This window comes from Serinus canaria, chromosome 15 (genome assembly GCF_022539315.1).
Source record: "Serinus canaria isolate serCan28SL12 chromosome 15, serCan2020, whole genome shotgun sequence".
Classification (NCBI taxonomy): domain Eukaryota; kingdom Metazoa; phylum Chordata; class Aves; order Passeriformes; family Fringillidae; genus Serinus; species Serinus canaria.
This window is the reverse complement of record NC_066329.1, coordinates 9006587-9078675: the sequence shown is the minus strand read 5'-3', so window position 1 is coordinate 9078675 and position 72089 is coordinate 9006587.

The window sequence follows — 72089 nt, the reverse complement described above, 5'->3', positions numbered from 1 at the left end:
GCCCGGACTTGGTGCATGTATTTAAGTAAATCAGAAACAACTGAACCACCAAGAGACTAATTTCTCCAGTGTTTACTGTCCATAGTGGGACCACTGCTGGGAAGGCTGTGGCATCCCTCAGTTCAGTGTCGTGAGCCACTGGCTGAGCAAACTTCCCTGGAAAAAGAAAGAAAGCTGGATATCTCTGTGGCTGAGCAGTGACTCTGTGCCCACAAGGCAGACCCACCATGGCCCTTCCAGCCACTCAGCACCACTGCTCGGCTGATCAGGGATATCTGGGTAAAGATATTCCCCCATTCCTTGCTCAAGACATTCTGATAGAAATACTCATCATTTCTAGCAGAAAGCATCCAACCTGTGCTGAGCTGACCATGTGCCAGGATGGCAAGGGCAGCTCCATCTGGAGATGTTCCAGGGCACAAACCAAGAGGAAAGAGCACAGACCTGGGACTCCAAGCCTCACCTGACAATCCCAGGCAGAGGGATTCATTTCCCAAGCAATGTGACTCTGAGAGTCCCTTTGGAGGTGTGAGGTGTCTGTGCAGAAAGGACCCCGTGTGTCACAGTCTCAGCTGGGGCACCTGCAGAGAGCTGTGGTGGCAGAGTCATCACCAGGTCTGCTGCAATGGACCAGTCAGCCCCTCCAGAGCCCCCAGCTCCAGTCACAGGGCAGTTTAGGGATGTGGAGCATCCCTGCAGTGCTGCTTGGAGAGCAGGCACTGCCAGCTGGATGAGCAGGCACTGCCACCTGGACACAGGGAGCCCTTGGGAGTGAGATGCATATCAGAGCACTGCCTGGCACGGGCAGCCCCAAACCCACAGGTGCCACTCCCACAAGTCCCCCTGACTTGTCTGCTGAAGATAAACAAACAGCAGAGGTGATCGATGCCCCCTTTGGGAAACTGATCACTCGGCCGCAGCAGACTGAGCGAGGCAGAGGAGCAGCAGCACCAGCAGCTGCCTTCCATCACAGCCAGGTTTAACTCACCCACTTTGGGGAGTTAACCACCCTCTGGTAGACAACACATCCCTGGTGCAGCAAACATCCATTCAGAGCTGAGGGACAGCAGCAGTTCTCAGTGTCCCCACACACTCGTGGTGCTCCAGCTGGTCTGGGATGCCAGGATGAGCAGTGGGAACGGGGGCTGAGGCTGGCGGGGAGGAGTCACTGTTGGAAAGGCAGATATTTTGAAATACCATGGCTGATATTTTTATACAATAGAGACATCATGTACGTAGGAGGCCTTTTTACATTTTAAAACATAAACTGAATCACCAAAGATAGAAGATGAGCAAACCTACAAGCATATGAGCATTTTACCATCTCACAGATTCCCTCCTCAGCACTCCAGGGCCAGCAGGCAGCACCTACAGGCAGCTCACAGGCAGAGCATCACCTCATCCTGGCAGGGAAGGGGGTTACAGAGGGAGAAGATGCTGGTTTCTGTCTTTCTCTTTCCCTTGAGCTCACCCCCACACTGGGGACTAGAGCAGCCATGAGGGCAGCGCCAGGTGTTGTGGACAAGTCTGAGGGCAGACAGGGGTGGGAGGCAGCACCCACCCTAGGACACAGCAGCCCCACACCCAGCTCTGTGCCCACATCCAGCACCAGCTGCTGAAGGTGCCTGACAAGGTGCAGAAGGGGTTGTGTTTGGAGAGGCACTAAATGAGAACCAAATGCAGGGATGGCTGTGCGTGGACCGGACTCGTGCTCCGAGAGGCTGAAAGACGCTGCACTTTAATTACAGCTCTTACCAATCAGGCAGTAATTGCTGGTATCCTTCCTGTAGCCCACAATTGCCTAATCTTGTTATTTGAGAGCCATCACAGTTTAAACAGCTGGTGAGCTCTGCCTGCTCCTCAAAAAGTCATAGTTTGCCCAGCAGTGCTTAATCTGATAACTGTGTGTGACGATGAATCCTCTGCAGCTCCCCAGCTCTGTGGGGTGCAGCCTCATGCTGTCCCCTGCCCCTTCCCAGGACATTTGTACCAGGTTCACACCAGCTGGGTGTCCAACAGCATCCTGCCATTTGCTGCTCCCCCATGGGGAATCCCACCCCTTCTCCTGAGAGGACACATCTCCAGGAGGCTCCAGAAATGAGCATCTTCTCTGTGCATGATCAAGGCTTGGGCAGATCATCCCAGATATCAAAAACCCTGCTGGCCATGTAAGAACAGATGCAGAGTTCCCATCCAACAATTAATTTCCATTTTTCTGTACTGGAGACATCTGGATGACACCAGCTAAGCTCGGTTGTCCCTGGGTGGCACAGAGGTGACACCTCCCCAGATCCACACTGCTCTTGGGGCTCCTTGAAGAGGAGGTACCATCATGCAGGGCTGACACCAGTGCACCCAGAGCCCTCCTCCTGCTGAGCCCTGGGGCTGTGGAAGGAAGCAGTCTTGGCTTGAGGCTGTCACTGGTGAGCCCAAATATGAATGCAAGAGTTCCTCACAGGGCACTGCTCAAAGCTGCAGCAAGGGGGAGTTTTGGAAACTGGTCCCTTCCCTTTGGTCATATTTAAGAATTAACACGTCATGGAAATGCTGATGGTATCTCTGCACCATTCCTCCTTCATACTTGGTGACTTATCAGCCTGGGAAGCAGCTATGGAGATGTTGTCAGCAGCATCCATCTCCACAGAAAGCCTGGAATGATTGTGATAATACTGCAAATACTTCAGGCTTTTCTTTTATGACCATTGCCAATTACAGGGGATTCAGAAGCGTCTCAGCTAGAAAGCCCAGCTGGAGAGCAGGATGGGGTTTGGGTGGGCTGGGGTGGGCAGGGGCAGGCTGCCATGGCCTTGGGCAGGTCATCCCAGATATCAAAAACCCTGCTGGCCACGTAAGAACAGACCCAGGGTTCCCATCCAATTATCCCCAGTTATTCCCATCCATTCCCATCCATGTGGGACCCTGCAGCGGACCAGCCCTTGGGTTTGAGCAGCCATTGTGTGCAAGGTTTTGAATGATGCTGGACCCCTCCACAGCCCTTCCCTGACCCACAGCAGCCAGACAGGGGCCCCACAGCCCCACTGCTGTGGGGCACGAGGCCAGGGCAGCAGAGTCTTTGTGTGCCCACAGGTTTGGCTTTGGGGTCACCTCCCTGTGTGTCTGAAAGGGCAAGTGGAATCGAGGGCTGTAAACGGGGAGGCTGGGGAAGGTCAAGCTTGTGGCTGAGGCTGCCGTTCCATCCCTGCACTGGCAGCCACAGGGGCTGGTGCAGAAGCCAGGGGAGCACACGGGGCACAGGCAGGATCTGGTTGCACCACCCCGCTCGGGTTCGGCAACCTCTGACAGCTGAGCACAGTAACCCTTTAATCCGTTGCAGAGCTCGTCTGTCAGAGCCCCAAAGCCCACGGGGAGGTATCAGTAACAAAACGCAGGAAAGAGAAATGAGAGTGGAAAATGTTTGGCTTTTTGTCTCCTTGCTCACTAGAAACACAACCGTGCCTGTGCTGCGGGCGGGTGTTTCTGCAGGCACTGCCCAGCACCCCAGGGCTCTGGGGGGGTCCTGTGAGCTCTGACTGCACTGAGCCTGCACCCATGGGTGCCACCCACCACCTGTGACCTGCACCCCAGCACGGGACAGATCCTGCTTGCCCCTGCTGGCCCCGGCTGCTCCAGAGCCACTGGAATCAGGGAGGAAGAGGTGAAAGTGAAAGGAAGGCAAAGGGAGGGGAAGGGACTCTAATTCCGAGCAATTTAAAGGTGTAAATAATGTTGTGATGTGGTCAGTGCCCTCCTCTGCTCAGCTCCTCACCTGAGACAGGTGAGAGGGGCAGCTGAGAGGTGAGAGTGGAGGCCGGGCACTTCCTCCCTTGTAATCTGCAGATTATGGCTGTGAAACTGGATTACCAGAGGTTGAGGAGAGGCACTGAGTGGGACCCAAATCACACAGCAAAACAGCAGAGAAACCTGGAAGAATGTCTCACACACTACGAGTGCAAATACATCCTTTGCAAGACCACATTTATATTTTAATATCAATTTTTCTGTAATGCAGAACACACTTATGGCCCAGCTCCCTTGCTGGGCAGCTGCTGGGTTTCAGCATGGGGGAATTGGCAAGATCTTTTCACCAGGTGAAATAAATAGAGTGCTGGGCCCCAGATAGGATTACGGTTTGTTTTCTTTAGGTGTATAGAATCCGCGGGAAAGCTGAGCCCAAACGGAAACTCAACTCCTAAAGAATTTGGCCTATACTGGCCAGCTCCTGTCTGCCTGCCAGGCATGCTCTCCTTGCCTTGTATTTTGCTCTTTATCTTTTAAGAGGCTTTGTTAGCAACGGATCAAGCCATTCTTTGTGTGCCTGGAGGACAGGGGGCTGCTTTCATATTATTTGAGGATGATAAAGTTACAGGGTTTTACCTGGAGAGCCGCAGTGAGAAATTTCTCCTGGGCATTTCCAGGAACAGACACTCTCCCAGCCAACCCCCCCAGCTCCACTTCCCAGTATTTCCAGAGCAAGCCAGGGGGGGCTGAGCATGGTGAGGGAGAGAAGCATACAGGGAGGAACCTCCCCCATCTCTGACTCCTATTTTTTGTCCTGAACATGCCTTTTTCCTTGTTTTTTCCTGCATGGAGATGGGGTATGGGGTGGTCAGAGCCACATTCTCCCCCAACACAGCCACAACAGAGGGGTCTGGACAAGGATGCAGCCTCAAGGTATCACCAGAGACAGGGAAAAGCACAACCCAAGAGCCAAAGGCTGCGTCCAGGAGTTTGCTGCACGTCTCATCTCTCTCCTTCTCTTTGTTTCTCTAGTGAGCAGCGTTTGGAGGAAAAGCCTTGGCGAGCATATGCTGGAGCCTGCAAGCAGCTGCCTCCTCCTGCTCCCTCACTCCTCCAAAAGCTGGGACATGTGGGAGGTGAAGGGGCAGCCCTGGGACAGACCCAGGAGCACCTGTGGGACCAGCACTGTCCCTGGCCAGCTGGGGTGAAGGCATCACTTCATTGGGTCAGAGCCATCAGAGGAGAGTCTGGCTGGAGTAAATCTTACTGGATTTACATCAATTGGAGTATTTTGAGGGCCCAGAACAAAGGGGACAGCTAGATGTGTCCTGGAAGGGGCATGGGTACATTCAGTCAGTGCCCAGCATGATGTGAAAAATCTTTAAAAGCCCAAGGAGAGGCATCCCCAGGTCCTGAGACACCCACTGCCCTCCAGGAGTGGGTGCCAGCATCCCAGCTGAGCCCTGCTTGTGCACCTCAGCAGCACCATGTGCATCCCAGAGCATCCCACGTGGAGAAACAGGATCCCAGCCTTAAAATTAACACAAGTTAAAATTTTTGGGCACGGATCTTCTAAACTCACTGCTCCAGTGGGACATCAGCACACATTTTAAAGCACAAAAAACTCAGCCAGGCATTTCTCTCAGCTGGTTGAAAGCCCCTGTGCCCATGGTTCAGCCCTGGGGCACTGCTGGGGCCCTGCAGCTGCTGCTCTGCTCCCAGAGCTGGGAGCAGCCGTGGCTCATCTGGATTCAAATACAGCCTCAGAAATTCTTGTGGGAATACTGAGGGGAATCTCTCACTGAAAATATACACACATCCCTTCTCTCCAGACACTCCAACAGCAGCTGAAAAATGGGTCTGCAGCTTCAGCAACCCAGTTCTCCACCACAGTCAGCTGTGCAAGGACTGCACAGCAATTCAGGTCTTCATTTTAGGTCTCTCTGTGTCTTTGCTCCCCCTGTACAGTCCAGGTGGCTGCAGGTGCCAGGTTGTCCCTGTGCCCTGGATGGTCCCCATGCCCCTGGGGCTGTCCCAAGCCATCAGGCTGTGGTGCTGCCAGGCTGGGAGCTGCTGCAGATATTCCTGCAGGCGAGGAGGGACGGTGGGAGTGGAGCCCATCCCTCTGTACCGCCCCCCCTCAGCTTCACCACCTGGGCAAAAAATGCGGAGAGCTGCAGAGACACGACCGAGCTGCCTGAGGGAGGACGAGCACGGCCCAGCTCCTGTTGCTAATTAGACACCCGGAGCTGTCCCGCTGCTCAGGTGAGCCCTTCATGGAACAAAGGAGCCCTTGTCAGCAGCATCCTGGTGCTCCTCCAGGAGGAGGTGAGGGATCTCCTTGGGGCTCTTCCCGCTCTCCAGGGAGGCTCTGCCAAGCCCATCCCTGCCTCCTGCCACGCGGGGTGGGTCCCTATCAGAAGCAGGGTGTCTGTGACAGGAGAGTAAGTGACTCTGGTGTCCTTTTGCCCATAAACTGCTGCTTCATTTTTGCTGGAAAATGCACAGAAATGTGAACACAACCTACCCTAAAATGCTCGATGCCAATGTGGTTCATGGCTTTGTGAGCATCTGCAGCCAGCAGATAACAAAGGGAACTGGCTTTGTACCATGGGGGGCTGCTCCCAAGGCAAGGGCAGCTGGCAGTGCTGATTCACCTGGCTGGTGTGCCAGTGGCACCTGGCTGTCAGGGCAAGGAAGAGTTGGTTACAAAAGGAAAATACTGATATTCCTTTGATATTCAGCAAATTCTCCCAGCTCTTGCCTGCTGCAGGAACAAGTCAGAGCTGTTGCATGTGAGAGCAGGGTGAATTACTCCTCTGGGGAAGACTTGTGTTTAACTGAGCCAAACCACCCTCTGCTTCATGGAGACTCCTTGGTAAAATGTCAAAATCACACATGTGCACTGACAGGGAACATACCAGGTCTGGGCCCGTGATAACTGGCCACCTAAGGCCATAACTGGCCACCTAAGGCCACAAAAGCATGGACAACTCCACCACAGATGTCACTGAGAGCAGCCACCCCAGCTGGGAGGGCTGAGAGTGCCCAGCCCAGGGGGAGTGCCCAGCCCTGGTCACTCTGCTCCCCCAGTGCCAGCCTGCAGTAGGCTGGCAGCTGTGCCCCCAGTAGGCGCATCCAGCACACTCAGCCTGCTTCAGGAGCAGCTGGAAATGCTGTTGGTGGGACTGCAGGAGCTGCAGAGCCATGAGCTCTTCAGAGCCTGAGCTCACAGACCCGCAAAGAAATGTTCGGCCCATGATATCACAGAGAGTGCTCGCCAAACCAGCTGAAATCACTCAAACATTCAGAGCGTGCTTATGGGGGGGACCCTCTGTTCTAAATATATTCCTTTGAAGGCAGCTTGTTATTTAAACAGTGATTGCAAAACAGGGTTTACATGGAGCTGCTCCAAACCAGAGAGGCAGGGAGAGAGGGATGCAGGGAGGGAGGGAGAGAAGGCAGGCTGTGGGCACAGTCACCACCCAGGTATTTTAATTGCAAATCCCAGCATGTTTTATAGATATCTAGAGAGTATCTTTTTACGTGGGCTCCAAGGATTACAGTAAGATCCATCATGTTTTATGTGATCCTGGTGACAGTACCTCAGTCCCACCCTGACGGAGTCTAGGATGGGAGTATCCCATGGAACAGCTCATCCATGGAGCTGGGAGTAGTCCAAGGCATCTCCACGCAGTCTGAGGCTCCCAGGAGAGTCCAGCAGAGTAGAGCAGTCGTGGGGCAGTGCCTCCATCCTGCACTTTGGAGGTCTGTTGGTTCTTGATCCCTTCTCTCCCATCCACACCGTCACAGCGTTCCCGTGGGAAGTGATGCTGCCTCTCTCTGCAACATCCCAATTCCTCCAGATCTTGCAGTATCCCAGGCTCAGCTCCCTGCTCCTACCCTGGCCATGGTTCTCTGGCTTGCTGCTTTTAGGCTCAAGAACTCCAGCAGAGGAGGGAAAAGCAGGGCAGGACTAGGAGATGGTCTGCAGCAGAGACACAGGCGGGGTGTCCCCAGGGGCTGCCACCACCTGCCAGTCAGCACCAGAGGAGTGCAAGGCCCTGCTCATCCCTTCCAGCCCCACAGGAGAGGTGCCTGTGCACATTGCCAGGCTCCTGCTCAGCTTTCCTTGTGTTGTTAATACAAACAGGGGAATCCCAAGTGTGTCTGTGAGATTCCCAGTGGCAACCAGCTCAGCAGTCAGCAGGGGCAGCGTGTCCCTTTTGGCCTGACACGGCCAGAGTATAAATGCTGCAACCTGCTACAATGCTTATTCCAGAAATCCCAGAGGTGCAATCTTTCTTGAAAAGTCTGTCAGTCTGTGCTCCAACACAGGTTTTGCTTCCTGCCTCAGAAAGCTCAAAGAAGGGAGGTGGTGGTCTGCAGTTAATGCCCCACTGGGCTGGGGTTTTAACACTGGAGGATTCATGGACTCCTACACCCAGGAATCCCCACGGAGGGTAACTCTGTACTCTTCTGGAACAGCACCACCAAGGGGGAGAAGCCCCTCCCCAGCATGCAGTGTGGCATCAGAGATGGCTGTGACACTCAGCAGCACGGGCACAGGGACACAAAGGCGCCTGGCTGCCAGCATCAGTGAGGTGGCTGTGTATGTGACCAGAGTGCTAAAGGAAGATGTCTCCATTGCTCCAGTGAAACACTGGTCTGTGTGCTCCCCCCACTCCCAGTGACCTCTGTCCTCACACAAGGGGCAATGTTTGGGTAAATTCAAAACTAGGCTTCCACTCAGTGAGCTTTTCCTGCACTCCCCATCCTTGAGAGTGCTCTCTGGAGCTCGTTTGTTGTTGGAAATGCTCACAGCAAATGACCTGCCAGCACTCAGCTCCCCATGATGTGGAGTTTGCTTTGGTGGAGGCAGTGATCTGGCATCCTCAGCCAGAGCACAGTGCCAGTGGGGGCAGCCCCAGTGCCACCAAAGGCAACCGGAGGGAGGGTGGAGGAGATCACCCTGGCCAGGCTTCCCTGATGCTGCTGGTCACCAACCATCACCCCCAAGGCCAGGACAAGGCATCACAGGCTCCAGACAACAAGCCAGGCAGCAGCAGGAGCAAGGCATTTCACAGCATCCTGCCCTGAAAAGCAGAGATTTGCCACCAAAAACAAGTGCAAGGAAGCCTCCAACCCCCAGGTGAGACACTGGTCCTCTCCTGCTCTTGAGGATGGACCATGGACCCCACTCCTCCTTGCCAGGACAGAGACTCCTTTGTTACCTTTGCAAGAAACTACCTGAAGGCAGGAGCCTGGAAAAGCCCAAACCTGGATGCTAGCACTTGTGTGTATAACAACACCCTGAGGAACAGGACACGGCCTCTGGGGCAGTGTGAACACAGGCAAAACAGAAAAGTGTTCGTGTACCAGTACAAAAGCATCATAAATACTCTCCCACTGCCAAAAGACCTCTCAGTCTTTTACTAAATCTCATCACAGGAACAATTTACAAGCCAATAATGCTGAACAACTCCATTTCAATCTCGGGGTTAAGCTTTATTTCAGGCTTTCCCACCTTATCATGTTCACCCCTTGCAGGCTGGCATTGGACTGCTGTAATGGAGTGGGGCTTGTCTCTGTGTCTGAAAATCATCCCATCAGGAAAAAATTGCCCTTTCCAGGGCAGCAGGGCTCTGCCACCCTTCTGTGCTGCCAGGACTGCCCTTGGGCCCTCCCCAGTGCCTTGTCCTAGGGGACATGGCATCAACAGCTGCTCAATTCAAACTGCAGCTTCTTCAGAAAACACTCCCACAAACACTGACACTCCAAAAAAAGCTCTCTTTAGCCTTTTCTAAGCTGGGAGTTTATTTTGTTAATATTTTTCTGCACGGCGTGTTTCAAATGAGAACATTCTGAGAGTAAATTGGTGAAGTCTTTATTGCTGTTTATTTCTAAGCAGCTACAAGCCAATAATAATAGCAAATCCTCTCCAAGTGAAAATTGTGTTCCTTTTGGTGGAAACGCTCAGCGAGGAGTCTGAAGCTGTGTTTTGTCAAGCAGATGCAGAGTGTCACCTTATAACGCCCATGCTAATGGAGTAATGGGATTGGAGCTGTGCTGCCTGCCCAGATCACTGTGATAATCCCGGCCTAGAGAAAACAATCCTGTGTGGAGCATTACTGCTCTGGAGAAAGGCCATTCCCTGCTGGCCCAGCTGGCCCTGCTGCTGGGACACGTGTACAGAGACACACTGGGGTGAGTGCTGCATCCTCCAGCTGCCCAGGAGAGCCACTGGCATTTGGCAAAGCTGGCTCTGGATCCATCCATGGGTCCACAATCACTGGGAAACCTCAGGCATGGTGCTGCCCCATCTCAGCCTGCTGCTGGGGACACAGGAACATGCACAGTGAGTGCACCATACACACACCACGGGCTCTCCACAGATGGGATGTGGTGGCACTGCAGTGGCAGCTGGAGGCAGCACGCCAGGACTGAACAGGGATGGGGCTGAGTGGGAACAGGGTTCTGGCCCAGGTGGCATAGAAGGATCAGGATGGCAAACAGGATCAGCTGAGGGCAGACCCAGCTGCAGTGGATAAAAGCACTGGAAGTGGGTCTGGGGCTGAGTAGAGTTCAGTTCTCTGGATAAAGGGCCCTGGAGCTTGAGGCTGCAGCAGAGATGAGAGGAGCGCTGGATGTGGGCTGCAGCTGTGTCCCTGGAAGCTGAGATCCCTGCAGACAACAGGACCTGCCAGGAGCCAGCTACCTCCATCAGTGCCACCACTCAAAGGCAGTGCTCCCAGAAGGAACAACCTGGGTGTAAACTGAAAATCCTCAGGAAACTTTGAAGATTGTGTTTATTACTCCAGGAGGGTTACCAGTTTCTGAAGCTCAGGACATGCAGTGGTGAGTCTGGAAAACCAACAACAATGCTTCACAGTCCCTTGGGAGGTTCCTCTGTCCCCCCACAGGGCAGCATTGTGTGCACCCCAGCATCCCTGCACCAACACACCATCGTGAGCCACTGTGCCCTGGGGGGAAGGTGTTGAGCAGGACTGAGCACAGGACTGTGGTCAGGACCTTCCCAGCTCAGTGGATGTCGAGGCAGAGCCTGGAGGTGTTCAGGGAACCCCTGCCAACCCAGGTCCTGTAGAGAAGCTCTGCCCCCATCTGCATGAAGAGGTGACCCCTTCCCAGCCACACCAAGTTAAACAAACAGGAGCCAAGCCACAGGCTGTGACTAGGTTTGACCTGTGGTAATTAAGAATGGGGCTCCTGGTGGTGGTGATGGTTTGAATGCAGAGGAAGGAGCAAAGCAACTTGTGAATGTTTTGGAGAGCTTGGCAGAGCCAGTGGGATGCAGAGTGTGGCTCTGTGCTCTCCCAGTCCGGCACCCAGCAAGGCTCCTGCTCACAACACAGAGGTTAGGAGAGGAAGGATGCCAAACCACTGACAAAACAAACCCTGCTGGTGCAAGGAATCCCAGAAGCGTCTGGAATTTGCCTGTGAAGCTGGGCAGCCCATTGCCCATCTGCTCTCTTGCTCACTCCATTCACACGCTCCTTTCCTCCTGGTTTTACAAATTAAAAGTTGTAACAGTCTCTCTGCAGGCTTGCAGCGAGTGCAGGAGGCAGGTGGTGACTGAGTGACCCCCCCCTTGCTGTGTGCTTCCCACACCACTCCCCCAGCCCCATTCCCTGCCCCAGGAATCCTTATCCAGATGTGGGTGTGAACCTCCCTGCTGGGTGAACCCCTGCTTGGCATAGGGTAGGGGCTGGCCTTCCTCAGAAGGGATCTTATTTGGGTCTCTAGATCTGCCAGGAGCCTGGCAGCAGCCTGGCACTTCTCTGAGGGGAGGAAGGAGCAGTCACTCTAAACTCAAGAGGTGGCAGGGATGGACACACCTGGAGCCAGGTGTTTGGGTGCTGGTGGTGATCACCGTGGTGCCCAATCCCCAGTCCGCAGTTACCTCTTACAGGTTTTGTGTAGCCACAGGGCAATTACTGAAGGAAAAAAAAAATCCCTTTATCCAGAATAGAGTACTTTGTTAATGTGATTATGTGTTAATTGCTCTGATTTAACTGTAAGTGGGTGACCTTTACCTGTTTACCAGCGGTGGAGCTGCTTTGGGAGGAGGCACTCTGTCCTCTCCTGGAAGCTGCCCCACTGTTGCAGCTCTGAGCTGTCTGTGGTGTGGATGGAGCCCATGTCCTGCATCTGATGGCTTCTTCCTGAGGAGCCCCTTGGCACAGAAATGAGTGGTTACTGGTCACACGAAGGTGTTGGAGCATGGTGTGGAAGGGTTGGGAGTCTCCCAAGCATAGCGCTCCTGCGGCTGTACCGGGGGGCAATCAGCAGCATTGGCAAGGGTCTCTGTGGGCCTGGAGAACATCAAAACCCTACAAAACACTTCCATGTGGGCCTCCCTGCTCCCTGCATGTCAGTCATTCTTTATTAATCCATTGGCCGGCATGAGCTCTGCTGTCCCCACAAGTGTTCTTTCATGTTTGCCTGCAGCCTCAATGTCATCGCACAAAATCAAGAGTAATTATGAGCAGATACCAGCCCCTTGCTCCCCCCACCGTGACCATTCCTCCACATCTGGTTTCCACAACCCCTCTCAGGGGTACTCAGAGCTGTAGCTCCAGCACAGGCCCTTCAGCTCTGCTGAACATTAACCTCCTCTGCCCCTTCCCTCCTGCCCCCCATAATTTTTCATTTTGACCAGTGTTCGTCATCAAACAGGTTTTAATTCCCCATTCCACCATTCCTGATGGGTTTATCCTGGGTTTCCTGGCAGCACAGATTGTGCTCCAGGCCTTCAGAGGGGCCAAACCCACACTGTTCTGCAGTGAATCCCCTGCATCCCAGCTCTATCCTGGTAGCTTTTTTGTCATTTCATTTTGCCAGCTCAGGTTCTGGAGTACCGTGCAGCCTGCTGGCTGAAGGGCCTGTGGGAAATAAATACCACTGTGTCCATGTGCAGAGAATTTATCCACTGTCCATCCTCTCAGGGAGGCCAGCTTCTCCTGCTCCCCTAAATTTTTACCTGATCAGGTACCTCCATGCTTCCCCAGGCCAGTCCCTTTGCTGGGCCAGCAGCCTGCAATCCTGCAAACATCCTCTTCACATGGTCCTTGTTACAGGCACAAGATGTGCCTTAATCCTGTAATTTTTGCTGGGGCTGGAACTTGCTGCATCAGCATTTTGGGCCCCTTTGTAGATGATTTTCCTTCACTGCCTGTTTAGGTGGGAAGGGGCTCCAAGGGGGGCCTGCAGCAGCAGAGCAGAGGGTGCCTTTGGAAAGGTGTCACTGAGAGTCCCAAGTGTTTTCCTTTAAGAAAGGTTTTGCCAGGTGTTCAAAATGTTTTCTCAACGATGGTAAGTGTGGATTGAGGTGCCAGGCTGCTGCAAGGAGTGAAGAGGGGTCTCAGAGTAGCCCTGACTGCTGCTGCCACTGTTCCACCTCCTGAGCTCACTGGTGTTCTCACAACCAAGGGAAATAGAGGTTGTGTTTAAGATCGAGAAAAGGGGAAAAAAAATATAATAGACATCAAATGCTGAACCAATTTTGGCTTGACCAGAATCCAATAAAGTGCAGTTCATACAACATTTTTATTGCTAATTGGTTTGACTGTTAAAATTTAAATGCATGAAGTTACTTTAATGATGGACAGAGTGGACCTTGTTAACCTTTAAAAGGGGTTTAATTAATTTATAGACCTCCTAAAATGCTTCAACTTCTCCCTCCTGTGCCTGGCCCTGGCTGGCTCGGCCAGGCTCCCACGCAGCCCCGAGCTCTGAGAGGTGACTGAATGCAGAATGTGGTGAAGATGGGGCCAGCAGAGCATGGCCAGTGCTGGCCAGGGGCAGAGGCACCCTGGGCTGAGCCCCCAGCACAGGGGGTCTGGGATGGGCTGTTAAAGCAGTCAGGGTATGGCAGAGGGGCCAGGGAGCAGAGCAGGGTCTGTCCTGGCTGGCTGGAGCTTCCCAGCACCCCACTGGTGTTTCACCATGGCCAGGGACCCCTGCCACGCACTGCCCAGTGGGTTACAGGCTGCCAAACATTTTCTATTTAAATGCAAATTTTGACTTTTCACTCAGCAGCTCCGTGAAGTTTTTCACAGTGACACGGGGGTCACAATAATAATTTATCCACCTTGGCCTTGTCCTACAGGTACTGGTTGTACAGAAGGTTTGGTGCTTTGATAGTTGGGAGAGGAGAAAGGAAGGGGAAAGGGAAGAAGAAAAGAAAAGGGAAGGAGAAAGGGAAAAGGAAGAGGAAGGAGAAGAGAGTGAAGGACAGATCTCAGTGTACCACAAATGTGCTGCTCTGGGCAGCCCCAGCTCAGCTCCTGGGGCCACTGGCAGCCACAAGGATGGCCAGGCTCTGGAATCTGCCCAAGCCCTGCCAGCTCTTCACCATGTGGTGCCTGCTGAACTCCCCACAGGGTAACTCTTTCTCAATATATATATTATTCTCATTCTTGGTTCTTGCCATATCTAAAGCTGTGCCTGGAAGATGGAGTGTTTATGTGCTGTGCCAGGGAGGCTGTTCTACAAGGCACATCATCACAGCATTTGATGTACACACAAACTTACCCTCATTTATCTGCAGCCTTCCCACAGGGTACAGGGATGATATTTCTCAGCATCATAAAAAAGAGCAGAGATGCAAAGAGATGAAATTCAATGGTTTCCACTAATTTGGATACCCAGATGTGCTGTACCCCCCAAAACTTCAGCCCCTCTTGCTGTTGCTGTTATCCCCTCTCCCTACAATTGCCTGGCAAGCAAAGCTGGGCTCTGTGAGCAGCAGCCCCCTCCTCAGACAGCCCCAGCACAGGAGCAGTGACTGAGCAGGGCATGACACATCAGGGCCCAGCCATGGGAGTGTCAGGAATTAAGATAAGTAGAAAAAGCAGAAAGCCTTTCCCGTGACATCATCTCACTCTCCTGGTTCACAGGCAGGACAGGGGTCATGGCAGTGCCTGGCCCATGCACCAGCCCTGTCCCTGAGGCACTGCTGGGACAGGGGACATGGAATGCAGCACAGCTCCTCCTCAGCCCAGCACTGCCACCTCCACGTACAGCAAGAGCCATAGAAAAGAGATCTGGAGCCGAGGTCACATCCTTTTTCTAATGTGAATTAGTCTGAGCACTAAATGAGTTCAGACTTAATTGTAAGCATTTTCTGTTAACTAAGCAAGAAATCTTATAATAACACAATAAGGTGCCATTTCACAGCATCCAAATGGAGCAATAAGCTGGGGCCTCATTTGTATGTATTTTTTTTTTTCACAGTGATTGCTGACGCTGCTGCTTTTAATATATTCACATTGGCACAGCCATTTGCATTCAGATGCAATTATGAGTTAGAAACTCCCTCCTTTCTGCAAGCTCCAGAAAGGGAGAATTTCAGCCCAGAGACACGTTACTGTTCATTTTGTGGGGTCTAATTAAGGAGTCTGCTCTGGCAGGAATCGAATTCCTATTGTTACCAAAGGGAGCGTCCTGCAAAGAAATAGATTAAATTAAACCAAGCCTTTAAATTTCTCCCTTTTTCTTAACAAAATCTTATTGATCTTGAGCAGAAATAGTTATTTCCTATGGAAAAAATGACACTTTGGGGACAGAGGCCAAAAAAAATTCATGAAGCATACGCAGCCATTCCTGGGGAGTACTGGCAGGTCACAGCTGTGCCACACACAGTCACCCACTGGACAGCCAGCACGAGACCCTCACAGGAGGCTGAGAGCTTGATGGCAAACCCATGCAGACCCCCCCAAACCTCAGTCCAGCTTGGCAGCAGTGGCAGGGCGCCCCAATGACCAGGCTCCCTCAAGGCCAGGGCAGTGCAGGTGCTGCCTGAGCAGCGGAGCTGGGTGGCTTCCTAGCCCTACTGGGAAGAGCCACCAAAGAACAACTGGATGGCTGCACATCCCTCCAACCCCCAGCTTCTCTGAGGAGCCAAAACAACAAATAAAAAAGAGAAATTAAGAAAGCAAGCTATAGGAAGTTATAGGAGGGGGTGGGAGAGCAGTAAGGCTCTTGCCATGGGCACAGGTATCCTGGCCCTCAACAGCATAAGCCAGCACCATCCATGGTAGCTGGTTGTGGTGTGTGACAGCACCATGGGTCAGGGGTGGTGGGACAGACACACAGTGGGACAGGGAGCTTACATCCCCCCCAGCTCTATGGAAGGATTCCATTTTGCCAAGACAGGTGCTGCCCATCTCACCACCTCCACTGCCATTCCTAGGAACAGCACAGGGATTCTGGGAAGGAATGAGCTTGGGAGCAGCACAAAGGCAGTGCCACACCAAAATGACAACCTGCCTGGGGAAGCCCTGGCATGACCTCAAGAGCTGGTGGGAGAAGGAACTTCAGGGAGTCCTGAAGGCTGGGCCACAACAGAGTCAGAGCTGGACTCCTCAGGTGCTGGTGAGTACCCTCCTCCCCTTCCTCCTCCTCCTCTTTCCAGGAGGGAGAAATAACAGAGGGAGGAGGAGGAGATGATGGTGTAATTACTGCAGCACCTGAGATCTCATAAGAGTGCCATGCAGATTACCTCCTCCCGACAGGCTAGAGCTGTGGTTTATAGTTTACACCAGCATATATCGAATTAACCTCCGAGAAAAAGGTTAAACTATCAATCACGAGCTGCAGTTTAAGGAACTGCATCCCTGTGATGTATGGCACCGGCAGCACGTCAGGACTCAGCCAAAGACTGCTTAAAAGTAACTGGGGATAATGGGCCTGGCTCCTTATGGAGATAGATGTGCCGAGTGTTGACTTTAATACTCTGCATAAATGAGACCCCGGTGTGGAAATATTGCATCACAATGTAAAACAATTTCCTCTATTCAAACAACCCCTAAGTAGACTTCTCGTTAATATTGGCTGGGCGGCAGGGCCAGCCCTGGGCAGCCCTGGCAGTGCTGGAGGTGTCAGTGGGGCATGAAGGGCACTGTGGTGGTGGGGGTCCTGGAGCAGTGCTGGGGCTAGGACAGCCAGGGCAGGGGACATCTGGGGCAGGGGACACTGGACAGTCGCTGGCGCTCGCCCGGGCCCGGGCCCCGCGAGCAGAGGGCTTCGATTATCTGCACATGTGTCGAGCAGCAGGGCTGTAATTTGAAGACATGTAACACAGACTGTTTACATTTTTGCAATCCTGGATAGTTATGCGCTGAATTTCCCTACTGGAAAGAAAAACTGCATGAGTGGGGAATGCAGAGGAGGAGGAGGAGACTTCTCCCCTTCAGAGTACAGGCAATGCATTGCATCTGGGAGCAGGCTCGGGAGCGGGCAGGGACCCTGCTGCCCCATCTGAGGGGCCCCTCGTAGCCCTGCTTGGCTGAGGGGTCGCACTGGGCAGCCCAGACAGAGGGACAGTCCCCAGACAGGGGCCCAGGCAAGGGGTAGCCCCCACAAAGCTCTGCAGAGAGCCCAGCCACCGTGACCACCAGCTCTGAGTGAGTGGACACATCTGCAATCACAGGCTGGGGACACGTGTTACAAAGTTGGGTTCTAATTGTAATAAATGTAATTGCTAATATTGGGCAAAGCTACTCGTTAGTGCTCCAGGAATCTTGGGAGAATTGGTACTGGATACTCCCAGCCAAGGACAGCACTTCTCAGTTTTGTTAAACACTTTTTATTTGCAACAACTCCATGAACGTCACCGCTTTGGCCAAGTGATGCCAGTGGTCCCTGTGAGACCCAGGAGTGTGACCAGCCTTCCCCTGCACCCCCACCACAGGGACCGTGTCACTGCTGTCCCATCACCCTGGCCCTGGAGAGCTCAGAAGTGCTCAGGGAACAACCCCTCTGTTCCTCTACAGATGAACTGAGACCTGATCTGCTCATTGTGCTTTCTGAGCTTTAAAAAAGGCTGGTCTGAGGTTAGAGCTTCACCTAACGCCGCCTGAAGAATAAGAAAAGGTCAGCAAGACTTGTGAAATAAAAATGTTTCCATCTCAGTTGAGAACAAGCCCAGATGGGTGAGCAAAGTTTAGAAATGGGAAAGAATTGAGCGAGCAGCAATACTGTGAGAAGCTGATAAGAGGAGCTCTAGCAGGAGAATAGGGGAGCCTTGTCTATCAGCCTATTAAAGGCTATTCTTACAAGTTTTTTTCTTTTCATTAATACGCAGGGTGAATAGAACATTGAATAAAAATCAGTACTTACTGCACAATTGTAGGATTGAAAGGTAACTGTCAACAGAAGGATTGGGGTGACAAAAGGGGCCATTTCAGTGCTTAGCAAATGATTTTCGGCTTGTCATTTCAATAGGCCGTGTTTTTCAGAGATTGTGTTTTTTTGAATAGCGTTTATTACCATGCTTTTTAAAAATTTCATGTTGTCTCTTTGCAGGCACCATTCATTTGCAGATGCAGTATTCCTTTTGGGTTGTCAGAGGGATACTGCTTTAGAAAAATAAAGTACAGTCGTCCAGTGAGAAAAAGGATTCTCTTGTGAAGCTAATGGCTGGGAGAAAAACAATCGGGGCAGCTCCTACCTTCTTGCCAGCCTGACCCAGTTTCTCCCACTGTTCTTTATTCATGATCGCGTGGGCCACCGGTTCTCTCCATTTCAAATTACAAGTATGATGCTGAGTAAGATAAAACTTTTTTTACCAGAAAGCCCATCTTCCCTAACGCTCCGATTTTGCAACGGGAGACCCCAAAACCTAACCGGTCGCCTATCTCTCACCCACAGACAAGAGGTCCAATTCTGCAGCCTTTATTCAGACAAAATCCCATTTCTCTCAATGGGGGCTTTGCTTGAATAAGCAGTGGGCAATTAATGCTCAGACTTTACAAAGGAGATACGTGGGGTGTTTAAGGCTTTGTGCGTATGCCCGAGAGGAGAAGCGAAGTGACAAAGTTTTACGGTTATCTGCCTTAAATAAAATCTTTGAAAACACATGTTGGTTTAATCGAAATGATCATGTTCATTGCTCCATAATTGCTCACATAGGTCTGGAATTTGCATGACACTGTACACTGTGCAATAGTGGTTAAAAAGACTGGCATTAGGATTTCATATCATTTTAACAAAAAACAACATTTTTGGCACCCTGGGCTCCTAAGTAGAGAGTAATCTAGAATTAGTGAGAAATAGATTTCATGGCTTTAAGTCACTTTATAGTGTGCAGGTCTTGAACCCTGATCTTTTGTAAATTGAACCACTTGTGAAAAAACAAAGGGCTCTAATCCCTTTAAACTACCACTGCACATCCCTGGCCCAGCGCCCTTGAGAAGTGATTTAAATGGCGTTGGGTATGGCAGCTCAAAACATACTCAAATCTGTTAAGAGGCTGATGTATAGGAAGGGAATGGAAGCAGGGTAAAAGGAAAAAAAAAAGCTAATTAAAAGTATTGATGAGTCTGACAGAGAGAATAATATCCTTCAGCTTCTCTGAAAATCACCCTGAGCAAGACTGGAATCCTCCTGGCACAGCCACTGCAGCAAGGGGGAGAGGAACAGCTGAGAGGATGAGGGTTCCAGGCACTGTGGTGAGGGTTTGCTAGGGCTGGAGGGGCAAGACAAGCTCCTGGTGAGGGTCAGAACAGCCTGGGACACTGTGGAGAAGGTCACTGCCTGTCCACAGCTCCCGTGGTCCTGTATCTCCTACCCAGCTCAGCTTTGTCTCTTGAAACCCCCTTTTTCCCCCTCCTCCAAAACACAAGACACCACTTGTGAACTATCCCAGGTGACCTGGAGTTTTTTATGTTAGACAAACATTACTAGCTCAAAAGCACTTTTCTTTTCGATGCTGGCATTCCATCTCTTTCCTGGGGAGCCAGCAATAATGGGTGTGATAATGAGGATTATCCTTCCAGCCAGCCCAAGGAACAGCTGATCAATCCATTGAACCCTCATCCCAGCTCTTCCCTGACCCCCAGGTCTGTGGCCCCATGAGGTGTGTGGCCATGGCACGGGGATGGCACAATGGTGTGACCCTGGCAGGCAGCTGTGGGGTGGAGGGCAGGGTCCTCATGCCAGGCAGAGATCCTGCCACTGCCAGCATTTTCCCTGGCTGCATCTGCCTTGTCGCAGCCAGGACAGCTCCTGAAACGAAGGTGCCAGGCTGGCAAGGCACTGTGCTCCAGCATCCCCCCTCCCCTCTGCACACACAAGGAAGGGCTCTTGGCCTTCTAGGCTTCATTTTACACCACTGCAGCACTGAGTGCTGGCTCAGGGGCCAGCAGGGACAAAATGTTCAGTTTCCTTAGCAATAGCAGAAAAACAAGAATTTCACTTTGAAAAACTTAAAGTGGTGTTCTTTAACAAACCTGCTGTCTGCTCTTCTCCCAGGGGAAGGCTGAGACAAGGATCTCTGCAGCAGAAATGCCTGACTCAGTGTTTAAAGTGCCCTTGTTAGCCCTGCCTTGATGGCTGTCTGGAGAATCACAGATCCCACCGATATTTAAGGCCATATAATTTGCTTATCTCCTTGTACAGTCTTAAGCAGCCCCTGAAGAGAGAGACAGGCTGATCCCTTGCAGATGCTTTTGTTTCCAGCTGATGTTCAGGTCACAGCACAGGCATCAGGTGACAGCACAGGGACCCCACCAAAGCACCCACAGTGGCACCAGACCTCATCCTAGGCAGGCAGGAGCACAGGCACCAAGGGTTGGGGGGATCCAGAGCTGACTGTCCCAGCAGGGTCCCAGATTCCACCTTGCCCTTCACTCGGTGGGTTCTCTGTGGGCACCCACAGCCATTCCCTCAAGCCATGCCCTTCACCTTCCAGCCCCCCTCCATGAAGCAACCTTTCCCAAAGCCTCCCATTGTAAATCCGGATGGAGAACCAGAATGAAAGGCCAAGCAGCCATGTCAGAGCACTCCGGACATTAGTCAGACAAAAGATTTTAAAACAAAGTTCAATTAGGTGTGAAGGAAATAAGAAGCTGCCAGCAGCAGCAGGGCTGTGTGAATGCTCTGAGATGCTGGAGCAATATGCAACATAAATGCATTTGTCTCTGCTCTGACCAGCCTTCCCTGACAGCCTGTGCTCCAAGTCGTGCAAACAGAAGCCTCCTGGCATACTTGGAAGATAGTCAACATTTCCAGCTATAATATTTTAATTATGAAGCATGCTGTTGAGTCAGTTATCTGAAGCAACTGGCTCAGGGAAGGCCCAGTGCCACCAGGCATGGGCTCTCAATGAGATGCTGGGATGACGCTTCTCCAAAAAAAGCCAACGAGTTCCTCCCCACAGCCAAGTGTGGAGCTTCCCCTACATACAGCAGCATCCCAGGTTAAGTGCCATCACCCCTCCCAGAACAAAGCTTTCCTCAGCAGACACCCACCTCACACCCCTGGGACAGACAAGGATCTCTGCATCCCTGGCACAGATCAAGTCCCAGGGCAAAGGATGAAGACACCACAGACCTTCTCTGGAGTCAGATGTGGTTCCTACATCGCTGCTGCAGATCTGCATTTGGCTGGAGTTTCCTGAGGACTTTTTCAGCTGCCAAGGTATCTCCTACATTCTTGGCTCTTCCTGTCCTCTGTGCCACCCATCCTGGCTTCCTAAGTATCCCATGTGTGTCTCTCTCACTGCTTTCCCATGATTGTTTTGGTTCAGAGCCATGGCTGCTATTGTGTCCTGAGGTATCTCTACTGGGAAATAGGAAGCAGAAATATGAATTCAGCAAGGAAATAATAAAATAAACAGTTATTGCTAAATGCAACAGCCACTGAGCACCCAGCCATAACACAAAAAGAACCTGGGAGCTGAAGCCCTGAAGTGCTGGGAGGCTGGACAGCAGTGCATGGTAAGTGCAGGGATTTTGCTCCAGGATTGTCTTTACACTAAATTAAAGCTGGAGAAGTTCTCAGGATTGTACGTGAGCTCCAGCCAAGGCGCCGGCAGTGAGCGTGTGTGTTTCACCGCGGGCGCCTCAAAGACCTTTTGGGCACGTACAGGAATCTGGGCTGCACAACTGCATCCCAGGGCTGGACAGGGACCACTGATTGTGCTTTAATTGCAGGCTCAGTATGAAACAAGGTGTGGGCCAAAGTGCAGCTCCAATAGGTGCAGCGCCAAGAAGGACGCGGTGCCAGCAATAGATACTCTGGCAAACTCACTCCTGCAGCTCCAATTATGGAACTTCTCTTATACCACTGTCTCTAAACATTGGCTTCTGACTGCAGTGCCTTATGCCAAATTGTAATCGCCCTCATTCTGCTGATGGTCAGAACGCCTGGAGCCCAAAGGGGATGTAATAATCACCGAGGAGGAGAAAGCACACTCAGAGCTGATGCTCAGCACAGCGTGTGCAGTGCACAGGGAACGGCAGCATATGTCATCACACTGTGATTACCTCACAGGAGCTGGAAAAACACACTTTTCCTGCTCAGACTCCAAAACGATCATAAATTCAAATGGGTTTTGCAGCTTTCTGTGAGGAAGACTCTCCAACAAATCCCACCAGCCAGGGACAGGCCAGGCTGTCTGCAGGAAGGTGCTGGCAGGGCAGCATCATTCCTGGTGGCGCGAGCAGGACCCACCGACACTGTTCACACCATCAGCCCTGATTTATGGCTTATTAAAATAGAGAGAGTTGAGATAAAATGCCAGGAATAAAAAACTCTGACTGGATCGAGTGTGACTTGGCTTATTGAGTTTGTTTCCTCTCTTTTTATAAGGGCTATAAAAACAAACAGCTCTCACTTGACTAAAGAAATCATTCATTAAGCTCCTCCACTTGTTCCAGCACATCCAGACACACACAAATAAATTCCGGGTGTCCCTTTCTGGAGCTCATCTCAAGAACACTGGTGGGGCCCATTGACTCCAGCTGTGCCACCTGGGCAGGGCAGGCTGGTGTGGCACAGTCACAGTCACACCACAGGTCCCCAGGATCCCGGTGGTCCTTGGGGCACAGGCAGAGCTGTGTCACCTGAGGGGAGCCTGGCTGGGTTCACATCCAGCCCAGAGAGACCCTTCAATAAATGTGATTAAAAAAGGTAGGGGAAGAAAAGGGAAAGGGAAAGGGAAAGGGAAAGGGAAAGGGAAAGGGAAAGGGAAAGGGAAAGGGAAAGGGAAAGGGAAAGGGAAAGGGAAAGGGAAAGGGAAAGGGAAAGCCTGAGCAGCTGGGGAAGAGAAGGAGGAGCCTGAGGCAAAATTTATTTCTGTCAACTGGTGGTCTATTTCCTTGATACCATTTCCTTGTATACAGATAAGGAGTTATCTTAAATGACCATGTCTTTTTCAATTTGTACTTAACAGTCAGTCCCATTTTCCTTATATGATACTATCACAGCAGGATGAAAAATGCATTACAATAATCCCTGAGGATCTTCATATATCAATATCAAATGGGCTGAAATTGACCTGTTATAAAAACCAGCCTTTCAAGTCAGAAAAAACTTAAATAAAAAAAGCAAATTTCAGAGCCTGCAGGATGCTCCATAACCCGAATGCTCAGGCACAAAGAGCAACGTTTTCAGAATGCTTAATGAAAACAAACCTTCAACATCCACAGCAAAAATATCCTTGCTATTGGTACATCTGTGTGTTTGCTGCACCTTGGAGGAACGCTGACCCAGGCCAGACCAGAGCGTCCACAGCCAAATTGGGCTTAGCCACCATGTCCAGGACCAGGGATTTGGCACTGGGAACTTTCTCCCAGCCTGCACAAGCTGGAGGGTGGCAGCTGGAGGAAAGGAAGGGAAAGTGGCTGAAGCACCTCAGCCCTGCCCTGACACCCAGCTCAGAGTGTGGCAGTGCTGCACCAGGGCCAGAGGGAACCCTGGCACCACAGGGCAGGAACCCAGCTGGCTGCCCCCAGCCTCACCTGTCAGCTCTGGAAACAGAGCACCAAGCCCTGAACATTCCTCCTGCAACCTTTTAAAACAAAAATGTACCTTCAGGCTCTTCCACACAATGCAAGGAGAGGATGGGGCACTTCTCTGAGATAACACCCCAGAGTTTCTATAACTCCCACTGGGTTCACCCCTTGCCCACATGCTGATTCTGGAGCAGAGCACCCAGGGCTGCTGTAGGCAAAGAGGCTCTCTCTCCATTCCACACATGTGTGCAATAAGCACAAACACCACATTATCACACCACTTCATCCTGCCTAAACCAGCAGTGCCCATTTCCCTTCCTGCTATCACAGCTATGGGGGATTTGTCATCCAAATTAGAGCTAAAGATACAAAAATACCTCAACAGATCCTAATCAGAAGAAGATGTTTCTGTTGTGAGTTATAGGCCCACCACAAGCCAGTCAGGGGAAAAAAAAAAAAAAAAAAAAGAAGAGAGAGAAGAGGCTGCAAAGAAGCTGAGCACCAGCAGCTGCCAGTGCCTACAGCAAGTTGGGCAAGTCCCAACCACATCCGCTGCCAGAGGAGCTGCTGAGGCATCTCTCACCATAAAAGAGGACCCTCAGCCCCAGACCTCAATACCACAGACTCAGACCACCTTGAAAATCTGGCAAGAGGCCCTGTGGTGCCAAGTACTGGGGCCTGTATTTGCTGAAGCCACATCCCCTGCCACGTCTGTGGGACCAGACCCTGCAGATTCTATCCCACCACAGGCACCTGTCCTCAATGCTGAGAGATGCTGCAGTCCCAAAGAAGAGTCCTCCAGGACTGGGTAGAAACAATGGACTGGGTGGGATGGGAAATTATGCATTTAAATAAACCATTAAACACATCAGGAGCAGGCAGCACGCTGCCCAGAGTTTAAGGATTCTCTTCCTTTCCTGCAGTTTTTACCCTCCTGCTCCATCAACTCTCCTGTATGGGAATTGGGGGCTCTACCAGGCAGAGTCCCCAAGCTGCCACCTCAGCTCCTGGCACTGCAATGCTCCCATGCTGCCTCCGACTCCTGTCCCACCATGGCACATGTGCCCCATGCCATATGTCTGCAGGACACCCTGTGCCAGTTTAAACCTTCAAACCTTCCGTCCCTCCAGGAAGTTGGAAGGAGATGTGTGAGGACACCTCAGAAGAGCCTTGCTCAGCCTTGCTGACCACAGGACAGCCCTTGAGGGAATGGCTTTGGCCCTGGCTCTGCCCAGCTGCCCACGTCGCAGCATCCCTCTGCCTGTGCCAACTGCAAAAGCTGAGCAGTGGAGGGGTCCTGGAGGAGAGCCTGCCAGAGAGGAGCGGAGCGGAATCCTGGCACGCAGTTGCAGGGCCGGCTGCCAGCTTTAAGTGAATTTCATGAGAAGTGCATTGGGCCTCTTATCATTTGCAATGAGCCCTGCAGCTCTGACGAGACACGGGGGGACATAAGTAATGTCAGAACAGAGCCCTTTATTAATTAATAAACAGGAGTGCAAGCTAAAAGCTTTACATCCACCACTGCTAAATGCACAGTTAAAAGCCCTATAATAACCCGTGTTCATCAGATATTCCAGGCACTCCGGCTCGCTCAGAGGCGCGTGTGATGTGACACCATCTACCTGCTGCAGCCCGCAATTAAAGCCAGGCAGCAGCTCAGCCTGCCAGGAACCGAAGCAAGACGCTGCACAGCAACATCACCTGGCAGATGCACCCAACCATCACAGCATCTGCAGTGCCTGGGCTGAGCTGGGATGGATGTGCTCAGCACAAATCCTGCCTCTGCCGGATTCCCCGACCGAGCGTCGTGCTCTCCTGAAGCTCACTGGTACAGTCTAGCCCTCGGCTGATCTGTTTGTAAAATAACACCCAGGGCTGCCTCAATCTTTTCAAACCAAGGCAGATTTCGATAATCTTGGGTTTTCTCTGCTACCACGGAGCACGTGCCCATGGTGGTTATGTGCAAATTCACACACTCCTGTTCACCGGGCACAGTTACCACCAGCGAGCATGCAAAGTAGATATTAGCAGCCACACATGGCCACTTAGATGCCTGCTCATTTGCATATGCAAACACTCATTTTGCATGCAAAATGAGATTTACAGGAAATGGACATCTAAATCGAAGTCCCAGCATTGGCTCTGCCTCTGCTACTGACAGCACTGACAGTGCTAAACCATGATGAGCACGGGATGAAAAGGGCTGTGAAATGGCCAGGCATTGTTGCTGCTTTCATAGTGGGGATTCATTAGAATCCATTCATTTTTAAAGACACCTTTGGAGTGGGTCAGTAGTATTGACCTCTGTATCCTGGCCCTTGCTCTGTGCAGCCTGCCAGACATGACAAAGGAGGAGAGGCTGTGAGCGGTCAGAAGTAGCCCCTTTCCTCTCAACCTGCTCTGATCCCCATGAACCCACCCTGCTCTGAGCAATGCTCAGGACATTTTGAAGGGGGTTATCTCTAACACAGAATTCATCAGTGACCATGAGAGTTGATGGGTTTGGCAAAGACTCCACGAGTGTCAGCCCAGCCATGTCCAGCCAGTGCTCCTGGAAGATGGCTCTGTGCATCATGCACGCCACCACAAGGCTTTCCTGCCTTCCCTCCTTGGCAGCCCACTGAACACGCGCTCCGGCTGCCACACACAAAGGAGCGTTCTGGGAAATCCTGGCTTTCGGCATGATTGAAGTTTATAGCAGAAAGTGATCCTATTTTCAGGCAGATTTCCACTAATGAGCAAAGCCTTGACGGCCATATGCTCCCCACAGCCTCTCCCGCTCACTGTGAGCTCCTTACACGTTCTTCTGAGTGGGGAAGAGACATGATACATTTCTGTGCTGTTTCACTATAATATAAGGACTGTAAGTCTTACCTGTGTTAAATTAAAGAAATTTAAAACAACAGCAGGATATACAACTAAATTCCTTCCTTAAGGCTGTGCTGTACATTCCAGTAAGCCAGAATCCTGTGCACAGGGAGCTGGGATTATTTCCCTCTGAGCCACACGTGACACAGGTGTGAGCAAGGTATCAGATCCCTTATCTGTCTAACATCACACAATTATTTACAAACCCCTGTGACGAGGAAGACAATTTCTGTACAGCATAAAGGCCTATACATCCTCTTGCAAAACTCTGAGATACACAGGGCTCTGCATTGTGTAAGACAATCCAGAGCTACTCTATTTTTATATGTCCAAGTTCTCTCTTGTATCTCAGGACAAGCAATCCTCGAGAACTCTTCAAAGCTGAAAAAACATCTTTATCCTTGTCAACATTCTAAGGGACCTATTGGAGAGCCAGAGAGGTCTTTTACCTGACCTGATGGATACCCCTACACAGGGGTGCAATCTGTGTTCCTCTCTCTTTGGTTGAGCATTATCATTCTTTTAGAGCACAGAAAATACAGCTTGGCATTTGGAGCTGGAATGCCTGTACAAAATCTTTAATAATCAGGTAATGAGAAATATTACTTTCAAAAAAGAACTGGGATATTTGTGTGAAATTCTGGACCTGATGAAATGCCACAGTTAAAAATCACAGAATCATTTAGCTTGGAAAAGATCTTCAGGGTCAGCAAGTCCAATCTCCACTACCTTGTGAACTAGAACAGAGCACTGAGTGCCATGTCCAGTCATTTCTTGAACAGGTATACCCTGTCTGTGCATATATTTTCCTGCATCTCCAGCTGAGCTGAGCACCCCAATACTCAAAGTAATTAATGTGATGGTTGGAGTTGCTCCCTTGCCACCGGCACCATCACCCAACAATGATTACTTTGCAACAAGAGAAGAAACAGCTTCAGAACAAAGTTTGAAATTGTTCCTGCAGTTTGTGCAGCTGCTAAAGGCAGACAAAAAGTCAGCGAAATGATCGTAAGCAGCCCGACACACCTCGGTTTATGTGATAACAAAAGCATGATTTGACATTAATTCTTTGCTTTCTGTAGCAAATCCCTGCGCAAAGCTTCTTAGTCACCAACCCAGTTGGATATGAGGAGCAGCCAGGCTCCCACAGAAAGGGTTAAAAGAAAATGTTATACTAAAAGAAATCTCTCTACAAGTATAAAAAAAGAAAAATGATTGTAAATTCCACCAGGGGAATTCTGCCATGAATATGCTTCACCTTTCGCAGAATCTCCCACCCTGCCTCAGAGGATAACTGACCTTTGGAGAAAAATAATGAAAAGAAGAAATTCCTTGGAGAAAATAATGTGGCCAGGCCTCAGTAATGAGATCTGCTCCCTTTATGTTGCTATGACAACCGCAGTCATTTTATAATACAAAATACATGAATGGGAAGAGGGCCATCTCCTCGCACCGGGGCTGGCGCTGCAGCACCCCCAGCCTCGCACGCTCCTCACAGGACAGCAATGTTTGGCTTGGTTTGTGCCCCACTCCCTTTCCTTTAATGTGCACGGCATCAAGGAGCCTAACTCTTCTGAGTGCTCTAATTATGGCTTCTGGATGCGTTTCTGGGTGGCAGGGAGGCATGGGGAGGGTGCACTCACAGTACCCAGCCTGAACCCTCGGCAAGGCACACAGGGCAAGTCTCCCCACAGCTCTGTGCAGCCTCTGGGAACTTCAGCCTGGAGATGGTTGTTGGAAAGAGTCTCCTGCTCTTGACTCAAAATCACAAGTTTCCCACCCATTTGAGTTTGTGACAATGAGGAATGAGGAAGCAGAGTGTGCCGGTCCCAGAGCAGGTTCCAGGCCACTAGGAGCTGCCTAGTGAGCACACCTCTGCTCAGTAGGGACACAGGAACCTGAGATTCTGTCAAATCAGATGTCAGCAAACTGGGAAGATTTGTATGAGAGCCTTAATGCACATCCCAGGCTTTTCCAGAGGAAGATCCACTTACTCCTGGCGTGCAGGGCTCTCCAGCTTGCCTCAAACCACTTCGGTGTGTGAGCATGATCATAACTGCTAGGACTAAAGGTGGCCCAAAGTCAGAGCAGGAGTTGGAAATGGAGAAGTCAAGGGGGACCTGAGTATGGTGTTTCAGTTAATCCAGAGGTTCAGAGCGTTTCCTGTTTCCCAGGTGGTCTGCGGGGAGACCTGTGCTCACTGCGCCGTCAGCACAACTGCTCAAGGAACTCAAGTGCTGGGAAACTACAAACCCAGGTTTGCAAATGAAGAAAACAGCCAGAAACACAGAGGAAACCAAGAGGGTGGAGGAAAAAGAGGCCAGGAAACCAGGAAAAGCTCCAGCCCATGGTGTTATACAACTCAAGAAAGGTGCAGAGTGGAGAAGGGCCCCAAGGCTGTCTGATGGGATGAGCCACAAGGAGGACAAACGGGACAGGGTTATTTCCATCTCACTCTCTGCTGTCCTTTCATGGAAACATTTCCCAACAAACATAGACAAGCAAGAAGGGGTGGAAAGCTGAGGGAAACAGTCCCAGGAAGACAAACCCCAGACTGCTGAAATTAACTGCCATTCTCCAGTTATTTTCAGTACTATGACAAATGTGCCCAGGACAGGCTGTTGGTTTTAACTTCTGAGTTACATGGACATTGAAAGGGGATTTGTCTCCTCTCCAGCACCTGAAGTCAGCACCATTAGCCAGACCTCTGATCTCCCTGCTCCACTCCAAAATACTTTGACTTGCCTCTGGCAACTGATGCTGGGGACCATGGAAGGATTTCTGCAACTATCTAATAATCTGAAAACAGCAGAAAGGCATCAGGAGTAGCCGCTACATCAGGACAGCTTCAAACAACCCAGGTGCAGGGGCCCAGGCACTACCAAAGTCAGGGTAAAATTTAGGTTGCCCCCTAAATTTTGTACCTTCTATATACATGGAATTTGCATGTGGGCAGCAAAATCTACTTTATATCAAATACCAAGGCAAAGGCTAATTTGAATTCTTTTTGTTCGGTAGTATGGAGCACTAATAAATCTGGGAAACCACTGGAAAGAAATTTAAGAGGACATACAAATTGCAGTCACACATCAGCAATTAGGAATCCCAGGAAAGAGAAAGCACCTGTCTTGGTCTTTATTGAATATTAGTCTCAATTAGAATATTCATCATGCACACAAGACAATTCTTTCATTCCAACTTCCATAGACGTGTCCAAATTACATCATATCCGCAGAACAGAGGGAAGGAAGTTATCTTAATCTATCTCTGAATAAAGCATTATTTAAACTCTCAATGGTCCTGCTTGAAGCTCACTGAGGTGCAGAACCCTGGCAGATGCTGCACAGAAATACAACTGCCTGGGTGAGCCTCCCAAAACAGCTTGCAAGAAAATGATCCCATTAAGGCTGAGGCTTCCCAAGCAGCCCCTGTGAGTGGCTGGCAGGAGGCTGGGCTCTGCCTTGGAGGGGAACATGTACTGCACACCAGGTGGACTCCAAGGATGCTGCTGCCCATGGGGAGGGCGGATCCACCTGGACGCTGTCCAGGTGTGTAATGCAAAGGAAAGCAGTTACAAATTCCTGCTGCCTGGAACCAAAGATGTGAGCCATTCCTCACAGCCTGGAGAGCCGTGTTCTGGACAGAGCATGTGCTGTTGTCTGTGAGGTTTGTTAAATCTGAGGTTACTCTTTGCCTGGGGCTACCTCTGTGCACTGCCGGCCCTGGGAACAGAGCTTCAGTTCAGAATCTTCCTACCCCTGTCCCTTGTCCTTTCCCAGCCATGCCAGTCAGACTGCCAGGTGTTTTCTAATAACAGATCATACATTTCAGGCCAGAGGGATCCTCACGCTCATCTGGCCTCTGGTAAGTAGGAGAACAGACCTGAGGGCTTTTTTGTCTCCATTCCTGATACAAATCCCATGTCTCTGCTTGAAGTTTTGACAGGACTCCTTGGCAATGAAGGCTGGAAACCCCCAGGACGAGAGCTGCATTGCCATGGCAGTGGTGTTCATTTCTGGGTCTATAAACCCAAATCCCACAGAAGGGACAGTGCACAGCCACAGTGCTTGGAGAAAGTCCCCATCCTGTCTGTGGAGGCACATGGAACACGTGGTTGTGAGCGGTAACAGAGCTTCCAGCTCAGTCCTACACTGGCTCACAGAGAAATTACATTGGCCAAAATATCAGATTTAGGATAAAAATAAAGCTGAGGCAATGTGCTTTAAACAGAAATCCCTGCTCTGGAGAGAGGGCTGTCTGGTTCTTTACAGCAGCCAAAGGAGGCTGAGGGTGAGCAGCATCCCTGCTCCCAGCATCATCTTCCCCATGCAGCTCCAACCAAGCATCTGGGCAGGGAAGAAGAGCCACAATGCTCTGCCACACATTGGTGCTGTCACCAAGAGAGCCTGAACCTCTGGGGGGATCTCTGTGATCCTGCCCACTTCATCTGTCTCCTGGGTCCCTTTGAACCATCACCTCTCACTGCCACTTATCAGGTTTCTTCAGAAATAAAAAGGTATTGAGAAAAATCAATGACAATTCATTGTATCCCATGATTTTTAAAGGCAATTAAGGAAAAGACAAGGTAAGAGGTTAGCAAAATCTCTCATTCTTTAATATATTGTATTTTCTCATTAATTCCTTAATCTTGTGACAAATTCTCCCAGGCAGAGGGCCAGCTTCCTGCCCACTTGAACTCTGGCCGAGCTTTGAATGAAGCAAGTAATGCCTCAGCACCAGCCGGTATTCAGTGTTTCTCAGCTGCCCTGGGGAGCTAGGGGGGTCCATGGGGAATCTCCTCTGGCCTCTCAGCTTGTCCTCTAACCCTGCAAAGGAGAGGGCCTTTCCTGCAACAAACACTTGGGTCTGGGCAGACAAATCTTCCCAAGGGTATGAGACCTAAAAGCAGTGGCAAAACGTTCCTGTGCAAAAAGAAGTCAATGTTCCCCAGCTCTGTCCCTGCTCGTTTGCACCAGAGTTAATAACTAAATTACTGCTAATTGGGGATAGTATGAATGAGAACATATCACGCTTCTGCTAATCACCAGTGTTTCTGTGTAATGTCTGGAAAATCAGAATTATTAATGAAGAAGTTATTTTGGAATTCTGAGTTTAATTCTGCAAATTCTGCATAATGGCAGTCTGGTTGGCCAGCTAATTTTCACATCATAACATCAAAACCCTTTAATTAATAGCGAACTAATTAGAAAACACTAACTTAAAGACAGCAGGAAAAGTTCTTTCCATAAGGAGAGTCGGGTTGGAGTGAGGCAGAACAAGCTGAAGGGGAGGATTGGAAAGGGCAAGGGGTGGATGGGGATGGGCGGGAGGAAATTCTGTCTGGTTTTGCGCAAGATTTAAATCAATTCTCTTTGAATGACTCTCCACAAGGCCTCTCCTTAGAAGAGCTGAGAAATGGCTCCTTCCCTCCTTCTGTAGCCCTGGGAAAGGCAGATGCAACATTAACAACCTAAATATTTACCTGCTTCATTTTGTTTCCTAGTTATTAGGAATATTTTCCATCACTCCGCCTATTTAAACAGAATATCCCCCCAAAACAGCAAATATTATGGCCCTTCATTCTACAGAAATTTATTACTATGGAGTAAAAATGCTACTGTATTCCAAACACTGGCAAGAAAGCCAGGAGGCTCCACTCCTGCCAGTTTTTAATAAGATACACATTGGAGCTGCATGTTGCTCGCAAGTTGCATGTTTATTTAAACAAGAGTTTCCAAGTGTTTAGGGACAGAGGTTGCTACAACAAGTTCTTATCATCAAACACAATGGTGCTGAAACGTTCAGGAAGGAGAGTTACAAATGGAGTAACTCTGCAGAATAAATCACTGATAAATTTTCAGCACAATTAGTTTTAACGCAGGATGGAATACTGTGGACCCTGAGTCTTCAAATGGATGTGCTCACTCCTAGGATGGTTTGGGACCTATTATGAGATGAAATGATTTATTTAGGGATTTCAAATGCTTTAAATAAATCTTTCTTTTTGCCTCTGAATTACATGTTTTTCTTGCAGAGCCAGAGATTTGACACTTTCTTGAGGTAGTTCTGCAAAGCCAGGATCACCCAAACCTTCCCACTCGCCTGATGACAGAATCCTTTTCAGTGACTTCCAAAAAAACAAAGCAAAGTGTGCTCAAAGTGTGCCTCTCGCCTTCAGGGGTGATGATGAACGAGCTTCTTAGCCTGACTGTACAGAGGACAATATAAAATACTCCTGGCAGGACAGCTGCTGAAGGGATGCCACTCAGGCTATGGGGTCATGCTCAGGAAATGTCCCTCCACAGATGCCCATCCAAGCTTTACCCACTGCTTGTGGCCCCAGTGCTGGACGAGGGGAGAGGGTCACGCACAGGCCTGTCACTCTTCATGGCTTAGCCCTTGATCCCTCAGCAATGGAGGGACCCAGGCCCCATGTCTGGATGCACTGGGCTCTTGCAGGTCCCACACAGGGATCTCCAGCTGGTGCCCTCTTTGGTTTTCCCCCTGCACTCTGGGACCTCTGCACGTCCCAAAACCACTGCTGGGATCTCTGCACATCCCAAAACCATTGCTGGGATCTCTGCACGTCCCCACAGCACTGCTGGGAGCTGGCACAGGGCTGGGCCAACACTGAGACACACTGGGCCCCAGCAGTGCTGGCTGCTGGAGCACCCACAGGACTCAGCACCCCGGTGAGACTTCGAGCCACACGTGGCAAGAGCCCAGGACAGAGGCAGGAGCACGAGCCCAAGGGCACCATGCCTGGGCCCAGCCACGGCCCTGAGGCAGGAGCCATGAAGGGTCTAGTCCAGAGGCCATGAAGGGCCCGGTCCCGGCCCTGAGGCAGAGGCCATGAAGGGCCCAGTTTAATGAGAGCTGAAAGCTGCAGGTCCTGCGGGCTCACCGGCCGGCCCACTGCCCGGGAACTCAGCAAATGTCAGAGGAGATAGGATCTCAGCCTCCTGAGTGTCAGCAAAGAGCTTGCAGACCTGAATCCCTCAGCTCCATGGTCTGAACACACCCATATGTGCCTTCCACATCCACATCACCAACCAAAGCGCAGGGGTGAGGAATAAAATCCGTCCTGTTCTCCCTGACCTATTTTTGACAGCCACCATGGCTCACTGACACCCCAGAGATGGAGGGGAATGGTTTAATTAACTTCACTTCTACTAATCTTAGCCAGGCTCGGAATGTGATGGACACTTACGGCATCAAAGCCGGATGGGGATGCAGGCTCCAAGCTGCTCCCACTGAGCCTTCATCACTTCTCCCGGTCCATAAACTGGGAGCTACATCCAGCCCTTGGCTCCAGGCTGGCTGCTGGGAACCAGGGAAGGAAGATAAGCAATCCTCTGCTGCAGTGCCACTGAAAACTGCTGGGCTCGGTAAATAAAAGGAGTCTCTAAATATTATTTTTGGTAGGGATTTTCATCTGAAAAAGTAAAATACCATAAATCAGGCACAATGCTACAATCAGCACATACTTGTGACTAAATGCATCCTGTAGCACATTTCAGCATAAATTACAGCCATTTGATTTAGACTTTGCTGCACAAAGCCATATTATTTAAATTCAGCCAGAATTGAGTCCACTCACATTGCTATACACTTATAAAACATAGTCATGATTATTGTCATAAACTTCTGCAAACTGGCTGTTGAGTTACTTTGCCACATCATCATCTATAGTAAACAAGACTTATTTTACATTTTTCTCTCCTTTCCTGACAATCCGCCACAAAACGTTCAGCAGAATTGAGGCTAAAGTTGTGGCCAGATTCCCACAGCATATGCTGAGCAGTACCTGTACCCTGGGGAGGACAAAAAAGCCTGTGTGGAGCCAGAATCATGGAATCATTAAGGCTGGAAAAGACTTTCAGGATCAAGATTTAAGCTCCCATGCAGGACACACACCTCCCCATGGGCCACAGGCACCATCCTGGGGCAAAGGGCTGGGGTTGGAGCATCAGCTGGTTCCTTTTGGTACCAAAGCATTCCCTCCAGATGCAGAGTTTTTGATTTGTGAACCATTTTTTGTTCTCTGTGCACAACCTATGAACTCATCCCCAGAAACGGTGCAGGCAGGAGTGAGACATGGAGAATGCTGCAGTTTTGAAGTTTTCCAAGTCCATGAAAGAAAAGTCAGAGTGTCTGGCCTGAATAAGAAGTCCCATAACTATAAAACTGTCCAGTGCCCCTTTCCCTGCCATGATGCCAGCATTCCTCCCCAGCCTGGGGGGACCATTCACTCACTAGCTGGCTTGTCTGACTAAATTAATGTTTTACATTTCTTGTCTAGTTTGCAAACTTTTAAAAAATTAATCCCATCATTTCAGCAAGTGTAACAACTAAATTATCATCTTTACATGATTAAAGTCTCTGCTGCGTCTTTTCTTGGCAAACATTACATGCCCATAATTTTACTAAATGTAATAAACCAACCATAGAACTATTAATTTTAGCATGGTATTCATGACAATTAGAAACGCATGAACCTTAAAATGATAAAAACTGAAATGAATACCAAAATAGCATGAAACACAAGAATCCAGCTCCCCAAGCCAGGGAAATGGATATTATTGTCTGGTGTCACAACACCCATTTCAAGTGACAGCCCCAGCACCACCAGGGATGCCACGGGCTGGCATGCAGCAGTGCCTGGGGCAGGGGTGGCACTCTGGCCCCCCATTCCAGCTGGCCCCAGTGGGACAAACCCCATTTTCACCAGGACCTGGTGGGATGGGGGAATAGCACCGACAGCACCGTGCCCCCAAAGCAGCTCAGGTGGTGGTGGATGGGCTGCAAGAATGCACCCATCAGTCCCCAGCCCCGGGCCTTCATTCTGAAACCCTCCCAGGTTCAGACTCACCACGGGGATCCCCACTTCCCCCACTGCTGGGCTGGGTGCCTGCAGGGAGCTCTCCTGTCCTCAGGGGCTCTGGCCAGAGAGCCCCTACCTGCAGTTCAGTTGCCCCTGACCACAGCTGAGAGATCCACTGCTTCCAAAGACCTGGAAATTATCCCTTTTAACTCACATGAGAATCACATGAGTGAGAAGCTCCTTTTTCTCACTTTCAACAGCTGAACTTTTTCTTCTTCTTTTTTTTTTTTTTAAGAAAAAGAAAAGAAAAAAAACAAAAAAAAAAAAGAAAAGAAAAGAAAAAGAAAAAAAACTAGACACTGAGTATTTGATCCAAAGCCAAAAACAACCTTTGGTATCAAGGCATTCCTGAGCTGCTTTGTTTATAGATACCAAAATACACACACACCACCCCACACTGCTGCAAGCACACAGAGCACAAACCGCTTCCATCCGCGCGGCCACAAATCACACGCTCAGGCCACAAATGCCCGGGGCCAGCAGCCAGACTGGGGCTGGCAGCCACAGGAGAGCCACTGCCCAGGGCCCAGCCCAGCCCTGACACTCGTCCTGCTCGCTCTGTCCTAGTTTGCAGAATTCCTGATGGAGCGGACGGTTCTGTGTTTCCTTTTCCATTATTGCTGATTGCCAAAATATTTGTACAGTGATGGAATTTGCCTGCCAGAACTAGAGCAGGAGGAGGGAGCTCTGTTTTCGTCTGACCTCGAGTCAGGAGAGGTTCTGGGTCCCCGGCTGGAACTACTGGAGCTGAGCTCTGGCTGGAGCCCAGTGCTCCTCCTGGGACGAGCCCGGGCGGGCTCTGCCTGCCCTGCACTGGGGGAAGGTGGGAGGGCTCCTGTCTCCAACAGGACAGAGCAGCCCAACCCATACAAGGAACCGGAATGTTTCCACTTTGCCTGAGCGCACTAGGAAACTTTTGGAGAGACTATTTTAGCAAAATATGCTAAATGCCTCCAGATCAATGCCCGTGAGTAGGAAAAATCAAACAGCTTTGCCATCATAAACAGCAGAAGGATGGCAACCAGAGGAGTCCAGCAAGCAGTGGGACAAACAGGAAAGAGTTGGAAATTTCCAGGGCATTGTTTGAAACGCAAGACAGAACATTCTGATCTACTTTTACTGTTTTGATGTTACATTTCATGTTTTAAAACACTCCATGCCTTTACAGAAACACTGCAAAGATGTCAAAAGAATTCAAATACACCAACTGCTCTTTACTTGGCTCTCCTTAGTCATTGCTGATTAGCAACATTTCCATCAGAACGGAGGCAAGACATTTAAGGACAGCCACATGGTGCCACTTGGGTTCTCACTAGGCCCACAGGAAGGAAAGGGGAGGTCTCCTCCTCTCACAGAAAGTTGGGCAGCTCCCAGCTCCAGCTTCACCCCAGATTCTGGGCAGGTAACCCATAAGACAGCAGAAACATGCCAGGGCACAACCTTCTGTTGATGAGAACAAGCAAGAACTTCCCAACCAAGTGGTGACTCATAGAAGGGGCACAGAGAGATCAGCTGTCACCACCCTTTGGCACACTGGGAATAGACAGCACAGGCATCCACTGCTCCTTACTGGGGATGGGGAGGCAACAGGGGATAAGGTACAAGAGCACTCTTCAAGGCTCTGAGCAGCCAGCCCACACAAGGGACCACTGGCTGCTGCCACAGAGATTGGCTCAGCAGGGACAGCATGTGTCTGTGCACAGGGGAATGGTGACACCGCTGTGGCAGCAGCACCCCAACCATCCTCATGAGCACAGGCAACAGAGACCAACAGCAGCCAGGCCCAGGCTCACACAGAAAACCCTATCCCCAGTACCCCATCTCCAGCACTACCACTCCTGCCCAGGGCTCCGTGTCCCTTCCCCGCTGGGCACACAGCTCAGCTGCTGCCCTGGCCAGGCTCTGAGCTGCAGGTCTGAGGATACCATGGGTCACAGCTCTGCTGCAAACATGTGTCCTTGTGATGATTTTGGCAACAGGAATGGCCTAAATATTTGTTCAAGAGTAGTGAGTGTCTTTGTGTGTCAGGCACAGAGAGACTTTTCTTCTACATCTGCTCAGCCATTTATCCTGCTTTGTTGCTGCCAGTTGGAAGCTGCGCTGTGCGATCCAGGCCCTCGCAGAGCAAGATGAATTCTCAGCCAGACAGAGGAGCATCGTGCTGAGCCCAAGCCCTCAGACTCAGTCTCACATCTCTCCCCATGTGTACACAAGTGGCACAGCAGGTTCTCACCCTCAGCTCCAGGCCATGGCTCCCCACAGCCCCACAGTGCCCGTGCCCTCCCCTGAGCAACTCTTACTGCCCTCCACATGGGACAAATTCATGTGTCTGTGGCAGAGCACTCCTGGCATTCTGGCTGAGCCATTCCCATGCTTTCAGAACTTTCAGGACATAAGCTTCACTCTCCTGGCTCAGATTTTAGGTAAATGAGCATTTCTCTGAGACAAACCATTACAGGAGGCAGATCAGATTTGTTCATCTATCCAGTTAGACAGTCAGATATTATGCCCCCAGGAATATGCTCTATTGGCCTAGCAACAGGTTTAGGAGAAAGGTGGGAGAGTGCAAAAACCCTCTGATAAGGTCACAGCACATGTTCCACCTCCTCAGGCTGAAGAACAGCACACCAGAAAAGCAGAGATGGCAGATGAGTCCACTTACAACAGGCTGCTCCCAGCTCTCCTCACACTAAGGGAAAACAGGTTTTTCAGAGATGCAGCCCCAAAGTCAACGTCTCCCAAACACCAGTCAAGGCTCTCTCTTTGAAAGGAGATGCTGTTGGACCAACATCTCCTGAAGCCAGTGTAGGCCAGGGGGGCAGAGGGAAGCTGGAGCCGGGCAGGACGTGACCATCATTTGTACATTTTACACTCCAGAGAGTTTTACATTTTATTGTCTTATTTTTTATTGTCTAAGCTCTTCAAAAAGATATTGGAGCTGTCAAATCTAAAGTCTCCTGATGATAAGCATGCTCTGTAGAGGAGGTCCTGAGGCATTACTGCAAGAAATGCCTTGGGATCTGCTGGGGCTGAGGGTCAGCCCTGTCCCTGGTCCCTCTACGGGGCTGCACTCAACAATTAGTCTCTAGTGAAAATCAACCACAGAAGTTCAGAATTTTTTTTCCTTCCATTTCCACAGATCACCTTCTGCTCCAAACATGGAAACCATATGGCAGACAGGTCCTATCTCCTGCCAAGAAATTCCTTCTTGATGAGATCCCTGTAGCTATCGCTGAGGCTACATGGGCTTCCAGCAAGGGAGTTCACTTTCTGCATCAGACAAACCCTCCAAGCAACCCAGGGAGGAAGAGCAGGGTTCGAAGTGCCAGAATTCATGCTGTAGCTGTTGTCTGTTGAGAGTAATTGCCCTCAGAGGGAATATTGTCATGCTTGAATTTTCCTCTCTGTCCCTCCAGCTGAAGCCAGCCTTGCTCCACTCTGCTGCAAGCAACAAGGCACAGCTCAGATGGAGGCTGGAATCTGGCTGCAGACCCTCTTCTCCATCCGAGGGGGACAGGGGGAACACACAGAGAAACATAAACAGTGAGTGTTTCACCCACAAACATGGTCCATGCTTGGGAAAGGCTAGGAGTTACACCATTCTGGACAGGCAAAGGAGTCACACAGGTTTGTTGAGGAATAAAATCCAAAATTCAGCCCCATGTTGGGAAAATGCATCTAAAAACTGTACAAGTTCATGGCACAGCCCAAGACAGGGAGCAATAACAGCAAGGCAAGGGGAGGTTTACACCAAACCCTTAAGTCCTGGTGTCAGCTGACATCCCCCCACATGTGCTGCTGGCTCAGAGCTTTGTGGGAGCATCCAATCCACCAGGACTGGGGATTCCACCTCGTTTCTGGGGGCTTACCTTGCATTTAGATCTGTAGTGATGCATCACATTGGCCTGTGACCACTGAACCCAGAGAGTCACAGCTGTGCCCTCACTGCTGACACCACCCATCTCCGTGTCATCTGCAGGCACTACCAGCAAAGGTTTTTACCATCATTGTTGTTAAATCACACATTAAATCATGTCAGAATGTTCCTTGGGAACACCACAGGGAGCGACACTGCCATTACTGACCAGACTTTGAAATCTGTCATTAAGCCAATTTTTAATCCACATAATATGTGCTATTAGCTACAGGTTCTCTGGGCAAAATGTCAAATGTCTTCAAAAAAATTGAAATACACAGCACCAACTGTGCTACGCTTCCTAACCAGGCCCAAAATTTGATCATACTGGACTCTTCATATGTTTTCTCCCAGCAGGAGCTGCCTGTCCCTGCTCCACACAGCACTGCCAGATCAGCAAGGGAAAGTGTGCAAGACGTCTGGCCATTGCTATAATTAACTGCTTGCTCCTGCAAGGAACCCCCAAGTTTCTGCTCCCAGGCTGCCCTCAACTTCCAGAGCAGACAGAATCTCCCCAGCACGCTCAGTCACTCTCTGAGCCCCACTCCAGCATGGCACGGTTTAAAACAGCCCCAGAAAACTGCAGGGAGAACCTGCCAGCAGCCAGACCCCAGATAAAATACACACCAGCACAGTGAGCCCTGCACAGACCCTGTGAGTGTGCCGTGAGGTTCCAATTATTAGCCAATCATTGGGGATCTACAGTGCTCCCAAACTCCCGTGGCTTTTGGGCAGCAAGGCTGCTGGGTCAGGAATTGCCAGATACCTCAGGAACACCAAGTCCAGGAGAGTGGGCAAGTGCTGGGCAAACAGCAGGCAGTGTTTGGGAGATGCTGTGCCACTGCAGCAGACACAGGACTCTCGGGGAGTCAAAGGCAGCAGGCTCCCAGCAGCAGAAACCTTTCTGGCTCTCAGTGCAACACCAGCTCATTCCTCTGCCCTCCCTCAGGCAGCACCTGGACCCCTGGTGCCACTCAGCCACTTCTGCTGGCCCACGGTGCTCAGCCTAACCTTTGCCCAGCTGATGATTCTGGCAGATGTTGTGGGCTGGCTGAGGCTGTTTTTTGGGGCCCTGTGCCAGTGACCACAGTGCAGGGCACAGCCACCATCCCGGCTCTCCAGAGTGGACCAGCAGGGCCACATTTGCTGAAGAGCTGGAAAGAAAAAAAATCAATGAGCACGGTGCAGTCAAAACAGATTCTGGCAGAGTTTAGGCCATCCTGAAGTGAATATTACTTGGGACTAAATTGTTTTCCTTATCTAGCAGTTTGTCCTAAGGAGCTGGACTTAGCCTCCCAGCGAACCCAATAAGTCTTTCAGTTTGACTGGAAACTCCACATTTTTCCTTTTTAGAAAAATGTCACAGACATTCCTCTGTTTCATTACTCTCCGCTGCTTCTCCTTTCCTTCCCATTAAAGCTCTGGCGAGGGGAGGCCAAGCTGAGCGCCAGTGCGGGGCTGGACACAGGCCCAGACTGTCTGGACGTGGCTCAACAGTGGAAAGACCTATTGTTTTCCTTGGCAGGCAACTGGTATTTTTCCTTATGCCCAGAAAGGCTGCGCCAATTTACAGCCCATGACCTGTGGAGGGGGAGGAAGAGCCAGACTCACGTCCCACCCTTTTCCCCCTCCAATAATCTCGGTCTGTGGAGGCACCACACACCCTCCTGCTGGGCAGGGACCATTGCTCTAAAAGTTAATTCCTGTAACCAGGGCAGCAGTCCTTCCCCTCAGGTATCCTGTGGCCCTCACTCAGGTTTATCACACAGCCAGGATCAGATCCTGAAAATAACCCTAGGGAGTGGGCAGCCTCCCTTGCTCCAGAGCAGCCTCCCAAGCCCTTCCCATGCTCGCAGGGCTGTCCCAGGGGATGGCTGGCACATCCTGCTTCTGCCTGGACAGAGATCCCACCAGCACAGCCCCCTGATGCTATCTCAGTACTTCCAGCACCAGGGCAAGCAGGAAGCACAGGGCTGTGGGAAAACTAAACAAGGAAGTTTGACGAGGTTTCTCACACCACTGAGTAGGTTTGCTCCCTTCTCACTGAAAACTGCCGGGCACAGGTTCAGGTCAGGACTTGCCTTATCACGAATTGTTTCTCCCAGGCCTCAATACCATCAGCAGCTTCCACCGTCCTGCTCCTGGCACCATCCCTGGACCACAGCACAGGGGCCTGGATTGTGGTCCCAGCATTTAGGCAGGGAAGGAGCTGTAAGAACACACACATTGAGTCTGCTGATAGCTGAAATCTCTCCCAGGGAAGCTCCTTCTGGGGCATAAGAATGGGGAAAACCTCAACATTTCATCGAGGGTTTGGTTCCTAGCCTTCCAAGACTTTCCCCACCTCAGCTCCTGAATCCCCATTTACCTCCCTAAGAATCACTGCAGCTTTAGAAAACTGAAATCCTGCACTGAAGTAGCAGATCTCCCCAGGCTGGGGGAGGTTTCCTGCCTGCCCTTTCATCCATCTTCAGGATAATGCTCAAAAAAGGAAAAAACGAAAGAGTATAGCAGAAGGTTTGCTCAGTGCATGCATCCTTCCAGCTTTTCATATTAATTATGCCTCTTCCCTCCCAGGCCTCCACTCGCCAAGCACTCTGCCTTACCAACCAGTCTGTGTTGGGGTGGACAAAGTCCCAGAAGCCCAAATGGCCTTTTCCCACTGGTCTGCACCAGCAGCTCTTCACAGTGTCTTGGCTTAAAGGGGAGCTAAGAGCAAGTGTGACCCCAGTCAAGGCCCACCAACTGCACCAGCTCCTGGTCCCAGACTCTCCCATGGCCTCAGCTCACACCTTGGGGCCACAGAGATTAGGCAGGGTGCCTGGCATGGCAGGGAGCATCAGGGTGCCCACAGTGCCAGCAGGGCTGTGGGCACAGAGGAGCCACAGGACCTGCACAAGAAGAGGTTGGGTTTGGCCTGTATCCCGGAGCAGACAGAGCTCAAGGACACAAGACCCCTCACCCCAGTGCCTGCTGCACAAAGGAACAGGACATTCCTGCTCCTCTTGGGCTGTTCTCAGGAGCCAGGCAGGGCCACGAGGCTTTGGCCAAGGGTGGTTCCAAAACCTCATCTGCATGCACTGCCCACCCCATCCCTCAGCAGCTGCACCTGAAGGCCCCAGTTCCTTGGGGAGCTCTTGGAGAGCACTTCCCACCATCTGAAGGCAAATATGGCAGGTCTTCAAACTTAGCAAGATACTTGCAGATACTTAGCAAGATGATGACAACAAACATTCATTATAGCCCAGATTATGTCCTTCATCCACCACGTTTCTGCAAGCTGCAAACCCCCAAATGTCCTCAGACAGAGACCTCCATGAGCAGATATGGATGGAAAGGGAGGAAAGCCAAGCGACAACCGGGCTAATCAGAAAGGAAATGGCCTTTGTCACTGGGCCAAGTCAAACTCAGATTGTCTCTTGGATTTAAAGTGCTGCTGAAGCAGGAAAGCTCTTTAAGAGCACACACAGTAATTGGCCAGCAAATAGAATGGTGCCAGCTTTTCTCCTCAGCTTTGGAAAGGACATGCAGGATGTAATACAGGGCCATCACCAGGGGTCACAGCGTGGTGATTCAGTGATTCGGCACCCAGCAGAAAGCTCATTTGTCACCTCTGCTAATTGCAGATCCCTCCAAAGGCTCCCAAGCTCAGTCTTCCAAATCCTAACATGCACTTTGAGCAAGGCAGGACACCCCAGCAGAACTACAGGGCATTCTTAGTGATTCCATCTCCCCCATTTCACCCCTGCAATCCTTTCAGAGGTGATTATTCATCTTTCTGGACTCTCCATCACACCTCACAGCAGCAGGATTGCAAAGCTGCTCCTGGCATTTCCATCTGTATTATTGCTGGCTGGGAACACAGCTTCCAGTCTGGCCCCTGCCCCTGCCTGTGACTCCTGAGAGGCGAGGCTCCTGCTGGGACTGCTCCAGCTGCAGCAGAGAAAATTCTTTGCAGGGATTGTTTTCACAAACCTTTCTATTGCCAGCTATTTTGATACCACGAGTCATCCCTGCGATGGGGAGGAGAGACCTCCCTTCCCCTCCAAAGGATATCCATGCTTTGTCAGGAGGCTGCTGGGTGCCAGAGCAGAGCTCATGGAAAGGGAGTCAAGGGCTGCCCTTCTAATCAGGGTGGTCCTTCCTGAATCCTTTTCAAAGCATTTTCCAAGGAAACTGGATGCATTGGCAGCAATCTGGACGACTCATAAGAGAAATTTCATTGGCTTTGGAGGCAGACAGCTCCACAAGATGGAAGGTGTTGGACATTTCTTATCCTGGCAGCAAGCTCTCCTCTAATGATTCCATTCTGCCTGTGAGGTATGGATGACCCTGGAGGAGTTGGGGACACTTTCATCTGCAAGTCTGTCACCACCACTGCAGCTGGAATTACATCTCCAGACCCTTGGTAACCCAAGAGCTGGTCAGAGGACTCTGCTGCCTGGCCAGCAGGAGGCTGTACCTTGGAGGACTCAGGATCATCCTCATCCAGGCTCTCCTAGAAGACATGGAGTTGGGTGATCAGGACTGGGCAGAAGTGGATGCAGGGATCTGGTCTAGAGCAATGACAGGATAACATACTTTGACACAGGGAGAGAAAAAGCCCAATGTTTTCCAGGTTTCCAGCTCCAGCCTTGCTGGAGCCCAGAGCTAGGAGCCCACCCCACTAAATCTCAGGGTGCCAGTACCCAGAAGCCCTCCCAGAGGTCAGGGTGGTCACAGCACAGTGTTTCTTCCCAGAGAAGCACTCAGCTCAGCATAGCACACACTCACCCCACACCCTTGAGTCAGCGACCACAGCATGCCATGTCCCGCTGCCTGTACCTGCAGGGCAGGAGGAAATCCGCCAGCTCCTGACCCACCAGGCACCTGGAGCAGCATTCCCATGAGCTCCCTCAATCCCTGCCAAGGGAGGAGTTTTGGGGCTGGGAGGGGAGCATCTCATCCCGCCGAGACACGCCTGGCAGCACTGGAGGAGTGTGACTAATCCTGCACCGGCGCTGGGAACGCAAGCGGCACCGAACGCCCCAGCAGCAGGGGGGAAACGCCGCCAGCAGCAGCCAGTGTGAACATGCTGCTCCTGCTCAGGTGTGATTGCTTCAGAAATGGCATAAATAAGGAAGTGGCAGCTCAGCCAGGGCACCAGGTAACCCCGGCCTCACAGACAGCTCATGCTCTGCCTGCAATGCTCTGCCTGCAACGCTCTGCCCTGCGGCTCGATCTGCAGACACACTGAGGGGACAGGGCTGGGCTCTTCCCCACTGAACCACACAATTACAACTGCTGTGGAGACCAAGGGAGCTCTCTCAGGGACTGCTGTTTGGCCAGGGATTTCATCCCCTTTAGAAAGGGCAACATGAGTTTTCTCTCACCCACCAGATGGGCATTGCACAGTTCCATAGAGCGAGACCATTGTGCTTGACTGTCATGGGAGAGCATCCCAAAGGGATGAGCTGCTCCATGGAGACACATCTGCTATGGAGCAGGCTGGCTGCTGGGGACAGACATGTCCATCACCTTGCAACCCAACTCTCCTGTTCATCACACCCAAGCAAGACCTCTCTCAGGAACAAAGGATCTTTCCACTTGCCTATGGGCAGCCCCAGATCTTGTGTCTGGGTGTTCTGGGAGGTCACTTGCAGCTTTCAGAACAACAACTAGCACAAAGAGATGCTGTAAGTATATTCATATGCAGGCAAAGGAAAACAAACCATGATTTTCAACACCACAGATCAAATAATATTCCAGTTACAGCTAATTAAACTCCCTGCAAGAATGTCAAAGGGAAGGGTATTTTTCCAAGATCCTTTTCCTTTGATTTACAGTGGGCATTGGGATTTCTACCCTAACTTTGTCATATGCTGCACTACATTCTCCCTCTCATGATTTCAAGTTGTCCTGCTCCAGGTGCAACTGAAGCATCTGGAGAAAACAGTGACAAGGGTGAACTCAGTTCGCTCTGTGGCACCAGCCAGAGACCACCAGGTAATGGCCCTGGACACCAGTGTGACACTGGGCAGTCACACAGCTGGGGAAGTCACAGCTGATGGGACAGACGTGGTTGGGACAGGAACCAGCACCTCCTGCCCAGCTCCTGCAGCCCTGCTCAGCAGCTCACACACACTCCCAGGGGAAGGCTGAGCCAATTGACATAGAGGAACTACAAGGGCTCAGTGGAAATGATTTGTTACCAATTAAGGCGGAAGTCAATTAAGGCAATCGGTACAGGTTAAAGAAAAGATGGCCTAAGAAATACCTAATTGACAGGAAAAAAATAATACAAAGAGCCACCTTGCAGCAGCCCTGCATTAACCGGGGAGACTGGGGACGCTGTGAGGTTTCAAGAGTTCATTGCATTTATGATCAGGAGCACAGAACTCCAGAGGCTTCTGTCCAGATGAAAGGCTGAGGGAAAGATATTACAAATCATCACTGAACTCTCGACTGCTTTAATCCTCCTCTGTTCCCATTTTCTCCCAGTCACTGTGTCAGCAATATCTGGAATCCAACACCCACAAGTGTGTTTTCACACACAGGTGATGTGTAACAATTTCCACATCCACCCATCTAAAGAACACCATCTATTGTTACAATTCCAGACACACACTTTTATCCAGCCCAGGAAATCCCCAAGCTAAAAATATTTGGAGGCTGGAAATATCCTCAGACATCAATCACTGTGAGCCTACTGGAGTATCCAGGAACCACAGAGGCACAGGTGACCCCAGGTAATGACAGGGCAAGGGCCCATCAAAGAATTTAAACAGCAGAGACAAAGGTAGAGGTGGTGCTGAGGAGAGACATCCTGGCTGCTCCAAGGGAGCTGAGCTGCAAGGAAGTGCTGGGGAGCACACGATGGCTCCTGGTGATTGTGCGACCAGGACACTGCAGGGACACACCAGAAATCTCTAGAGCCAAGGACTGCAGCACGGCACAGGGCAAAGGCAAACTGATCCCTCCTAGTGCTGCTCAGTTTTGGTCCAGGGTGGCAATACTGCCCCAAAACCAACCAGGAATACCCATCACCAGCATGGCATCCACCCTTCCAGGAGCACACTGCCTTTGTCCCACCAGCACAGGACCAGGCTTTGGAGACCAGTAGAAGCATTTGTACCTCACTAACTGCTGTGTGAGCAGTTGGTTGCACCTTCATCTCCCCTGTGACCTCTACAAACCATCTGCTGAAGCCCCTGCCACCACCTCCTGCCCTGAAGAGCTCTGCTCCCACAGGTGCCAGCACACACAGCCATTATGGGATCCTGGGGTCCTTTGCAGGAATAACTCTGATGTGCTGCAGACTTCAGATGGGGCTAAATCACTTGCTTGGTATGAAGAATGCCTTCCTTGGTGACATTTTTAACACTGTTTTTAAGGAGCATATTGCCCAGCTGGAAATGAGAATCCATCAGGCAATAGCATATATCGTAGGTCCTGGTCAGTAAGTGGAAAGAATTGGGGTTTATGGCTCAATAAATCATAGATCTTTCAATTAGATGAGTAGCTTAATTACTGCGCTGGATTTCGCATCCTACCTCTTTTGTAAGATCGTATTCTTTTAATGGTAACACCGCCGTTACCGAGGTCCTGACAAATTGCACTTCGTTCCTTCCTATTCAGCATCTGACTGGAGCAGGTAGGGCATTACTGCTTAAATTCATTAAATTACTCTTAACATACAACTTCCCTTGACTTTCTGTAGATTATTCAAAATAAATGGCATCCCATGAATGCCCTCTCCACTGGGCAGGATTGATTTCCCTTCTGTGACCCTCTCCAAAGAGAAAAACACACTGAGCAAAAACAGGGGAGATCAGCACACTAATGGGCATCAGCGTGTTTGTTTCAGGACTTCTGACACTTCAGGCCTGGTGTCTCCTCCCTAGGCTGGGCAAGGCTGATGTTATTTGGATTGCAAGGAACCCTCCAGTTTCAATTATTTGTCACACACCTCGATGCCTGAAAACCACAATCATCCACAGTCATGGCCCCAAGGAGCTGCAGCAAACAGCAGCATGCACAGCTCCAACAGCTCCAAAACACCGCTGATGCCTTCAGGTAAAGAGGGCCTTGCAAATACACAACAGTGGTCACTTACAGCCACAAAAATGTTGCTGAAGTCCTGGGGATAAACAAGCAGGAGGTGTCTCCACCAGCACTCTGTAGGAACAAAGAGCACCCAAACCTAGGCAACAGCAAGAAGCAGTGAGCAGGAGGGATTCAATCCTCCTGCTGATGCTGGCAGACAGGTGCCCAGTAGAGCCACCTGGCACACCTGAACAATTTGACCTGTGCTTGCAATTCATCCCTCCCCAGCATCACCCAAGAGCAGCATGCCAGGATGACCTGTGGGGTGACCTGTCGCAGGGGAAGCTTCAGCAGTTGGTGTGAAATGAACCTGTACCTCATCCTCACTTCTGAAAAAACAGATTTTAGTTAAAGCCAACACTTCCCGTACACAGAACAGAGTATCCAATCCATGCAGACTGACTCCCCGTCTCTCCTCACTTTCTTCCTATTGCACCTCAAGAGTTATAGATCCCTCACACTCATAAAAGATAATCACCCTTCATGGGTGAAGGAGCCTCTATTTATACCACTGCAGCAGGATGAATAGGCTGTGCAATTAAAGCAGGAGCTGCAGCAGAAGGGCTGGGCACAATTCCTATTGAAGGGAAAATCCAGTATTTCCCAGTACCTCAAAATTAGGTATTTTTACCTAATACCTACTAGTTAGAAGCCCTAGAGTCAAAGATTTAATCCTAAGGCTCAGTCATGCCATTTCCCAAGATCAGCACTGTTCCACATCCTGCAAACACATGGGCACAACACTGCTCTGGGTACCATGTCACGGGGCCCATCCTGGAGCTCCAGGCACATCCCTGAGTGCATCCCTGTGTCAGGGCTCTCCAGGACTACAAGGATGGCCACTGGCCATGCCTGGCTGGGGTCTCCAGGATCCCTGGATCTCCAGGGACCCTCTGCCGCAGGCGGCTCCGAGGGGGGCACTATTTACCTTGTTAATTTCTGAGGGAGGCGTTTTAATTGCTTTAAATTACTGCTGGAAAAACTGGAGTGGTCAACAATCAATCAGGCTGATTTACCACCCCGTGCCCACCCGCCGCGAGCCGGCAATCAGCTGCCGCCATGAGATCTATTATTGATGAACTTTGCGGCACCGCTAATTAGCCTTGAGCGCGGGTCCCCAGCATCGCCGCGCCGGCGGAGCACGGCTGTCACCGCTGCCCGGGACAGGGGACCCGCCTGTCACCGCTGCCCGGGACAGGCAGCGCCCGGGGGCACCGGGAGGGCTGCCCAGCCTTCCCTCCCTTCCCTTAGCTGGATCCTACAGGCAGCGAGGCCAACGCAGGGGTGAAGGGGGAAAGGAAGGCTGCACCCCCTCCAAAACGCAGGAGAGAACTGGGGGAAAGTTAAGGTATCCCAGGAGCAAAGCCAGCCTGTATTCCAACAAAAGCAGAGAGGGAAGAGGAGGGCATTGCCATTCTGCACAGGAATCCACAGTTCCCATCCCCAGCAAGAGCACCTCCACGGCGACGGGCGTGTGCGTGCCAGTCATCCATCAGCCCACTGATCTCATCCTTGATTTTCATGGACAACTTTGATTTTTCATCATAAATTCTCCTTGTTCCTCACTGGAGACTGACAGGGGGTTTAAGTACAGAATGAAACGGAGAATATTAAAGTGGCTGCTATTCTTTTGTGCCTGTCAGCTGATTCACTTTAAACACTGTCCTTTTTACTGAGAATACCACAACACTTTGGGACCCTCAGCCAAGGCCCTCAAGGATATTGATTAAATGCAGCTTCCCCTGGAAGACCCTTCCTTTTCTTTAAGTTCTCCCTGTTTTAAAAAGGGGCAATGGAGGTCCAAGGGTCCTGCCTGTCCATTCAGGGTCAATGCCAGCATCACCCAAGAGCAGCAGAGCAGCATGACCAGGATGGGCACCACTGCCAGGATTGGGTAGGAGCACAACAGCCCAGGAGCAGCCCTCAGATGCCCCCAGCTTTGCCAGCTCTTTGTGCCACATGAATGGTCCCATGTTGGTGACACTGGATGCTGCATTCCCAGCTCTCCTCACAGGACCAGTCCTTACAGAAGTTCCATGCTGTGCTCCCAAGAGCCTGAAGAGCACAGCCAGCCCTGGGAGCACCCAGGCACAGGGAACCCTGCATGGCACCAGGCTGAATCCCCCCTCAATCCTTGCTTCCAGGGGCATCAGCTCCCCTTTCCACTCCAGGGAGAAAGCTGCTTTACCATCCCCTCCTTGTTATAATCCCATCAAAGCACTTCTGGCCCCCTCGCCCGGGGTGCCTCTACAGCAGGCACCCACACAGCACTGGTGCCAGCGCCTCTCCCTGGGAAGCCCAGCCGCAGTCTTTTATCTGCAGACACAAAGCAGCAGTGCCCTGCAGCTCCTCTGCTAACAGGTGATTAAACGTGCATAAAGATTTACTCATTTCCCCTTCCCCGCTGTCAGTAAGCAACACGAAAAAATAAATATTCCAAGTGCTCAAATATGAAGGCTCCAGGTTCACAGTGGGGAAACAACGACTTCGAGCTATGGAGGTTTCCAGCCTCTGCTGGAAGGTTTCCACCCAGCTGCAGGAGGTGACCATTCCCTAATTCCACTTCACAGCCATGACCTTGGTGCTGCTCCTGCAGCTTCCTGTGTTTTTCTCAGCAAAGGTGCCGAGCCACACCCAGCTGCCAACGATGCAGGGCTGGGCACGCAGGAGAAGGTCCTTAGCATGGGTCTGGCTGGTGCTCCCCTTGCCCCCACATCCTCCAGAACACCTGCACAGCAGCCACCATGGTCCATCAGGGCACCAATCCCAGTGACCAAGCATGCTGCTCCTTCCTGGCACAGGGCTGCACGTGGAGAGGCGGGAGATCTGGAGACATGGGCAGTGAAGACGTTCCAGCCACAGGCCAGCCGCAGCAGGGACAGCCCTGGGAGCATGCTGGGAGTGGTTGAGGTCGCTGGCAGGCTGCTCTCGGTGCCCTCACCATGTTCAGTTTGTTCAGCATTCCTGACCTGCCTCCAGCACAGCTTATCTCTGCTCACATCGCTCTGGGATGGAAACAGCCCCAGCCCCAGGGGAAGTTTGCTCACCCTGCTTTTACACCTGAAAGATCCGTTGTTTATCCAAAGCTGTGCAAACTGTAGGCCTGGAAACCGGACTGAAACCCTTATGCAACCACCCTTCTGAGCCAGAAACAGCCCAGCAGCAGCTTGCACGGCTTGGCCCAGAGCAAGGTGGGTGTAAAAACTGGAACAGAGCCAAAAGCAAGTCCATATACTGAGCATCTCTGTGCCTCCAAGGAAGCCCAGTCTCCTGGGTGACGCTGAGGTGACATTTCTGTGCTGCCAGTAGATACACCTGCACAGGCAGGAGAGTCCTGGGAGGCTGACACCAGAAACAATAGCCACAAGTCCCAGCAGTTTATCACCACCGCTGCATTCACCCCCATGGAAACCACACTTTGATTTGTCTATTGATTTTTAAATGTTCAAATTAGCACAGACTCACTTCCTACCCGCTTCCTTCTGATCACAGCCAGCTGCCCCAACACCTCCAGTTCCCTGGGATTTACCTTTCCCCAGCTCCTGCTTTGTAAACGCCCCAGTCTCCCCAGTGCACCGCTGAGCACATCAGGGCTCCTGCTCCAGTACGGGACCCATCGGTTCCAGGGCACAGCTGCTGCCAATTACCACTACTTAACTGGCACATTAAGCACAGAGTAAGGAATTAGGAGTTTCGGTCTGCTCTCTACTTAACAATAACAAAGTCACTTGACCTTTTTTCAGCCACCACAATGGCTGTTTAAGTGACTGCTTGACAAATGGGCTTTGTAATGGTCTCTGCTCTTTCTCATGTGGCTGGTGGAACAGTTAATATCTTGAGTCACAGCATTAAGAGGAGTGCTCGTGATTAATTTAAGATGTCAATTAATCACCCCAAATGGACTGGTTTGTCATCACTTCCTAATGGGAAGATGTTGATTTGTCCCACAGAATTTGTAACAGGAAGGGAGGCTGAAGGCCCCGCTCAGAGCTGCGGGAGCTCTGTGACCAGCGCTAGTGAGAGAGGAAGGAAGAAAGGAAACAACCACTTCCACATACAAGGGTGCCACTGTGTTCCCATTTTAAAAATCACACCGCCCTGGGAAGAGCCTGCATGTATTTTTTTCTGAAGTGCCAGCCCTGATTATAGCTTTAGACACCTCCTTCCAGCAATCCAAGGTGCATCACTCACAGTGCAGGGAGTGGGGGACAGTGCCAGGTCCAGTCTTTAGAAAACTCACACATTCTTTCTCTCTAGCACAGACAGCAAGAACTGGAAAAATCTCTGCTTTTAGCTGGACAAAGGAGACGTTGACAATTTCAAATCTGTCCTTGGTTTCCTTTTATAGAAACAAGACATGTGCAGTGATGATTCAGAAATGTAGCTCCAGAGATTGCCAGGGCTGCTTCACACCAGCTCCTCCGAGCTAAGCAGCCATCCCTGGCAGAGCCCCTGCACTCAGAGTCACCCATCCCAGCCATGGGGCACGTGGACCAGGAGATGCACTGGGTCCTGGCTCTCATACCCCATTTCTGGAGGCCAGCAGAAGCCTTTTGGCCAGTGGGAGTGCTGCTCTGCACTGCATGGATGGTCAGAACATGAACACGTCCGTGGTCTGACAAGTGTGGCAGTAATTCTGGACAGGTTCTGCAATTTTGCTCCTTTTTTAAAAAATTTGCTGTTTGCTACATAGCACTGATTGCTGAGCCCAGGGCCACCACAGCCAGCACACACTACCTCTAGGAAGCCCATCCTAACTTTAGATTGTATAAGAATTTCCTCCACTGGGAAATGTAAATGTCCCAGTGGAGGAAATAGCCCCTCATCAGCCCTCATACTGGAAAAAGCCTCAAGGTTCCCCATACTCCAGAGAAGATGAGCAGGCTTTGTCTGAACAAAGTCCTGTGCAGTAGTGTGACAGCCATGGTGACCAGGAACTGTATCTCTCTGGATTCCAGGTGGAGAAGTTTGTACTCAAAGCAGGGACCAAGCACTGCAGGTCCCTCTTTCTGGAAGAGGAACTGGACCTGGGGAGCTCCCAGCCCACAATGTACAGGGCAAGAGCCCTGTAATCCAGGCAAAGAAAACCCAGAGTTGGTGCAGCACCGTCATTTAGGTGTTTGTGAAACAGCTAAACAACAGCTTCTTGTAGCTATAAAAATATTTCAGACTTTTCAACAGCTCTGCTCCATGAGCCCACGAGTGCCCAGACTTTGCATTCACTGAGGTGCAGGGAAGAAATCCTCTATTCCAGTCACAGTGGGCACCAAGATGCAGGAGATAGCATACCCCCTGATGAATCCAAGGGGCTGTTTCCTTGGCTGCACTTTTCCAGGATGTTTCTGGGTCACTTGTTTCCATATGAGGCATTACCTGGACTCGTGTGAGCTGTGTCACCCCTCATCAGTCTCACATTGTGGCAATAAATAGACTCCAAGTGGAGACTGAATTTTTTTCCACCCTGAAGTCTGTAAAAGAAAAGGCTCCAGGAGTTGGAGATGGAGCATCACCTGCCTCAGGCTCCTGTGGAGATCCCAGCAACATATCACACTCCAGGCTGTAATTCACAAGGCATATTAGTCATGTAACAAAGAAATCACTTGGGATGTTGGAAAATAAAAGCAATGATGAAAAAATAATTTTTTTTCAATTGGTGTGTAATGAGGCAGGTTTTCCCCCACACAGGCAGGTTCCTCCCTGGGAGGAGAGCCTTTGCTTCCTGCCTGCCCAGGGGCCCACGACCCCGCTCTCCGTCACACCCCATGAATCGTGCTCCTCTGCCCAGCACCACGGGAAATGTGCACTCCTTTCCTACGAGTTCCCATGAAATCAGAAAAATGCTGGGGGTCTGGGGGAGGAAGCACTGCATTTCCATCCATTCCTGTCCTCCCATGGAGGTTTGAAAACAACTGTCCTTGTGTCTGCGTGCGCCTTGTGCGTGGCAGCTGCAGAATGAGTCCTGCTCACAGGGTTGTGGTGAGACCACACTGCACTGGGAACCCCATAGTCAGGGTTAGGAACTTCTTTCTAATGGGGTGACCCCAAGGAAGTCAGATGACCTCTCTGCACACACGAGATGAGCCCAGACTGGGCAGAAGAAGGCACAGCATGGCACCAGCCTGCACTCGCTGGGATTTCTCCATGGCTTTCACCAGCCAAAGCTCCATGACAAAAATGTCAAATCTGGAATTTTAACCCATAACAAGCCCATGAAATCCCAGATGCATTTCAATGAAAGCACCCTTCCTAGCCATGCCTGGGGACACACAGTGCAATGCAAGTGCCTTGGTGCCAGCACCAGAACCTCCAGTGGAGTCACAGTCTTGTAACAACTGCTGCCAACAGGGAAACTGGTTTTACTGGACAGTAAGGTCACAGGGAGGAAGGTATAGGGGACATATCCCTTCCCTCCCCTCAGAAACCTTCCCAAGGGTCTCCTCCAGCCATCACAAACATGCACATGTGTATGCAGCTTGTTTGGGTGTGGGACAGAGCTCATTAATGCTACCTTGGGCAGCAGCAGCAGAGCCCATGTGTGCCCACCTCACTCATTCCAGAGCTTTTGTGTTTATCAGCTCCCTAAGACAGATGCTGGAGCTGCTGCATGTTGCCTCCAGCAAAGTCCTGGGCGGAAGGGGGAGCGTGGCCCCGGGAGGAGGCAGCTCTGCTGCTCTGATCTAACCGGGAGTGACACAAGGGCTGGGGGCCAGCAGTGCCCACCCCCTTCTCCTGTGATCCTGGACTTCTCATCCACAGCGCTGCAATGGGAGAGTCAGAGTGCGAGCAGGGCCACAGTGGGCAGCCAGACCATGCACTGGAGAAGGTTCTTTTGTCACAGACCCCTCAGCACAGAGCAGGGGATGATTTCCCGATAATTTCCTGATTTCAGTCGGGGATCAATTGGCCACTTGCTCCCATTCCTTCCCCCCAGGACCAGAGGCTCCAGCTCTGCATGTAAAGCAGCCGCTCCCTATTTCCAAATGCAAATGCCTCTGTGAAAGGCCTTGCTTTGAAACCAGCATTATTCCCCAGGGTCCCGACCCTCCCGCCACATCCCTCACCCCGGCCTCTAGCCCAGCCTCTGCCTCTGCCTTCCCAGAGGAACAAAGGTTACGGGAAATAAAAGCAGAGCGATTACCATCTGGGAATCATCAGGCAGAGCCCAGAGGGATGGAACAGGCTGCAGAGACCGGGCTGACCCCACAGCCCACCACCCATGTGTGCCTCAGTCCCCCCAAACCCCAACAGCCTGCCAAGGGCTGCAGGAACCACAGCAGCATGGTGTGAGGGGCACTGAACCAAGCTGTGCCAAACCTATGACACCCTGCACCCCACTGAAGTGGGCTGGAAGGAAGAGTGGCTGCAATGTCCCTCCTTGCACCCCGACACAGCACTTCTGCAGCCCCAGAGCCAGGCACAGACAGCCCAGGATGGCAGCAGCACACAGCCATAGCTGCAGCAGGGCCAGAAAGTGCCTGGCAGCTCCATCTCACTCTGTCCTCCTCCCGTGACCCACTGCCAGTGGCTGTGGAGCAGGCAGCTGCATGGGTCTCACACCTTTGCTGGCCCAAATGGAGCAGGTCCCTAAGCTACAGTGGGAACAGGGATGGGTGCATCCCACAGTTCCACACTCCCCGTGCCCATGAATGGAGTGGCTGCTCCTCCCTGCCATCAATCTCCTGCTCTGTCCACTCTGGAGCCTGGAAATAAACCCCCTTTAACTCTCCGCTACAACCGCTCTGTTTTGGTGGCGGAGGGCCCCACATTCCTGAGTTTCAGACTGCAGCCACGTCTTCAGGAGCAGAGCCACAAGAGCTTTCTGATGGTTAATTGCTGGCACACTCTCACTGAAAACATGAAACACCCCCTGACAAGCCGTGTGATTTATTACTGCCCACTGCAAAACGGAACAAAATCAATTGGCTATTACCTCACTTAGCGAAGGCTTGTCACCACCTGGGAGCGGGGTGTTAAAAATAAAAGCCAGGCACAGCCCCGGCTGCAATCCCCACACTGGGGCTGCTCCACCTGCTTTGGCACAGATAACACCAGGGCCATGCCAGGCTGGGCTCCCTGTGCCCTGACCACTGCCATGCTGGTGCAGCACCAGCTCCTTCCTGCTTTGCTGTTATTAATCAACAAATGCCGCTGTGAGTGCCAGCACAGCACATTTTTAAGATGTGCAGAGCAGTGACAGAATATTTATGACAGAAATGTATCCTTTAATTAGTCAAATTCATGCAACCCTTCCTGCCCCAGCAAGGCAGACCCTCCATGCCCAGGAAGCCACACCACACTGGTGATGTCAGTGGCAGGGAAGGGCTGTAGCCCTGCTCATGGGCAGGTGGAATGTGCCAGGGAAAGGGACTGTCCATCCACTCATGTCTGAGTGTGACAGCCTGGCTTTCCTTGGCTGGGAGCTCTCTCTGAGCTGACACCCTCAGGGTGCCCAGTGCAGGCTATGAACACCCATGCTGTGGCAACACTGATGCAGCTGCCTCTGCTTCTATTTCCAAATATGCAGGAAAACCCATATATTGCCCTAGAAAAGTGACCAGAGAACTGCTCCAGCAGAAATTCACCTGTATTTCCTCAATGCCAGGTTGTTTCCTTGGCACTGTGAGCCATAGACCACCACCTAGGCAGCTGAGGTCTGGGAGCACATCCTCTATCAGCAGTGGGACAGCTCAGGAGCCAGGGCTGGGGCAGCTGCCACTCACTGGGACACTGCAGCCAGTGCCAGTGGGGCACAGCAGCCCTGGGTTCATCACTGTGACTGATGAGAGACAGAGCCCTGAGGGTAAGCAACACCCTTCTCCAAGGTGTTTCCATGGTCAGTGTTGGGGTCTGTGTCCTGGTGCATGTGGCACAGCCCAAGGTACTACCCACAGGGTGGGTGGCAGCTCAAGAGCTGGCAGAAGTGGCTGAGGCACATTTGCAGGATATTTCAGAAATTGAACAGTCCCTCTCTTTACATTTCATCGCCTTTGTTTCATACCCAAATCACTTACAGGCTCCTCCAGTCATAGCAGGGAGATGCTCCTCCCATGAAGCTCCAAACTGCACAGCATAAAGAGGCTGCATTATTTATAGACTCTGGATAGATATTTCACACGAGGTCCAGCCCATTCCCAGCATTCCCTCCATTCACAGATCATTAAGTAGCACTTGCTGACATACAAGGCAATGCAAGTGAGTGGGGAACTTTGAATATTGCCACCCAGCCCCACAGTCAATGAGATTCAGGATGTAATCATCTAAAGAAGGGGGACAGTTGTGCCCTCCCAAACAAATCTCATCTCAAAGCATCCACACAAGCACCCAGCACTAAGGCAGGTGGATCCTGCATCCACAAAAGCACTCCTCACTTGCAGGTGGATCCATGGGACCCATAGGGCCTGGGCACCACCAAGAGGACATGAAGGCTTCCCAGCACCCATTACCACCATTGCTGAGCCTAAAATCTTTTTTAAAAAGGGGTTTCCTCCCCACTGAGCTCATGGCTGCAGTGATCAGCCTTGTGGGGACTAAATCCCTCCAAAACCTTGGGAGCAGCACAGCACAGAAGAGCCATGAGGGCAAGAGCAGACCCCAAGAGTTTAACTCAGAGCATGGCAGGTACAAGAGGGGGTCTCCAATGGGAGCAGCATGAGCAGATGTTTGTGTCCAGGTGCTGCAGGACACCCTTCATGCCTGCCAAGTATTCTGTGCCCAGTGACCATCCTAGCTGGGGTGCTTGGAGCAGCCAGTGGCTCTGGTGCTGCCCCCAGACCCCACTCCAGACAGGCAGTCACTGTCCTTGCTAAGGGCTCCTGGCCACCACACTCCTGCCTATAGCTGGAGCAAACCTGGGGCTGTGTCTGCCCCCACCTCAGGCCACAGCCGAGCAGAGACAATGGCAGGACGTGACTGTGGGGACATCTGTGCCTGATCCAGGAAACATTTTGGCATCTAGTAGGAGCAGTGGGTTGTTAAAAAGTAAAAAAAGAGATGTGTGATTGTGAGAAGATCTGGGATACATTTGCAGGCTGCAGCAGAGCATTTCAGAAGAGGACAAGGCTAAGATTGCAGTTCCCAGGAAGCCTGACACCCTGCTCCATGGACTGTGATGCCACCAGGAGCTGGTTTCCAATGGCCAGGTCATGTCACCTCCCCAAAGGCTCATCCCTTTGCCCAGGGACTGCCTGGATGCAAAGTGAGGCTCACTGCCCTCCCAGTCCCCTGCTGCTGTGCCCACGCTGCAGGCCTGTGCCCTTCAGCAGTACAAGAGCTCTGTGTGTCCCCTCAGTCTCACCAGTGCAGAGGTGGCCACAGGGAGGCTGAGGTCCACAGCAGAGCACCTTCATCCCATCCCAAGGGCAGGTGACAGTTGGCCATGTGGACCTCCCAGGGAACAGCAGCCTCCTGCTGCCACAGCTCTGTGCCCCACTCTCACCCAGGCTTCCTCTGCTGAGACTAATGCTGCTGCTCAGGGTGACTGTCCAGGTGGTGCCACCGGCTGCGAGCTTGTCCTCAGGAGCACAAGGCCTTGCTGGCACACACAAGGGCTGCAGCAGCACCTGTTCTGGGAGAGCTGTGGCTCGGCTGGTGCAGCCCAAGGCCACCCTGCACAGCAGCACTTCCATTTCAGTCCATGGCGCGGTGTGCTGCGGCGACGGATCCGTGGGGCCAGTGGAAAATGGGGCTCTGAGCTCATGCATCTTATTTTAGCTCCCCATCCTCTCTGGAAGCTATCTCAGGCATGTTTTGGGAATACAGCAGGTATTTTTATGAGTGGGATTTGCAAGGGTATTTTCATCTTAGACTTGGAGACAACTGGGCCTGCTGCCAGGTTTAGGAAGCGCAGGGGCAAGAAACATGAAACTAGTGAGAGGTAGGCTTCCCACTGGGGCTTATATTTAGCTGAGGGGAGCAGGAGCACTCCAAAAGGTCCTGCTTGGTGCTCCCTGTGCCAGACCATCCCTCAGCCAGTTCACTGAGGGCAACCTTGACCCAATCCAGGAAAGGCAAGGGGAATGTGTCCCAGGCGATGGTAGTTGTCCGGCTTGGCCTAGCTGGCACTGCCGAGCCCCCGGCTGCCCTTTGGATCACCTGTCACCAGCAGAGCCGGACGCCACCTGTGCAGGGGGAGTTGCCACCAAGCAGCACCCATGGCAAGGACAGTGAGGACTTGGGGCACAGCACTGGCTGGGTGCTGCTCTGTGCTTGGGGCAGCAAAGTGGAGCTGTCGGGCAGGATGGCCAGCCCGGGCTCAGCTCCAGGACACACACGACAGGCAGGGTCCCCTGGGTGCTATGGGGTGCAGAGCTGCTGCCCAGTGGGGGATGACAGCTGACAGCTGAGCTGGAGGGGCTGGGGAAAACCACGACCTTGCAGTGACACGGGCCTGGCCATGCCATACTGTGGCCGGGAACATGAGCCGAGCAGCTGCCTGGTGGTGCTTGGCCAGGGGCCGAGGTGCACAGGCTGCTGGTAGCCAGCACCAGAGCTGCTCAGAGGCCCCCCAAAGACCCCCCTAGTAAGCATGGCCAGCTCAATCCAGAAACAAAATGCCTTCCCTGGAAAAAAAAAAAAAAAAAAAGAGGGAAAAAAAAAAAGAGACAGCTTCAACCAAGTAATAGCCACAGGCAGGTTTTGTTTTTAAAGCATTTTTATTTTCTTCATTTTGAATTGAATTTTTAAGTGATTTGTCTCACTGAAAATGGACACATTTTGAAATCCCATGTGTTCCCTCCTCTCTGCCCAGAGGGGGTTGGCTGCTGACCCAGTGCAGCGAGTTGGGGGGCTGAGCCACAAGCTCCTCATTTTCTGTGGCAGCTTTGTACCTTTTCCAAAGCAAAGACAGTCCTCAGAAAGGAATAACCTCAAGCAAATACCCCCCTCTCATGTACCTGGGACTGGTTTTACTGCACCTGAAAAGAGGGCCTATAACTGGAGGGAGCAGAATCAGAAAACAAGATTTCCTTATGACTTTCTATTTTATAATCAAACTAAGTGTAATGTCATGCCCACCATCCAGTGCAGCCCAGCACCTCGTAGGGGTTTTAGACCAGCACTTGCTGCTCTCCCTGTGAATTCCCAAGAGTCTCCTGAACAACCAGCACTGATGAGACACAGCACAGGAGCCCTGGAGCTCCAGCTCCACTGGCACAGCTCAGAATGCCCTAAGCCAGGCCTGCCCCACTGCTCCAGTGCCACACAGCACCCAGGGGACCTGGTCCTTCGAAAATGTGTTGGTTTTGCACCAGAACACAACAGGAGCACGTGATGCTCCACCATTTTGGCGGCTGCCCTGAGCCCATTTCAGATGAAATGGTGTCGGCACAGCTGCACCACCAGTGGCTGCCATCGCAGCCCCACTGATTGCTGCGCCCTTGCCGCGGCAGCAGCAGCAGAGCTAAATTAGAGCAACTAATTGCACGTCTCTTTGAAACAATCAGAATGACAAATCAGTGGTAATCTCTTCAGTTCTAGAGGGAAGCTATTGCGGCTCGTTCACAAGGATTAATCAGCTTTTCATCAGTGTTATTATACCAGCGCTGCCTCAGGAGAAGCCCCGAGGCCACGGTGGCTGGGCTCACACCACGGGGACACGGAGGCTGGAGCAGGCAGCACGGCCAAGCTGCTCCTTCCCAGCCCTTGTCCATTGGCAGAGCTGCCACTTCCACTCCCAGGCTCCTTGGCCCTCCCTGGGGGCAGCTCTGCCCAGGGGGCTGCACACTGTGGGCTGCAGGAAGCCTGGGGGGAGGCTCAAGTCGAGTGCACCCCCCTCAGTGTGACTCTCCAATACACAAAACCATTTTAATGATCAGTGCCAAATCAGAGATCAGTCAAGGAGAAATAACTACAGGTCTCTCCCTTCTACATAATGAGCTGCAGGAGACGCCCTGGTACCTCTCCCCGAGCACAGGGAAGGTTTTCTCCATGCACCACCAGCAGTGCTCTGTGTCTGTCTGCGGCTGCTCCACAGAAATCCCAAACACTCTGTAGAGCAGGAGCTGTCAGCAAGCAGAGCTGCTGCCTTTCAACTCTTTACCACCTGCACTCTGAAGAAAAGCACTCAGCAGCATCCCTTCTTGGCTGATACTCAGCATCCAGAGGACTCAGGCTGCTAGGGATGAATGACCTAGGTTGGGTTCTCCCAGCCCTACCACTGCTCCATGGCATGACCACGCCCAAACAAGCCACTTTCTGCTCAACAAAAGCTAAAATGGGAGCATGTTCATCGACCTCTACATTTCCACTGCGCTTCATGGCAGTCCCAGAGCACTTTGCATCTGCCCACACATGTTAAGAGCAATGATGGCAGAGAGCTTTACTGAAAATGCCCAGAACTTCTGCTGCAACCAGTGGTACTGCCCTTTGGCCAAGGCCTAGGAGGGAAGGATGCTTGAGGGGAGAAAAGCAATTTGTGATATTATTCCATGGACAGAACTGACTGCTTGCTTTTCAGGGCTCATCTTCCACTATCAAAGAATTTCCCCTGGTCCACAGAGGTTCTTTTTCCCCAAGCAGAACTGAGCACACAAGTGTGAGCATGGGGTATGCAAGGAAGAGAGGGGAAGGCCATGGTGCTGCTACAAAAGGCCCCAGAGACAAATTCTTCATCTTTCATGCACTCAGACCAACAGCCCTCAGTGCCCTGAACAAGAGGGCTGAAGCACTACACATGGCTCTGCTGTGCCCTGGAAAAATTCTGCAGCAGGCACGTGGCATTTCAGTCCCCTGTTTCAGTTTACAGGAGCACAGGTCATTCCTTCCCTCCCCAGCACAGCCCTGCTGTCTCTGGCCAAGGGGCTGATGGAGAAGCCTCTCCACCAGCATTGCCATGGTGAGCCTGCCCATGGGTTCACCTTGTACCAAACGTCCTGGGCACTGGGCATGACTCTTCCTTAGGTGCAGGTCAGCGCTGCTGCCACAGAGCCCACCCAGGGCAGCAGCTCTGAATGGGACAATGCCCAGCCTGGCAGTGGGAGATGGTTCTTGGCATGCAGGAGACAGTCAGCAGCAAGGCCAGCGTGGTGTTGCATGGGGGCACCATTGGAGTGGGAATCACCATCTGCAAGGGATGGAGAGAAGAGAGGATTAGCAGAACTCAGCCACAGCCATGGAAGCCCAGCTCCCAGCAGCTCCTCCTGGCTCAGACCCTATCCCTGCTCAGCCAGGAGAGAGACTGGCATTACATGGTCCTGGATCAGGGCCTGAGGCACCGTCTTCCATGGGAAAAATATCAGCCTGCAGCCTATTGCTGGGACTGAGGAAGGGTGTGCACAGCAACACACCAGCACTCAGAGCAGCTGAGCACAGCTCTTCTGCTGCCTTTAATAGCTCTGTGCCAGCTCTGCCACATTACAGTGCTTGGATCACACCATCAAAACTCAGCAATGCACTTGAGTTACATAAAGGTCCAGCTCGTGGAGAAGAGGCTCTTGACGTTTCCCCCCAGCAGGCTTTTAGGGTACGTTAGGAATGCTAAAACCATAGATGGAAAGTGCATGGAAAGGTGAAGTCAGGCTTCAGGGTCCTCCAAAACAGTTAAACTAAAACTGCTGAAAAACAGACAAGGAAACATACAAGGTCACACGCTGCAGGCAAAGGACCCTTGAAGTTGTTTACAGATGGCAAACGTGCACTACATGGCATGCATAACTTCCATTTCCCACAAGCACGTGTGTGGGCACACACCAAGTATAACATGTACATAAAATAATACAGAGAGAGATATTTAAGTCCTCTTCATGCACACATAAAGCCAGCATCCAGGCAACAAACTTCTGCTGAATTCAAAGCCCTGAACTAGGAGAAAGCCTTAAAACCAGAACAGCTCTCTTAACTAATTGTCTCTCACACCAGAAGAAGTCCATATTAAAATAAGCCAATCCTTATTTTTTTTTTCTTTCTGAATACCAAATTCAATATTCCTTCTGTATACTACCTGGATTTGCCACACTGCTGCAGGACCTTTGATGCACACAATTTACCCAGTGCACATTAAAATGCTCATGAGGTACAGTTCTATACCTGCCCTGCTCCAGATGATTCTCTGCAGATCCCCACTTGCAGCTTTACTCAGGCCAACTCACTTAGAAAGTCAAAGCATTGCTCTCACCCAGGGAGTGTCACGGTGTGTTTCGTAACTGGGGCTCACAATCACAATCCTTCCCCCATGCACAACAAAGGCATTTGGGATCAAAGGAAAGGGTTAACCCCCACATAGTCATTGCTTGGAGTCCTGGAGGTCTGAGCGCTGCCAACTCCTGAAAAATGGCCACCAGGCAGGCAAGCTGCTGAGAATCATCAGAATAAGATTGGAAGGTGTCCACATCAATCAATCACTTGTTGACAGATGACTGGAAGCCCCCACTGTGCCCGTGGACAGCTGACCAACTCTCGGCTTAACCTGGAGTCTAACATTAGCCTGTTTGCTTCGTGTGGGTGGCTGCTGCGTTATGACCTTAATAGTCAATCAATCTTGCAACGAGCAGTCTGTCTGGCAGAAACATTCATTATCCATCCTATTCATGCATTGAAAAGCTTTATCTTCAAAAACTCTGCGCCACTTAGGAAGGAATAACAGAACCCTGAGCAAGAAAATAGGCCCAGCCCCAGTTTCTAGGGGAAATCCAGATGTTGGGGCCGAGCTCCCACAGCTGCTGCAGCCCCAGATCCGGGGGCACTCAGGGCAGGGCTTGGCCTCCCTTTTATTTCTGGTACCTATTCAGGCTGCTTTGAGGTTGCTGCTCTTGCACCAGCAACTGCTGGAATCAGTGCCAAGAGGAAGACAAGGGGGAGAGATATAAAAGGACAACAAACACACATCAATTAAACCTTGCAAGCTGTTAGTCACACTAGTTAATAAGTTCTTTCTATCTGTAAAGTGCTCTTAGTGACAAATCCTTTAACTGGCACTCAGAGCGTTATTATGGCTTTCAAGATGCCTCTGTCTTTCATGTGCAGCTTCTTGTACACATGTGAGTGCTCCCCGTTGCGCAGTCTGTTTACACTAGTTGTGAGAAGACATCATCAAAGCAAACTGAAAGCAACACTAAATGCTTGAGAAAAACAGAATTTATTCACTGCTGCCTGCTCTGAAATCGCCTTTCACTTAACAAACCACTGCAAACTGCAAGTGGCAGGAGCTGCAGAGCTGGGCTGGCACAGCAGCCCTCGGCCTCTCCGGGCATCCCCAGCAGCATCTATCTCCCAGCATCAGGCAGGGGGACCTGAACCTGCTCCCAGCAGCTGAGACCTGGTGGTCACAGCTCCAGGGATGAGGAACTGCAGGTGCTGCCCATCCCCTGCTGTGGCCAGGGGTCCTGAGCATGGCAGTCTGTGTACCAGAGCTACGCCTGGGACAGGACAAGGGTTGGGAACCACAGAGTGCCCTAAGGGTCCTCACTATCATTCATCCCAGCCATCCCTAGGCCATGGGGCACCCAGAGGGTGGTAGAGGCTGTTTCAAAGAGCTGAAGCCATCTTTGTACAAGAAGAGCTTGAGAGGAGCACTCCTGCCTCGCTCACTGCCTGCAGAAGCTGGCACAGGGTGAACACCCACAGGTGCCCCATGGGGCAGTCAGCATTGCTGGCTGGTCCCTGTTCAGGAGAGGGGCAATGAGAAGGTGGCTCCATCCTCACCTGCATCACGCAACATCCCAGGAGGGCAATATGTGACATACACCAGCACACAAACACACCAGCACCAGGGAGGATGGGGAGCTGAGCCCAGGTGCCCTGTCCGAGGCCAGTGGCCACACAGCGCCACGGGATGCCCTTACAGAAACCATCCTCTCCTCACTCAGAGTCAAAGCAATTAGGGCCCTGCAATGTTAGATTAAAAAGAGACAGATAATAGGAGATCTTCCATAATCTTTCACATACAGGCTGCCAAAGCAGCCGCAGTTCAGCAGGCTGATTGTATGTCCTGAAAAACGAACAGTAACTTGCACAGAAACAAGTTATGTTTCTGCAAATTCTCCTCCACACAAACTAAATATTAATCACCTTAATAGCCATTAATATGTAATGGTCATTCATTAAATTTAGAAAAATACAGGGCCTCAAAGCAACTATGTCATGGTTTCAGTACCTGAGGCACTCATCACACAGCACCTGTGTTCCCTGTGCATGGCATGTCCTGGGCCACTACTACCTGAAGCCACCCTGTTCACGTGGCACCCACCTGCCAGTGGCAGCACAGCCACACTCCCAGGCCATGCAGCAGGAGCAGCACTGCCAGATCATCACCTCTGGGCATGCACAGAGAGAGCAGCCCACTCTGCCAGGACAGCCACCACGGCTCCCTGTGTGCTGAGCAGCTCAGAGCCTTGCTTGATCTGGCACCCTTCCACCCAGCTCCTGCAGCAGCACGGCCCAGCACACAGGAGCTGTGCCACTGGGGAGTGGGATGGCAGCAGTGGCGTTTGGGGGGGCCTCCAGGCTATCAGTTGCAGGTGACAGCATTAGATCTGCTGCCCCAGAAAGTCCTCTGTGCAACCTGGCCTCCTCCGGCTGGCTCAGGCCTTCACGGACGGTGTCAAGTGGCAACTTTCTCAGTTCTGACCTTGTTGGAATTTGCTGCTGGGGGGGACACACCAGTCCATAAAGTTCCCATTAGTGTAAGAGCAGATGTAAGCACTTTGCTGGCAGAGCTCAGCAGCAGGGAAGCCTGCAGTTGATCAGTTCTGCCTCACTGGTCACTGCAGTCAACAGGAATTACCGCAGAGGGTTCCTGTGGCCCCCTCTCAAAGCCCACCCCTCCAAAAAGGATGGTTTAAAGAAGCCAGCCAAGTTCAGGCAGCACTCCAGGATAACACAGTAAATCCACGTGATACTTGCTGAGGGGAGCCAGCCCCAGGCAGGAATAGCCAGCAGGAGAGCAGTGTGGATTTGTTTATTGCACAGAACAAATCTAAGTATGGGGACATGCTGCTGCTCCCGTGAGGAGCTGGTGACTGCAGGGCCTTTGTGCCACATGACCCAGCACAGGACCGAGGGACAGGCAGGTGGCAGCTGGGGCTGGCCTCTGCCATCAGCTCTTCCAAGGACACCCAGCACCCCCAGACTGTCCCAGCCAGGGAGCAGCACCTGCCCCTTCCCATGGCACCAAGGGCATGAGGGGACTGCCAGAGCCTGCAGCACCTCCCTGGGCTGGAGACCTGAGCGCAGCCCCTCAGACCCCGGCCGCCAAATGGGCCACAGTGCTCAGCTACAGGGAGGAAAAAGGCAGCAGTAAAGGCTGCTGTGGCCACGGTGCTCCCTGTCACTGGAGGTGTGGGACTGCCAGTCCTCCACCCCCCATGCTCCCTCTCCATCATGCTGCTCTGAGAACCAGCACCAGCTGACCTGGTTTCAGCCAGTTTTCCTTCATGATTAACACTCTCTGGGCCCATGCTCACTCTGTTATTCTCACCAAATTAAAGAGCAGTCCTGGATCCTCGTTAGATTTGCTCACATTTGAGCAGTGTCATGTGGTCAGTAGCCCATGGCAATACACTAAATTAAAGGCCTAATGCAGAATCCACCTACAAGCCTGACAACTAATGAATCGAGGGCTTCAGGCCCCAGAGGAGCTGTGCTGGGATGAAGCCACTTCACACAGAGCCAGAGCAGAAGTGCAGTCCCTGGGCTGTCATTCAGAAATAAAGAGTTGTTGAATTTTATTCACCACAGGACACAGAAACAACAGCATCTCTGTAACTAACACTGGTTTGCCAGAGAGCCAGGCAGCAAGGAGCCCTCTCAGCACTGATCCCCCAGGGCACAGCAGCTCCTGCCTGAACACCAGAGGGGCTGCAAATGACCTCCCTTGGCTTCAATGGACTGGCTATGAGTCCCCATCAGGGACATGCAGACTCTTCCCTCTGGTCAAAATTAATACCTCCACCCACCCCTCCAAACCATGTTGGTATTCCAAAGTGCACAACACAGCCCTTTCCTGTGGCCCCAGCCCTTCCTCTGTGCCCCAAAGGGCTCAGGGGAGCTCAGCTGCCCATGCCACAGCACCCACAGCACCCTCACAGGCATCAGCCAGCCCCAGAGGGGCTGCAATGAGAACAGACTGTGGCCCCACACTGGGCTCTTAGCACCCTCTCCCTATCCCCTGGATGTAAGCCCTGGGGCCAGTGCTGCAGCCATTAATTTTGCTCTGAAGCATTTCAAGTTGGAGCTGAAGCCTGGAAAGGTTCAGCCTGTTGCATCAGACAGCTCCAGCCCTGCAAAGGTCAGGGCTGTTTTGGTAAGGAGCTGTTTGCTGAAGCCTCCCCCTCCCCCAGATCCCTGCTCTGGGCCACAGGCTCCTGCACCCATAGCCCTCCCTGTGCTCACACACTCACACTCTGCTCAGCCTTTGGAAATGGAGAAGCTCCACACCAGGACACTGCTCCTCACAGTCAGCACACGTGGGCCATGAACTGTGCAGTGCTCCTGGAGCACCCAGCATGGCACTGGGGGGGTCTCCCCTCCTCTGTGCCCACCCCTCGTGCCCCTGCTACAGCTGGGAGCCCAGGAAAGCCCTGTGCCAGGGAGTAGTGACCTCTGCCAGGTGTGCACTGCCAGTGCCACCACCTGTGTGTTCCTGATGGTCACAGTCATGGACCCAAACCTCCCTCCTCATCTCCAAAGCAGAGGCAGACCCACAGCACGAGGACAAAGCAAGGTGTTCTGTGCTCAGGCTGGTCTGAAACACCCTGGCAAAGCTGCCCCAGAAGGCACCACACTGCAGAGAGGACACCCAAACCTTTGGGGGACAGGAGAATGCTCCCAGTGACCCCCCAAAACACCGTGATGGGGGCTCTGCAGGCGTGTCTGGGTGGTGCAGAGCAGTGCTGGGAGCAGCCAGCCAGGACTGCAAAGGGAGGAGAGTGGTGAACAGGCTGGTGAGCTCTATCATAGCCACCCTCCAGCCAGGCACAGGGGATTGTCCTTCTCTCCTCTCTGCAGCTGCCATCCATCCATCCATCCATCCATCCATCCATCCATCCATCCATCCATCCATCCATCCATCCATCCATCCATCCCAGTGAGGATGGCAGGGCAGGGAGGAGAACTTAAGGCTGAGATGTGTTAATTGATGCTGGTGCTCAGCCCATTCTCCCCACATTCCTCCATCTGGACAAGGCACCACCACTTCTCTAAAGCCATCTTTTCATCCTAAAGCAAGAGCTGCATTTTAACATTAATTCTTTTTATTCCTAGACAGACTTAAATCTCATTAATTTTAAGGCACTTCAAGCTCTTTTTAGCAGTCCCTAACATAATTCTCCTAACTTAAGATACAAGATACCAGATAGAAGTAGCCAATCCCGTTTAAAATTGTATATATGACCAGCAATTCAAATTCACTTCCCTTGATTTAATGTCCTATTTGTATTCTATCAATAAATGGAGTTCTCAGGACCATACTTAAATGGAAGCAGCACTATGCTCTGATAGCCAAAGCCAGCAAAAAAAAATTGCATCACTAAACTAAAATGTCTTGTAGTATATGATTCCTTGACTTATTGTTCTCTCCTCTTCACTGCACTTGAATATTAACTGTTGTATTAATAGCTCACTCTTAATTATCCATGAGTAATGTACTACAACCAGAAAATTAATGGAGGGAAGCACCACAAAAAGAAAAAGAATTCTTCCTATCCCAGATATATTTTCAAGCACACTCTGAGAGGAAGAAGATACAGACACTGCCTTGGACACAGCCAGAGAAGAGGCCAGGGCTGGGGAGAGTGCACTGCTGAACCCCAGGGATGGGTCCTTGCTCTGCTGGATTGTGCTTGCCATGGGAGGGAGGTTCTGAGCAGGAGTCCCATGATGATCCCAGAGAGCTGGGGTTGTCTGGAGAGGGGCAGCAGAGCCAGCCAGTGACTTGGTTCTCCAGCCCAAGATGAAGGAGATGAGTGGAACCAGAGTGAGAAATTAACAGTTGTTAAGGAAGACTTTGCCATAAAACACATAATTCAGCTCCAGAGTTCACTGTAGAAGGAATCTGAACTTGAAAAGACTGACCAAGGACAGGGGTGTTTTCATGGATAATGTGGATTCTCAGGGTTAAACATTATAGCTGATGGGAGTGCAAAGATATGGTGCACCCCTCGTTCATCTCCACCCCTGCTCTCCAAAGGGCACCCAAGAGAGAAGACCACTCATCTCTGCCAGGACATTTTCCCTCCCTGGGGGCCTGTTGGAAAGTGCTGCTCACCATGATGCCATGACACAGTGTCTGCCCCCAGGCTGGGACCAGGGACAGTGCCAGCATGGTTCCTCCAAGGCAGCCAGAAGCTGCACAGGCAGGGCCACCACATCCATCTCCACAGGTTCAATCCTGGGGCTGCTCCAGAAGACTGGAATGGTGAGGTGCCTAATTAAATATGTGCCTCCCAGTGCTGGAGCCCTGCAGCAGCCATGAATTATGCAGCGGCTCACTTACATGTCAGCAGGATCACAATATTGATGAGCTATCCTGCATGTAATCTGATAAAAACCAAGATAAACTCAGCAAAAATTGAGTGTAATATGATCCTTTCCTTTCAATAAACCACTTCCAGCCCAGCACTGGGAATGTTTCTCCAGGCTCCCTGCTCACCTCAGGCAGCCAAGCCCATCAGCTCCTCAGTATGGCCCAGCAGGGGCAGGGAGCAGCAGCGTGCTGACAGCATCCCCCTGCACCTGCAGGGCAGCACTGGGTGCCTGTGAAACCCTACCTGGGGATATTTCTGAGTCCTGGTGCTCTCCACAGCACCAGTGCATTCCAAAAGGTCTGTGTTTTGGCATTTAGATTAATGCTGGAGACAGGGAGGAAGAAGTTGCCATGTCTCACCCTGACTCCCTCCTCTCTGAGAGAATGAAGGATGACAGAGTGCAACTCCCACTCGGAAATGCTTTCCAGTGCTCACACAGACCCAGGTCCAACTCCAGCTCCCATGTCAAGCCAACTGCTTTGGAAACCTGGGCCAGATCCTTTCAGTACCCTGAAAACAGCCAGCAGCACAGGCTCCTGCCCTCAGCTAAAACACAATCTCCAAGAAATACCTCCAAGAGAGGGGGGAGGCTTCTGGCCATGTTTGGTCACTGGACCCATGCAGAAGGCTGAGGAATGCAAGCCAAGGACACAGGCTGCTGCTCCCTGCCCCAGCACTTCCCCAGTGCAGCAGGGATTGGGGCTGTTCCCCCTGAACTCTGCAAGACCTTCAGAGAGCCCCTAAGGCAGCGCCCACCTGCCCAAGGTGGGGGACCCCAGCCCACCCCCCTTCCAGACAGAGCCAGAGACAACGAGCAGCAGGCAAAGTGAGTGCCCTCACCTTGGGGACACACACTGGAGCCTCCTCAGCTCCAATGTCCCTGTCCCATCAGCTTCAGGGTCATAACAAGGTGATCATTCATTGACAAGAAACAAGCAGTGGATGAAGTATAGACAGGAAGGTTACACCAACTCTGGAGCCTGCTGGACACTGGCAGGGGCTGGGGATCCTGTGACAGCCCATAAACCCCACCAGCAACCCCAGTGCTGGCAGGTCATTGCAGAAAAGGTGACCATCAAAAAAGCTTGTTTGACCTCCCAAGGGACGTTTACTCCAGAGCAAAAGAACAAAGTTTCAAAAGCAGAGCACTTCTGGTTTTCTTTTAAAATGATATTTCAATGTAAAGAGAGGGGAACACAAAGACCAAGAAATACTCAGACTGGGGGATCTGCCCAAGAGAACCAAGAAATGGCAGAAAAAGACCAGTAAAATAAATGACTGATGAAAGATTTCAATAACTGACCAAGTGGCCAGCTCCCAGCTCTGCTGCTCCTCTCTCCAGACCTCTCTGGCCGGTGGGAGGGCATTACCTGGGTGAACCCCAGCTGGAATCAGCCCTGAGAGTCGGGGGTGACATCACCACAGTCAGCACCATGTGCCAAACCAACCAAGCACAGGCAGCCCCAGGCTCTCCATAGCCACAGGTTCCTCCAGTTCCTGACATTACAGAGGGGTCTGGATCCAGCCAGGTCCTCCTTGCCCCAAAGGCTGCTCTCCCTCATGCCCAGGGGGTCTTCACTGGCCCAGCAGGTGCAGCTGGGGGGGAACTGGGCTGGCCCAGCACCCTGCAGGGGTCTCCAGCCCCACTGATAAGGCTACAGGGAGGGATAGGAATGTTGCTGCCTGGAGATGCCTCGTTTCACAGATGTGTCTGTGTCTGCGCAAGAGAGAAACTTTCACAGCTTTACTGCTTTTCAAATATTTTAATGCAAGCCATTTGGTGTCATATTTTTAAAAAATGGGTACCAGCACTAGCTACATGCACATTAGCAACTGTCTCTCTATTAGTGTAAATACAAGAAGCAGAAAAGCACAGTCTGACTCCTAATCCATATGGTTATTCCAAATAGATTGCATGGTCTTAAACTTTGGCTTATTAGACTGGATCTTACATATGGAAAGAATTAAAATGCTGGATTTACAGTGCAGTCTAATCAGAACATGTTTAAATAACGATGCCCCAGCAGCCCCAGAGGGTCACAGCCTCCCAGACACCTGGTGGAGAGGCTGATCCTGCTCCCACAGAAAGCACCTCCCCAAAGCCCGGCGTTGCAAGAGCTGCACCGAGGCGCAGGGCAGGGCAGGATCCAGCCTCCAGCACTCCAACAGAGCAGGCTGCAGGGAGGAAATACCTCATTTCCCACCGACTAGTCCATACAAGCAGAGACAATAGGGCCAAGTGTGCGCTGCCGGCAGTGCTCCCTCCTTGGAGTGCTGGCCAGCACGGGCTGCTCTGCCCTTCTCTTCCTATCTGAAAAAGCCATCAGCCCGCCTGCTCCTTCACTTAGAATGAAAGGTCACTTCAGGGCTTTTAGGGTGGTTTTTTTCAAACAAAAGAATTATCTCGATTTGAAAAAAAAAAAACAAACAAAACTTTGCCCCGAGATCACAAAAGCTATTAAAAGCAAAGCATGATATCACTGTTAACTCATGGGAAGGTGGATATACATTACTTACTTCTGCTAATTCATTTCTGGACTAGGCCAGACTCATCTTGGGTGCTTCAATACTTCCATGTCCACCATCACAAATCTAAACATATTCCCCCACCAGTCTCCCTGCAGCAATCCAAGCCTCTCCCCTTTTATTCCACTGATGTTGTTTCCATGTGAGTCAGTTGCCTTTTTATTGCTCCTCTAAATACAGCTTTCTCCAAAGTTGCTGAATTTCTAGACTTGGAAGCATGACAAAAGAATGCACTGATTCACCCCCCTGCACACAGCTGGCTGACACCTCCCTGGAGCCGACTCACCACAGGGAGGGTGACCAGTGGGAGCCAGTATGAATCCAGCAAAGGAGATGGGGTCTGGGGAGCTGGAGCCCAGCCACATCTCCAGCCATCCTGGACTCTCCAATCTGCCTCTCTGCTGACCAGATGGCAAACCCCAAACCTGGTCCCACACCAGCCCCAGGACTGGTCCTGTGTCGTGCCACATCACCAAAGCTTCAGTCCGTGTGCTGGAGCCAGTGCCTTCCACAGGAGTTCAGCCCCCTCAGCTCCACCCAGACTCAATAACACTGATCAGCAATGCTCCCTGTCCTGGGGTGTCATCAGAGGCTGTGCAGAGCAGAGGGGGAAGAGAGTTTCAAAAGCACAGCCAGCCCCTTAATGACTACATCAAGTGGCAAATCAGTTATTGGGCTCTTAAACTGCCAGAAAATATCAGCACCAGGGACCCAAGTGAGTGTTGAGTGTCTCCTCCACTCTCTGGGGGAGGGAAGTGTGCCACAAGCTGAAGGGCAGCCCATGGCCAAGGAGAACAAGCAACAGGATCACACCCCCAGCCCACACCTGCTCCCTCCTCCTCCTCCTCAGCCCTGGC